Genomic DNA, 70,843 nt, shown 5'->3' on the forward strand with positions numbered 1-70,843 from the left:
GCCGACAACCCGTACCGAATGCTTTTTATAGATCCATCTGTTTAGAGTTTCTCCTGTTTCACGTACCATGAGAGGCCCATAAAGCCGGTTGCTAAAAGCATTTTAAAGAAGGAAACCTGGCCGAGCTCTTTAGCAGCCCGACCGGCGAGGGTGGGGGCCCATAAAATCCCCCCCCCCCATCTTCCGATCGCGCCTCTTGCTGGCTTTTATTTCCCTCCTCCGTTCTCCCTCTCGGATTTCATCAGCCAGCTGGCTAGAAGGGTTCTCTTTTTGGAAAAAGCTGCACACAACTTGCCCTGTTTGCTTCTGGATATTGTGCGTGTGTGTGTGTTAAGGTTGCCAGCTTTGGGTTGGGAAATTCCCGGAGTTTTGTGGGTGGAGCCTGGGGAGGGGAGGGATTTGGAAAGGGGAGGGGCCTCATCAGGGTGCAGTGCCCTAGAGTCCACCCTCCCAAGCAGCCATTTTCTCCTGGGGAATTGATCTCTGTGGTCTAGGCCACTGTGTGACACAGAGTGTTGGACTGGAGGGGCCATTGGCCTGATCCAACATGGCTTCTCTTCTGTTCTTATGTGACAAAGAGAGTTGGACTGGAGGGGCCACTGGCCTGATCCAACATGGCTTCTCTTCTGTTCTTATGTGGCACAGAGAGTTGGACTGAAGGGGCCATTGGCCTGATCCAACATGGCTTCTCTTCTGTTCTTATGTGACACAGAGTGTTGGACTGAAGGGGCCATTGGCCTGATCCAACATGGCTTCTCTTCTGTTCTTATGTGACACAGAGTGTTGGACTGGAGGGGCCACTGGCCTGATCCAACAGGGCTTCACTTCTGTTCTTATGTGACTCAGAGTGTTGGACTGGATGGGCCATTGGCCTGATCCAGCATGGCTTCTCTTATGTTCTTCTGTGACACAGAGTGTTGGACTGGAGGGGCCATTGGCCTGATCCAACAGGGCTTCTCTTCTGTTCTTATGTGACTCATAGTGTTGGACTGGATGGGTCATTGGCCTGATCCAACATGGCTTCTCTTGTGTTCTTACGTGACACAGAGTGTTTGACTGGATGGGCCATTGGCCTGATCCAACATGGCTTCTCTTATGTTCTTATGAGACACAGAGTGTTGGACTGGAGGGGCCATTGGCCTGATCCAACAGGGCTTCTCTTCTGTTCTTATGTGACACAGAGTGTTGGACTGGATGGGTCATTGGCCTGATCCAACATGGCTTCTCTTGTGTTCTTATGTGACACAGAGTGTTTGACTGGATGGGCCACTGGCCTGATCCAACAGGGCTTCTCTTATGTTCTTATGCGACACAAAGTGTTGGAGTGGATGGGCCATTGGCCTGATCCAACATGGCTTCTCTTATGTTCTTATGAGACACAGAGTGTTCGACAGGATGGGCCACTGGCCTGATCCAGCATGGCTTCTTTTATGTTCTTATGTGACACAGAGCATTGGACTGGATGGTCATGGGCCTGATCCAACATGGCTTCTCTTATGTTCTTATGCGACACAGAGTGTTGGACTGGATGGGCCATTGGCCTGATCCAGCATGGCTTTTCTTATGTTCTTATGAGACACAGAGTGGTGGACTGGATGGGCCAGTGGGCTGATCCAACATGGCTTCTCTTATGTTCTTATGTGACACAGAGTGTTGGACTGGATGGGTCAGTGGCCTGATCCAGCATGGCTTCTCTTATGTTCTTATGTGACACAGAATGTTGGACTGGATGGGCCAGTGGCCTGATCCAACATGGCTTCTCTTATGTTCTTATGTGACACAGAGTGTTGGACTGGATGGGCCAGTGGCCTGATCCAACATGTCTTCTCTTATGTTCTGGAAAGAGATGAACTCATGAAGAATGGACTGCGAGACATCTTTGGTACCTGGGGTTTGGGTTCAGGTTGGCGTGGAAGGGAAAGGATCTGGCAGCCTCCCATAAAGTTGAGAGCCAGTTTGGTGCAATGGTTAAGTGTGCGGACTCTTATCTGGGAGAACTGGGTTTGATTCCCCAATCCTCTACTTGCAGCTGCTGGAATGGACTTGGGCCTGCCATAGCTATCGTAGGAGTTGTCCTTGAAAGGGCAGCTGCTGTGAGAGCCCTCTCAGTCCCACCCACCTCACAGGGTGTCTGTTGTGGGGGGAGAAGATATGGGAGATTGTGAGCCGCTCTGAGTCTCTGATTCGGAGAGAAGGACAGGGTATAAATCTGTAATTCTTCTTCTGCAATTCTTCTTCTTCTTGGAGGACTGGCTACATCAGGGGAGTGTGGCGTGATAGGCAAAGGAGTTGCTGCTACAAGAAAAGCCCTGATGAAGTCTAACCGCTTATGGTGACTTGACGAATGGGTTTTCAGGGGAAGGGAGAAGCAGAGGGGCTGGTTGCCATTTCTGGCAGATTCGATCTTTGGGGGTCTCCTTTCCAAGTTTTGACCCTGCTTTGCTCGCCTGATGTGGTGATAGAGGGCTAGCCTGGGCCTCCCACGTCCGGGCAAAATATACACAAAAGTGGTTTGCTGTTCCTTTCCTCTGCAAAGTCTTCCTTGGTGGTCTCCCAAACAATGACCCTGCTTTTCTTCCAAGATCAGATGAGACCAGGCTGTACTGGGTTGCCTTCCCTCACTGCTACACACTGCTTTGAAACCGAACAGGTATCCTCAACTATACCTGTCTGCCGATTCAGGACTCTGGACAGTGCTCTACATGTGCCGGGGTGAGGGACGGAGCAAGGGCATCCGGAAGCCAAGATTCAATCCTATCCCACTTCCTTAGGGTAGCAGAGTGGAGGGGTTTTTCTGGGCATGTGCAGAGTACTCAGAAGTAAAGACAGCAACTATTTATTCCGAGTAAAAGCAAAGAAAGAGACAAGGCCGGGTCGGCAAGGTGGTGAAAAAGTACAGTTTTAACTTGAGTCAGCCAGGACTCCAACAGAATCTCACCATGGCAAGTGGAAACAGCAAAAGGTTAAATACACTGGCCAGCTACATCTTGTCCCTAGTCCTTAATCAAAGATACCTTATGCCCAGGGCTTTTTTTTTTGGTAGCAGGAACGCCTTTGCATATTAGGCCACACCCCTCCGATGTAGCCAATCCTCTTGGAGCTTACAGGGCTCTTCGTACAGGGCCTAGTGTAAGCTCTTGGAGGATTGGCTACATCAAGGGGGGCATGGCCTAATAGACAGAGGAGTCCCTGCTGCAAATAAAAAGCCCTGTTTATGCCCACCATGAAGATAGTTTCAGAGAGAAGTTATGTTGGTCTGGCCGCTGTGTGACACAGAATGTTGGACTGGATGGGCCATTGGCCTGATCTAACATGGCTTCTCTTATGTTCTTATAACTACTGGATTTGAGCTCAGGACAACTTTTGAGACCAGGGGTGGCCAAACTGTGGCTCGGGAGCCACATGTGGCTCTCAAAACCCTCACTGCCGCATCAGCTGGCTTGGAAAAGGCATTTGTCTCTTTAAATCACTTCTTCAAGCCAAGCCAGCTGGTAGTTTAGAGAATGCATTTAAAGTTAAAGGAGCTTTCTTTCCATTCCTCCCTCCCCATCTATTTTCCTCCCTCCCTCCCTCCATCCCTCCCTTCCCTCCCTCCATCCCTCCCTTCCCTCCCTCCCTCCCTCCCTTCCTTCCTTCCTTCCTTCCTTCCTTCCTTCCTTCCTTCCTTCCTTCCTTCCTTCCTTCCTTCCTTCCTTCCTTCCTTCCTCCCTTCCCTCCCTTCCTCCCTTCCCTCCCTCCCTTCCTTCCTTCCTTCCTTCCTTCCTTCCTTCCTTCCTTCCTTCCTTCCGTCCTTCCTTCCTTCCTTCCTTCCTTCCTTCCTTCCTTCCTTCCTTCCTTCCTTCCTTCCTTCCTCCCTCCCTCCCTCCCTCCCTTCCTTCTTGCAGCTCTCAAACATCTGACATTCATGTCTTGCGGCTCTCAAACATCTGACATTTATTCTATGTGGTTCTTACGTTAAGCAAGTTTGGCCACTCCGGTATAGATGGAACTCTATGGGTGTTTTCGCACTTACCTTTTACTGGCGCGAGTACCCTCCTGACGCCGGCGAATCTGCAGGGATTTCGCACCAGAAGCGCCGGCGCACCCAGAAGCGCTGGCAACTTCCGTCGCTAAGCCAGCGCAAACGGAAATCGCAAAGATGCAGGAAAACGTTTGCGCTGGCTTAGCGACGGAAGTTGCCAGCGCTTCTGGGTGCGCCGGCGCTTCTGGTGCGAAATCCCTGCAGATTCGCCGGCGTCAGGAGGGTACTCGCGCCAGTAAAAGGTAAGTGCGAAAACACCCTCTGTCTGGGGCAGTGACGCTCTGTATTCTTGGTGCTCTGGTGCGGGGAGGACAACAGTGGTAGGGGTTCTGGCCCCACTAGTGGACCTCCTGTTGGCACCTGGGTTTTTTGGCAGTCAACCTGACTTCTCTTACGTTCTTAACCCCATCTTCCCAGGTTTCCACCCCCCCCCCAAATCTCCAGGCATTTCCCTGCCTGGAGTTGGCAACCCTAGAAATGCTGCTAGGTGCACCCCTCCTCCCCAGAAGCAGCAGAAGTGGAAGATGCCACAGCCTGTTAACTTGCTGGCTCCCCCACTGCAACTCGGCAGGCACCATTTTTACTGATCTATGAGCGTTGCTTTTGTTCCACTCAGCCTCACCTTCTCCAAAGCGTCTCATGCAACGCCCCTGGTCTCCTAAGATCAGCAGTTCCAAGATGGATAGAGCTGTGAAAATAAGCCCCAGAGCAAGCTCAATAGAGCTGCAGTAGGGGGTGGTGAAACAGCAGCTGCCAGCCAGAGCAGACAATGCTGACTTTGATAGACCAACGGTCCGGCTCAGGAAAGGGCAACTTCATATGCGTTCAGTGGCGAGCTATGTTTTTTTAAAAAAAGATCCCTTCAAGCTAAATCGGGCACCCAGCCAGGCTTTCATTTGCTGCTCTCGTGTCTGGCTACCCCAGTCCTCCTCAATTGCCTAACCATAATCACATTTACAGCCAGACATTTTGCCGCTCAACTCAGAACGGCCCGGGAAGTGGGCCCAAGATTCATGCTCTTCATTGACACTCCAGGAAGGGAAATTGGTAAGGGAGAGGAGAGTGAATCTGATTATAAGGATGTGCACTGAACCGCACCAAGCAAGATCTCACCAAACAATACCTTCATGTAAAACCAGTAAATTCAGAGATCTTCAACTAAAGGCAGTGATTGGAAACTTAATGATCTGTCAAACACCTCTCTCTCTAGTTTCATTTTCACCAGGCAGCAAAGGAAAGAGACTCAACAGATATGTGACTGCCAAGGACATTATCCAACCAAAACAGCCAGCCCATCTTCCCACTGAAAAGGATTGGCATATCTGTACGCAATGTTTTCGCTTCATATTAATCTTTGTACCATCTCACTGGCTTTGAAAAGACACTCTGATTTCATAAAAGCAAGTCTCAATTCAATGGGCCATTTGGATCTCTGGGGCTGTGTGCGCTCACTGAGTGGCAGACGCAAAGACTCTGATTCCCGGGGGAGGGGGGGTTGGTAGAAAAAGCCCAGCAGGAAATCATTTGCATCTTAAGCCACACCCCATGATGCCACCACTGTTTCACGTAGGGGATTTTTTTGTAGAAAAAGTCCAGCAGGAACTCATTTGCATCTTAGGCCACACCCCATGACGGCACCACTTTTTCACATAGGGGATTTTTTTGTAGAAAAATCCAGCAGGAACTCATTTGCAACTTAGGCCACACCCCATGACATCACCACTGTTTCACATAGGGGATTTTTTTGTAGAAAAAGTCCAGCAGGAACTCATTTGCATCTTAGGCCACACCCCATGATGTCACCACTGTTTCACGTAGGGGCTTTTTTGTAGGAAAAGTCCAGCATGAACTCATTTGCATCTTAGGCCACACCCCATGACATCACCACTGTTTCACATAGGGGATATTTTTTGTAGAAAAAGTCCAGCAGGAACTCATTTGCATCTTAGGCCACACCCCATGATGTCACCACTGTTTCACGTAGGGGCTTTTTTGTAGAAAAAGTCCAGCAGGAACTCATTTGCATCTTAGGCCACACCCCATGACGTCACCACTGTTTCACATAGGGGATTTTTTGTAGAAAAAGTCCAGCAGGAACTCATTTGCATCTTAGGCCACACCCCGTGATGTCACCACTGTTTCACGTAGGGGCTTTTTTTGTAGAAAAAGCCCAGCAGGAATTCATTTGCATCTTAGGCCACACCCCCTGATGCCTAATCAGCCGGAACTGCGTTCCTGTGCATTCCTGCTGAAAAAAAGCCCTGCGGATTCCATCGAGCAGAGCAGAAGTGCATTCTCCAGACCACCTGACAGGCTGGTGGTGGCTTTGAGAGCCACACAACATGTGTGAAAGAGCCACAGGTGGCTCCTGAGCCGTAGTTTGGCTACCCTGTGGCTAATAGCCAGTGATGGACCCCTGCTCCAGATGTTTATCCAATCCTCTCTTGAAGTTTCGAGAAGGGACCTCAGCAGGATATGATGTCACTCTCCAGAGCAGCCATGTTCTCGGTGTGAACTGATGTCTGCAGATCAGTTGTAATTCCAGGAGATCTCCAGGCCCCACCTGGAGGTTAAGCCACAAGACAGAGAATCACGGCAATTAACAGGCAGGGAAAACGAAAGCCGAAGCTACCGTGACTAACCAGCCTCTCAACAAAAAACGAAAGAATTTATGCTTTCCTCTGCTCTGGGAAGACCTCACCTGGAGTCTTGTGTTCAGTTTTGGACACCACATTTTAAGAAGGATCTAGACAAGCTGGAGTGGGTCCAGAGGAGGGTGACGAAGATGATGAGGGGTCTGGAGACCAAGTTCTTTGAGGAAAGGTTGAAGGAGCTCGAGATGTTTAGCCTGGAGAGGAGGCAGCTGAGAGGTGATAGGATCCCCACCTTCAAGGACTTGAAGGGCTGTCATAGAGAGGATGGGGTGGAATTGTTTTCTGTGGCCCCGGAAGGAAGGACCAGAACCAACAGGTTGAAATTAAGTCAAAAGGGTTTCCGGCTCAACATTAGGAAGAACTTCCTGACCGTGAGAGCGGTTCCTCAGTGGAACAGGCTTCCTCGGGAGGTGGTGGGTTCTCCTTCCTTGGAGGTTTTTCAACAGAGGCTAGATGGCCATCTGGCAGCAATGAAGATCCCATGAATTTAGGGGGAGGTGTTTGTGAGTTTCCTGCATTGTGCAGGGGTTGGACTAGATGACCCTAGAGGTCCCTTCCAACTCTAGGATTCTATTAAAAAGAACTTCCTGACCGTTAGAGTGGTTCCTCAGTGGAACAGGCTTTCTCCTTGGGAGGAGGTGGGCTCTCCTTCCTTGGAGGTTTTTAAACAGAGGCTAGATGGCCATCTGACAGCAATGAAGATTCCATGAATTTAGAGGGAGGTGTTTGTGAGTTTCCTGCATTGTGCAGGGGATTGGACTAGATGACCCTAGAGGTCCCTTCCAACTCTATGATTCTAGGATTCAATGCCAAATACGCAAAGAATTATATATACAAGTTGTCCAACGGACAATTCCATAAGTCTTTTCATGCGAAATAAGGAACAAAATCATCGGAAACCACTCCTATCTTTCCAACAAAATAATATCAGCTTGTATCAGGAAAATCCAGGTGAACTTGAAAAAAATTTCCAAATATCGCTTGCACCCAACACGCCGGGCCTGCAACATGTCTCTCGCGGCAACAGTACCAAGAGGCAGCGGCCCAAAGGGCATTTCGGATGAGCTGGTTTTCTACGTGAAATGGCCGAAGACTTGAGGAGGCTATGTGAAACAAGGATACCAGTACGACCTTGTCACGGTATGAACTACTGGCTGCAAATATCAAGAAACACTGGATAATGGTGACATTTGTTTCAAGTTCACCTGGATTCTCCTGATACAAGCTGACATTATTTTGATGGAAACATCGACTGCGGGGTGACATGATAGAGGTTTACAAGGCGATGCATGGGATGGAGAAAGTGGAGAAAGAAGTACTTTTCTCCTTTTCTCACAATACAAGAACTCGTGGGCATTCAATGAAATTGCTGAGCAGTTGGGTTAAAACGGATAAAAGGAAGTACTTCTTCACCCAAAGGGTGATTAACATGTGGAATTCACTGCCACAGGAGGTGGCGGAGGCTACAAGCATAGCCACCTTTCAGAGGGGATTGCATAAAAATATGGAGCAGAGGTCCATCAGAGGCTATTAGCCACAGTGTGAGTGTGTTTGTGTATTGGCCACTGTGTGATACAGAGTGTTGGACTGGATGGGCCATTGGCCTGTTCCAACATGGCTTCTCTTATGTTCTTTTGTGACACAGAGTGTTGGACTGGATGGGCCATTGGCCTGACCCATTATGGCTTCTCTTATGTTCTTATGTGACACAGAGCGTTGGACTGGATGGGCCATTGGCCTGATCCAACAGGGCTTCTCTTATGTTCTTATGTGACACAGAGTGTTGGACTGGATGGGCCATTGGCCTGTCCCAAATGGTTTTTCTTATGTTCTTATGAGACACAGAGTGTTGGACTGGATGGGCCATTGGCCTGATCCAACATGACTTCTCCTATGTTCTTATGTTCTAAAGATAGGACTGGTTTCCGGTGGATTTGTTCCTTATTTCTCATGAAAAGACTTATGGAATTGTCTGTTGGACAACTTGTATACAGAATTCTTTGAGTCTTTGGAATAAATTGTTTTGTTTTTTGTTGAGAGGCTGGTTAGTCACGGTAGCTTCGACTTTCGTTTTCCCTTCCTACCTGGAGTTTGGCAAGCCAAACTGAATTCCCTGCCCCCCAGGGCTAATGAGGGACTGAAATACTTCCTCTTATGAAGAGGGTGAACTCTAAGCAGGTGACCCCGACCTTCCCCGAAGCTTGGTGCAAGCCAGATGCAAGACACAAACAGATCCCTACATGTGGGAAGAACATGCGTGCGCATTTGGTGCACTAATGGGTGTAAGCACCAGCTCCTGATGTTGCTCGCCCCACATCTGATAGAAGTGGAGGCAGGTCTCATTCGGCTCCCTTCCTTCCCCGGCTGTTACCACCCAAGGTGCTTCCTGGCTGTGGTGCTCCCAGTGGGAAGCCGAGGATGACGTCTCCATTGGAACTTTTTCTGTTGGGGAGTTTTTATGCATATGGAAGGGCTGCTGCCCAGCCAGCTGTGAAAACGCAGCTGAGAAGAAGGCTGGAGTTGCCCCGCTTGCTCTTTTCCCCGGTTTTGTTTTGATGCCTGCCCCAACTTCCCTCCTTGTTTGCACCAGAAGGACTCTCTTGGCCAAGTTCTTCGGAGAGCCAGTTTGGTTAAGTGCACAGACTCTCATCTGGGAGAACCGGGTTGGATTCCCCACTCCTCCACGTGAAGCTGCTGGAATGGCCTTGGGTCAGCCAGAGCTCTCTTATCTGGGAGAACCGGGTTGGATTCCCCACTCCTCCACTTGCACCTGCTGGAATGGCCTTGGGTCAGCCATAGCTTTCTTATCTGGGAGAACCAGGTTTGATTCCCCACTCCTCCACGTGCAGCTGCTGGAATGGCCTTGGGTCAGCCAGAGCTCTCTCATCTGGGAGAACCAGGTTTGATTCCCCACTCCTCCACGTGCAGCTGCTGGCATGGCCTTGGGTCAGCCAGAGCTCTCTTATCTGGGAGAACCGGGTTTGATTCCCCACTCCTCCACTTGCAGCTGCTGGCATGGCCTTGGGTCAGCCAGAGCTCTCTTATCTGGGAGAACCGGGTTTGATTCCACACTCCTCCACTTGCAGCTGCTGGAATGGCCTTGGGTCAGCCAGAGCTCTCTTATCTGGGAGAACCGGGTTGGATTCCCCATTCCTCCACTTGCAGCTGCTGGCATGGCCTTGGGTCAGCCAGAGCTCTCTTATCTGGGAGAACCGGGTTTGATTCCCCACTCCTCCACTTGCAGCTGCTGGAATGGCCTTGGGTCAGCCAGAGATCTCTTATCTGGGAGAACTGGGTTGGATTCCCCACTCCTTCACTTGCACCTGCTGGAATGGCCTTGGGTCAGCCAGAGCTCTCTTATCTGGGAGAACCGGGTTTGATTCCCCACTCCTCCACTTGCACCTGCTGGCATGGCCTTGGGTCAGCCAGAGCTCTCTTATCTGGGAGAACCGGGTTTGATTCCCCACTCCTCCACTTGCACCTGCTGGCATGGCCTTGGGTCAGCCAGAGCTCTCTTATCTGGGAGTACCGGGTTTGAGTCCCCACTCCTCCACTCGCAGCTGCTGGAATGGCCTTGGGTCAGCCATAGCTCTCGCAGAGTTGTCCTTGAAAGGGCAGCTTCTGAGAGAGCTCTTTCAGCCCCACCCACCTCACAGGGTGTCTGTTGTGGGGGTGGAAGATAAAGGAGATTGAAAATAGCTCTGAGACTCTGAGATTCGGAGTGGAGGACAGGATATAAATCCAACATCATCATTATTGTCATCATTATCTTCTTCTTCGTCTCATCCAGAGAGCCAGCGTAGCATAGTGGCTAAGAGCAGCCGACTCTCATCGGGGAGAACCGGGTTCTGATTCCACGTGCAGCTGTTGGTGGGGCCTTGGGTCAGTCACAAATTCTCTCAGAGCTCCTCTGTTCAAGTGCAGTTCTGGGAGAGCTCTCTCCGCCCCACCTACCTCACAGGGTGTCTGTTGTGGGAAGAGAAAAGGAAGGAGGCTCCTCGTGAGAGCCAGTTTGGTGTTGCGGTTAAACACATGGACTCTTATCTGGGAGAACAGAGTTTGATTCCCCAACTCCTCCACTTGCACCTCTGGTATGACCTTGGGTCAGTCACAAGTTCTCTCAAGGCTGTTCTGTTCTCTCAAGGCTGTTCTGGGAGAGCTCTCTCAGCCCCACCTACCCCACAGGGTGTCTGTTGTGGGGAGAGGAAAGGAAGGAGACTCCTTGTCAGGGCTTTTTTGGTAGAAAAAACCCAGCAGGATCTCATTTGCATATTAGACCACACCCCTGACATCACCCTTATTTCACACAGGTCTTTTATGTAGAAAAAGCACCAGCAGGAACTCATTTGCATATTAGGCCACACCCCCTGACACCACCCTTATTCCGCACAGGGCATTTCTGTAGAAAAAGCCCAGCAGGAACTCATTTGCATATTAGGCCACACCCCCTGACAACACCCTTATTCCACACAGGGCTTCTCTGTAGAAAAAGCCCAGCAGGAACTCATTTGCATATTAGGCCACACCCCCTGACAACACCCCTATCCCACAAGGGTGTTTCTGTAGAAAAAGCCCAGCAGAAACTCATTTGCATATTAGGCCACACCCCCTGACACCACCCTTATTTCACACAGGGCTTTTCTGTAGAAAAAGCCTAGTAGGAACTCATTTGCATATTAAACCACACCCTCAACATCACCCTTATTCCACACAGCTTTTCTGTATAAAAAGCCCAGCAGGAACTCATTTACATATTAGGCCACACCCTCGATACCAAGCCAGCTGGAACTGCATTCCTGTGTGTTGCTGCTCAAAAAAAGCTCTCTCCTAGTGAAGGGCGGGGCACAAATCCAACTCTTCATCCCCAGCCCAGTTCCCGGCTGTTCATTCCCTGGTGGAAAGGGAAGTGACTGCAGGGGAGGGCAAAACAACAGATCTTCCCTGGCCACTTACTTCTTAAGGAACACTTGGCCAAGCTTGCTGTTAAATATCTTTAGTAGGCAGGGCTTCCCCCCTCAGCAGGAACTCATTTGCATATTAGGCCACACCCCCTCCCATCACCATTGTCCCAGCAGGGACTCATTTTGCAGAAAAAGCCCCTGATGATCTCCTCCTCCTAAAAAAAAAACCACCCTCTTTTGGTAGGCTTTGCATGACATTAGCTGCTTCCCAAATGGAAATCAACTTTCCAGAGCCTAGGCCGTTCAGGCCACAATGAGCCTGTGCAAGGAATGCAGATCATAAAACCAAGATGGAAATGTAGACACGTGACCACTTGGCTCAAGCGGCAGGGAATGTGTCAGTCAAAACTTGTAAGCATGCCTGGCTATGGTTCCTTTCGACTTCTTTTTTCCTGGCCTTAGAAGAAGAAGAAGAAGAAGATGAAGATATTGGATTTATATCTCGCCCTCCACTCCGAAGAGTCTCAGAGCGGCTCACAATCTCCTTTACCTTCCTCCCCCACAACAGGCACCCTGTGAGGTAGATGAAGATATTGGATTTATATCGCGCCCTCCACTCCGAAGAGTCTCAGAGCAGCTCACAATCTCCTTTACCTTCCTCCCCCACAACAGACACCCTGTGAGGTAGATGAAGATATTGGATTTATATCCCGCCCTCCACTCCGAAGAGTCTCAGAGCGGCTCACAATCTCCTTTCCCTTCCTCCCCCACAACAGACACCCTGTGAGGTAGATGAAGATATTGGATTTATATCCCGCCCTCCACTCTGAAGAGTCTCAGAGCGGCTCACAATCTCCTTTACCTCCCCCTCCCCCACAACAGACACCCTGTGAGGTGGGTGGGGCTGGAGAGGGGCTCTCACAGCAGCTGCCCTTTCAAGGACAACTCCTGCAAGAGCTCTGGCTGACCCAAGGCCATTCCAGCAGCTGCCAAGTGGAGGAGTGGGTAATCCAACCCGGTTCTCCCAGATAAGAGTCCACGCACGTAACCACTACACCAAACTGGCTCTCACAGAAGCTGCCCTTTCAAGGACAATGTCAAGGCTATGGCTGACCCAAGGCCATTCTAGCAGGTGCAAGTGGAGGAGTGGGGAATCAAACCCAGTTCTCCCAGATAAGAGTCCGCACACTTAACCGCTACACCAAACTGGCTCCCCTAGGACTCTCTAGGTCAAGAAAGCCCCAGAAAGTATGTGCAGAGAGCAGGGAAGAAGTAAAGGAGGAGGAGGAGGAGGAGGAGAATGGATTTATACTCTGCCCTTTGCTCAGAGTCTCAGAGTAGTTTACAATCTCCTTCCCTTTCTCACCCTACAACAGATGCCCTGCGAGGTAGGAGGGGCTGAGAGAGCACTGTGACTGACCCAAGGTCACCCAGCTGGCTTTGTGTGGATGAATGAAGACTCAAACTAGGTCCTCCAGATTAGAGTCCCCCACTCTTAACCACTACACTAAACTGGGAGGGTTGCCAATGTCAGGCTTGGGAATTCCTGGAGATGTAAGGGAGGAGCCTTTGGAGGGCAGGATTTGGGGAGAGGAGGGACCACGGGGGGGGGGGGCGGAGTCCAAGGCCATAGAGTCTCCCCTCCAAAGCAGCCATTTCCTCCAGGGGAACTGATCTCCATCATCTCAAGACTAGTTGTAAATCTAGGAGAGAGGAGGAGGAGATATTGGATTTATATCCCGCCCTCCACCCTGAATCTCAGAGCAGCTTACAATCTCCTTTCTCTTCCTCCCCCACACCCTGTGAGGTGGCTGGGGCTGAGAGGGCTCTCCCAGAAGCTGCCCTTTCGAGGACAACTCCTGCCAGAGCTCTGGCTGACCCAAGGCCATTCCAACAGCTGCAGCTGGAGGAGTGGAGGATCCAACCTGGTTCTCCCAGACAAGAGTCTGCACACTTCACCACTACACCACCACGGAGAGGTCCAGGCTCCAGCTGGAGGTTGGTACCCCAGCTTCAAGAGACAGGGAAACACTAGCTTGAGCTGCCACACCCAGGTTTTGGGGGAGGGGGTTGACAGAGGCAGATGGGTTCCGACTAACTGGTTGTTCTGCTGCCAGATGTACAGTCGGGGGTTCAAAGGGAAGGTGGGAATGAACTTGCCTCTTGGGTCCCCTACACTGGTCACTTTCATCCCACCAACCCACTGTCAAAAGGCCTGTCACCCACTCCAGTTCCTTATCTGAGAGTCACACGACGTGGGTACGGCAAGGGCCTCACCTCCATCTTTCCTCCCTCATCTGAGGATGGTGACTGGGGATAGCCATGTGTCCAGATCACGTGAAGTGATGGTTTCACTTTACTCTGCTCCGGTGAGACCTCACCTGGAGTACCGTGTTCAGGTTTGGGCACCACATTTTAAGAAGGATCTAGACAAGCTGGGACGGGTCCAGAGGAAGGCGATGGAGATGGTGAGGGGTCTGAGTCCTATGAGGAATGGTTGAAGGAGCTGGGGGTGTTTAGCCTGGAGAGGAGGCGGCTGAGAGGTGATAGGATCACCATCTTCAAGGACTTGAAGGGCTGTCATATAGAGCAGGGGTGGCCAACGGTAGCTCTCCAGATGTTTTTTGCCTACAACTCCCATCAGCCCCAGCCAGCATGGCTGGGGCTGATGGGAGTTGTAGGCAAAAACATCTGGAGAGCTACCATTGGCCACCCCTGATATAGAGGATGGTGTGGAATTGTTTTCTGTGGCCCTGGAAGGTAGGACCAGAACCAACGGGTTGAAATTAAATCAAAAGAGTTTCTGGCTCAACATTAGGAAGAATTTCCTGACCGTTAAAGCGATTCCTCAGTGGAACAGGCTTCCTCGGGAGGTGGTGGGCTCTCCTTCCTTGGAGGTTTGTAAGCAGAGGCTAGATGGCCATCTGACAGCAATGCTGATCCTGTGAATTTAGGGGGAGGTGTTTGTGAGTTTCCGGCATTGTGCAAGGGGTTGGACTAGATGACCCTGGAGGTCCCTTCCAACTCAGGAAGTGATGGGCTCTCCTTCCTTGTAGGTTTTTAAACAGAGGCTAGATGGCCATCTGGCAGCAATGCTGATCCTGTGAATTTAGGGAAAGCTGTTTGTGAGTTTCTGGCATTGTGCAGGGGGTTGGACTAGATGACCCTGGAGGTCCCTTCCAACTTGCAGCTGCTTTTTAAACAGAGGCTAGATGGCCACCTGGCAGCAATGAGGATCCTGTGAATTTAGGGGGAGGTGTTTGTGAGTTTCCTGCATTGTGCAGGGGGTTGGACTAGATGATCCTGGAGGTCCCTTCTAACTCTAGGATTCTGTGCCCAGCAAACTTCAAGCAGCATCCAAAATTCTCCCTGGATCCCATCCAGTTGGCAGCTCCCCTAACTGGATCCAGTGGGTTCCTCCTTCCCTCTCTGGACCACTCCCCACCCACTCCTCTGCTTGGCTTCTTGACTCACCATTCTGGAATCTTCCCTTCCACCACGCCCGGTGCCTGACCTCGCCTTGAACTGGCCATACCTTTGGGCGCACACAATAAATAGCTTCTACCCACTTTCTGTTGCCTCTGGGGCTTACACGGGTGCCTAGGAAACGTGCGCAGGTGCACACGGAACACGTATGAAGCACTGGAAACACGGCTTTACACAGAGAGTGTTTCAAATGTGGAATCTGCTGCCTTAGGATGTAGTGAGGGCCGCAAGGATAAACAGCTTCAAAAGGAGAATAGATAGATTTAGGCCCGTAGCAAACCGGGGGCCCGCTGGACCTGGCCCCTTGATGGTTTGTGGGGCCCCCTCACCCCCAGGCTGCCCCTCTCTTCTGCGAAATTTAAATTGGGTGGGAAGGACACCCAGGAGGAGTTGCTGTTCCTATGTCATTTAAAGCAGGGGTCCCCAACCCCTGGGCCGCGGACCGGTCCCAGTCCGTGGCCTGTTAGCAACCGGGCCATGAGGTGTATAATGATTTCATTGTAGATCGCAATGTCGTAATAACAATCAGACATTGGATTGATATCCAGCCCGTCACTCTGAGTTTCAGAGTCTCAGAGCAGCTCACAAACTTCTTTCCCTTCCTCTCCCACAGCAGACACCCTGTGAGGTGGGCGGGGCTGAGAGAGCTCTCACAGAAGCTGCCCTTTCAAGGACAGCTCTGCGAGAGCGATGGCTGACCCAAGGCCATTCCAGCAGCTGCAAGTGGAGGAGTGGGGAATCCAACCCGGTTCTCCTAGATAAGAGCCCACACACTTAACCACCACACCAAACTAATAGAAACAAAGTGCACAATTGTATCATCCTCATAGCTCCCCTCGGCCTGTCTGTGGAAAAACTGTCTTCCACTTAACTGGTCCTTGGTGCCAAAAAGGTTGGGGGACCACTGATTTTAAGGGTCCACAAATCAGCTGATTGGTGGGGTCCATATAGCACGGGACCGGTGGTAGGAGCAGTCACCAGCCTCCCGAAGGGTTTAAATGGCCCCTCCTCCTGCGTCCCCCCCATAGCCCCCTCTCCTCATGGCCCCTAGCTACGGGCTGGATAGATTCCTGGAGGATGTCTATCAGTGGCTTACTAGCCATGGTGGCTGAGGGGAACCTCCACTTTCAGATGCACAAACCCTCTGAATCCCAGAGTCAGGAGGCAACCTCAGGGGAAGGCCTCAGACTCTGTGCCCTGCTGTTGGATGTCCAAAGGCACTGGTTGGCTGCTGTTTGAGACAGGCTGCTGGACTAGATGGACTATTGGTCTGATCCAACAGGGTTCTTCTCATGCTTTTATCGGCGCCTGGGTCTTCTTGGATCTGGGAGCTGCATTGGCTCCAAACAAATATTGTTCCCACTTCCCTCTGTAAGCCTCACCCTCTAAAGTTATCACTTCCCTCAGCATTTCACCATTATGGTGTTATGAAGAAGAAGAAGATGACGACTGCAGATTTGTATCTCGCCCTTCTCTCTGAATCAGAGACTCAGAGCAGCTCACAATCTCCTTTCCCTTCCTCCCCCACAACAGACACCATGTGAGGTGGGTGGGGCTGAGAGGGCTCTCCCAGAAGCTGCCCTTTCAAGGACAACTCCTGCGAGAACTATGACTGACCCAAGGCCGTTCCAGCAGGTCCAAGTGGAGGAGTGGGGAATCGTACCTGGTTCTTCCAGATTAAAGTCCGCACACTTAACCACTACACCAGAGTCTCAGAATCAGAATCTCACAGCGGTCACAACCGACTTTACCTTCCCCACCCCCCCATACACACAACAGACACCCTGTAAGGTGGGTGGGGCTGAGAGAGCTCTCCCAGAAGCTGCCCTCTCAAGGACAACCTCTGCCAGAACTATAGCTGACCCGAGGCCATTCCAGCAGCTGCAAGTGGAGGAGTGGGGAATCCATCCCGGTTCTCCCAGATAAGAGTCTGCACACTTAACCACTTCACCAAACTGGCTCTGAGACAGGATGCTGGACTAGATGATTGGTTTGATCCAGCTTGGGTCTTCTTGGATCTGGGAGCTGCACTGGCTCCAAACAAGTATTGTTCCCACTTCTCTCTGCAAGCCCCACCCTCTAAATGCCACCTGAATATCTTACTGTGACTCAGTTACCAAAGATACCTGAATTCTCAATGGTAATGATTGTCTCGCTGTCATACCTGGGGCGCAGTCCCCTCCTCCCCAACACCAGGCCCTGAATTTGGAGCCGCAATTCCTCTTGCAGCTATAGGGTTCCTTTGTTAACTCTGGATGTCAGGGTTGCCAATTGCCAGCTGCCGCCTGGAGGTTTTCTGGAATTGCCACTGATGCCCAGATGACCAAGATCAGTTCTTCTGGAGAAAATGGCTTCTTTGCAGCCTAGGCTGTATGGCATTACACCTCACTGGGGTCCCTCCCTCCCCCAGACTCCACCCCCAAACCTCCAGGAGTTTTCTAGCCTGGAGTTGGCAACCCTGTCTCCAGCCCTCCTTATGGGTCAGTTGGTTGGACAGCCCATCCATCAAAAGGCCATTCTTTCTAAGCAACTGTGATGTTTCTGGAATTCTCTGGCACCTGAGCGCTGTAGGGAACCCCAGAGCCAGTGTGGTGTATTATCTGAGAGACCCAGGTTCAAATCCACACTCCGCCATGTGGAAAGGTGCTGGGCGACCTGACATGGATTTATTTCAGTCTTATGGTTCAGTAACAGCTTATTGACTTTCCTGATGTTATTGTCATTGCTGATGAATGGCTAATTGTCCCAAGCATATTCATAGAGCCACTATTTCATTGTTTTATGTATTCATATATGCATTTATGTGCATGTCTTCACAACTACACTAATCCCTGTGTTATAATGTCAGTATTTACTTACCTTTAATTATATTGATTATATATATATATTTTTATGGATTGATATAGACTAGGAAGAAGAAGAAGAGGAAGAAGACTGTAGATTTCAGTGGCTCTCTCCCAAGTTGCCCCTCTTGGGTTCTCCGTTCTTCATCAGGTTCGGACTTCATCAGGTTCTCTGTTCTTCATCAGGTTCTCCGTTCTCCATCAGGTTCTCTGTTCTTCATCAGGTTCGGACTTCATCAGGTTCTCCATTCTTCATCAGGTTCGGTTTCATCAGGTTCTCCGTTCTTCATCAGGTTCGGTTTCATCAGGTTCTCCGTTCTTCATCAGGTTCGGACTTCATCAGGTTCTCCATTCTTCATCAGGTTCGGTTTCATCAGGTTCTCCGTTCTTCATCAGGTTCGGTTTCATCAGGTTCTCCGTTCTTCATCAGGTTCGGACTAGCGGGCGGGGGGGGGGGGGAAAGGGGTGGCTTTTTTCATATGGGAGGATTGCTCCTTCAGGGCACTTCCTCCGCCAAAGATCGTAGGCCTAGAATGTGCTGGCCTGGTGTGGGATGCAGGGGAGAGTTTAGCAATCTGGCTGGTGTACCGTCCGCCTAACGCACCAGCCAGTGCCCTACCGTCCCTGATGGAGGCTGTAGCAGGCTGGGCATTGGAGCAACCTCAGCTTATAGTCTTCAATGTCCATGCCGAGGACGCAGCGTCCACTCGGGCGATGGACCTAGTACTTTCCATGGCAGCACTGGGACTCTCCAAATATGTAACAGCGCCTACGCACCAGGCTGGGCATACATTAGACCTGATCTTTGCGGCGGGAGTTGGAGTGGATCAGATTTCTGCCGAGGCGGTGCCATGGTCTGACCACTATGCCCTGAGTGCTCGTGTGAATACGCCACCTCTACCCCGTTTAGGTGGTGAGCAAGTTTTAGCTTGCCCACATAGCCAGATGGACCCTTTGCGGCTTCAAGTGGCTATGCGGGATCCCTGGCCCTCTTGCGACTCGCTGGATGAACTGGTGGAGAACTGGAACAACCAGCTCTCCATGGCCATCAACGAGATCGCTCCCCGACGTCCTCTTTATCCTCCTTCACGATCCGCTCCATGGTATACCCTGGAACTGTGATCAATGAAATGGCGATTAAGACGACTAGAGAGACAATGACGACATACTCGTGACGAAGCTACGAGAACATCTTATAAGTCATTTATGCGGACCTATGAGATGGCGGTCCAGGCCACAAAGAAGACTTACTTTGCGTCCCGGATTGCATCGGTGACCACGCGCCCAGCACAATTGTTTAGTATAATTTGGTCATTAACAATTTTACCCCATGGTAAACAAAATATTAGGGAATTGGAAATAGGCTGTGAGGCTTTTGCGAGTTTTTTCGCAGATAAAGTCTCGTCGCTCTGACACGACCTTCCCACCATAATTGATACAGTGAAAGAACTTGGGGCACTGAGTGCATCTTCTGGTCCAGTACTGGATTCCTTCAGTCCACTCAGCCTGGAGGAAGTCGACAGGATCCTTTTAGCTGTACGCCCTACGACTTGTAGGTTGGATCCGTGCCCGTTTTGGCTTATAAAAGCTAGCCCGGCGATGCTACATGAACCACTGCAAGGTATCATCAATAGATCCCTGATAGAAGGGATCTTTCCCACACCCCTTAAAGAGGCTGTGATCTGTCCCCTCTTAAAAAAACCATCTGCAGATCCGGCCATATTGGCGAACTATCGGCCGGTATCAAACCTTCCCTTCTTGGGTAAGGTTATAGAGCGGGCGGTGGCAATTCAGCTACAGGGATTCCTGGAGGACACTTCTGCACTGGATCCATTCCAGTCCGGCTTTCTACCACGTCGCGGGACGGAGACGGTTCTGGTCGCTCTCATGGATGACCTCCTGCGACATCTGGATTGGGGCGGCTCAGCAGTGCTGCTATTATTGGATCTATCAGCTGCTTGTGATACGGTTGATCATCAGCTACTGACTGGCTGCCTTGCCAACGTGGGGATTCAGGGGTCCACCTTACAGTGGTTGACCTCCTTTCTCCAAGATCGGGGACAAAGGGTGGTGATAGGGGAGAAGTCATCCCAGAAGCACTCACTCACATGTGGTGTGCCTCAGGGTACGGTTCTCTCCCCGATGTAATTTAACATCTATATGCACCCCCTTGCCCAGATTGTCAGGGGGTATGGACTGGGTTGTCACCAATACGCAGATGACACCAAGCTCTATCTATTGGTGGGTGGCCAATCCAACTGTACCCCGGAAAATCTGGACCTGGCTATTCAAGCCGTAGCATCTTGGCTCAGGCTGCATCGGCTGAAGTTGAATTCGACGAAGACAGAGGTTTTCTATCTGAGCCGGGGTGGTCTAAGGGGAGGGGTCCAGCTGCCGGCTCTTGATGGGGTGCCACTGATACCGGCAGGAGTTAGACTGGAGAAAGGATGTTAACCTGTAACCTATACCTGGATTCGATCTTTCACTTATTGTCAGTCTAGCAAGATAAGTAGCCTTGTGTGCACCTGCTATCAATGTTTGCTACCTGATTCTTCATTAAAGCTTATTTTGCATTTACTCAAGAAGCCTTGTGATAGATTCTGGGCAAAACCTTACACTGTATATTTCATTGCTGCTGACAGGTGGCCTTCCATTGTGTCAGATCTCCAAAGGGATCTGTTGAGGCTGGGTGAGTGGGCGTCAATGTGGCAGATGAGGTTCAATGTGGCCAACTGCAAAGTAATGCACATTGGGGCCAAGAATTCCAGCTACAAATACAAATTGATGGGGTGTGAACTGGCAGAGACTGACCAAGAAAGAGATCTTGGGGTCGTGGTAGATAGCTCACTGAAAATGTCAAGACAGTTTGCAATGGCAATAAAGAAGGCCAATGCCATGCTGGGAATTATTAGGAAGGGAACTGAAAACAAATCAGCCAGTATCATAATGCCCCTTTATAAATCAATGGTGCGGCCTGATTTGGAATACTGTGTACAATTCTGGTCACCGCACCTCAAAAAGGATATTATAGCATTGGAAAAAGTCCAGAAAAGGGCAACTAGAATGAATAAAGGGCTGGAACACTTTCCCTATGAAGAAAGGTTAAAATGCTTGGGGCTCTTTAGCTTGGAGAAACGTCGACTGCGGGGTGACATGATAGAGGTTTACAAGATTCTGCATGGGATGGAGAAAGTAGAGAAAGAAGTCCTTTTCTCCTTTTCTCACAATACAAGAATTCGTGGGCATTTAATGAAATTGCTGAGCAGTCAGGTTAAAACGGATAAAAGGAAGTACTTCTTCGCCCAAAGGGTGATTAACATGTGGAATTCACTGCCACAAGAGGTGGCGGCGGCTACAAGCATAGCCAGCTTCAAGAGGGGATTGGATAAAAATATGAAGCAGAGGTCCATCAGTGGCTATTAGCCACAGTGTGTGTGTGTGTGTGTGTATATATATATATATATTGGCCACTGTGTGATACAGAGTGTTGGACTGGATGGGCCATTGGCCTGATCCAACATGGCTTCTCTTATGTTCTTATGTCATTCATTTCCGTATTGGAACATTCCATTTTTGAGTCCTATATTGTTTATTGATTTATAAGTGTAACTGGAACTTTTTGGTGTTTGACCTCTGAAGGCCTCTGCAGGCCAAAACGTGTCAGGTCATCTATGTATCTTTCATGTGCATTTGTCACATCGATGATTTTATGAGGCTTCATTTGGGCCCCTACAAGGTTATTGTAATAAACACCTGTACTTTTGTCTATAACTGTTGATGTTTTAAACCTTTGGCCCCTTAGTATTCTAAACTTCCATTGAAGGTTTATGCTTGGTTGGTTACGTTTCTCTCCCCCTCTCTTTGTGGTTGGACTGGATGACCTTGAGCAATGTGCCCTCTAAGCCAGGGGTATCAAACGTGTGGCCTGGAGGCTCAATCAGGCCCCCAGAGGGCGCCTATCTGGCCCCTGAGCAACTGGCTCTTGTCTGCTTCCTTCTCCCTCTCTCTTGCTTCCTTCTGCATCTCAGCTTGCTTTGCAAGGCTTGCTCAATCACACAGCAGAGCTACAGAGCAAAACCTTGATTTTCTCCATTGGTTGAGGCTCCTCCCCCTCCTGGTCCCCTGGAGAAGGCAAGAAAGAGCCAGAGCTTCCTTTGCCCAGTTCCTTGGATCCCATGGGAGAAACACAAAGGAAGCACCTTTAAGATCAACAAGTGCTAATGTTTTAAGCATGTTTTTAAGGTTTTTTTTAAAAAAATCTTTAATTGTGTTTGTCTGTGTCCTTTTAAAATATCTCTGCTACCTAATCTTAAATAGGTACACATTCTCAGTACAGCATCTAGTGCCTCTCCCCAAAATATCCCCCAAGTTTCAAGTTTCAAAATGATTGGATCAGGGAGTCCAATTCTATGAGCCCCAAAAGAAGGTGCCCCTATCCTTCATTATTTCCTATGGAAGGAAGGCATTGAAAAGGTGATGGCCGTTTCAATGTGATAGCCAGAACTCCCTTTGGAGTTCAATGATGCTTGTCACAGCCTTGATTTTGGCTCCACCCCTAATGTCTCCTGGCTCCACTCCCAAAGTCTCCTGGCTCCACCCCCAAAGTCCCCAGATATTTCTTACATTGGACTTGGCAACCCTAGAGGGAACGCTGACCTCGAGACAACTTTCAGCTGTAGGTTTCTACGATGTGAAGCACAAAAAAGAGGGACATCCCCGAAAGCAAGTGCAGGAGGTGTGTGTGTGTGTGTGTGTGTGTGTATATATATATATACACACACACTAGGGCCTGTTTCCTAAGAAATGAAGGTAATGGCTTCACCCTTAATGTCTCCTGGCTCCACCCCCAAAGTCCCCAGATATTTCTTACATTGGACTTGGCAACCCTAGAGGGAACGCTGACCTCGAGACGAGACAACTTTCAGCTGTAGGTTTCTACGACGTGAAGCACAAAAAAGAGGGACATCCCCGAAAGCAAGTGCAGGAGGTATATATATATATATTCTAGGGCTCGTTTCCTAAGAAATGAAGGTAATAGTTCATTTACATGTGCTTACATTGAAAAACAGTGCAGCCAAGTCATTTATCAACAGAGCTATTATACAACAGCTGTCACAGGACACACGACGGACAATGTAAAAAATAAAAATTAAAAAAAAACATATATATATATACCAAAGGAAACCATGAGACAGGAGAACAGATCTCCGTACGACGAGATAAATACACAGTGAAGAAAAAAAACCCCCCCAGCGGGTGGGAGGAAATCCCAACTTCAGGAGGGGTTATTCGTTTCCCGTAATCTTTATTTACAAAATTTCGCTTCCCCTTCTTCCCACTTGGAAATAATGTTAGAAAAATAAATGTGGGAGGTGGAAAGAGGATGCCCTAAAATGCCAGGACTCAATTTGACAGTGGCTCTCTCATATCGGCCCCGCTGAAATCAACAGGAGCAAACCCAACGATTTTACCGGGGCCGTCGCAGGAGAGCTAACCGGCCGAATTCAGCCCTTTATTGAATCCCCCTTTCGTCTTCTTTTTTAAACAAAAAAAGTTTCCAAAAAACACAAGGTACTGTTTCGGTTTTAAAAAAATGTTTTGTAAAAAAATAAGTGATTAAAAAACCCCGCCCCAAGGTTTGCGTACCTGCAGTTCATAAAGATCTGAGATCACTCAGGGGAGGAAAATGTAAAACTGAAATGTGAAAAAAAAGAGAAAGAAACAATGCTTTTCCTTGTTACAAACCCCCCCAAATTGGGTTGGGAATTAAGTTGTTTCGAGAAGCACCCAGGAAGTGGTCCTGGTTTCTTTTCGTCTTCATCCCACTTCCGGGATGGGGCGGGAAGCGGTTTCGCGCGAGGTTTCAGCGAACGCACCCGAAAGCCCTCTGCGGCCGCTGACGGCGAAAATTCCGCAACAAGTTTCGGAATGGACTGTGAAGAAGGAAGCAACCCTTTCCTCCCCCCCACCCCCGCCCCTCTTTCCCTCCTCACTTGGGCTGTGTGGAAAAAGCTCAACAGCTTTAGGGATCCTGGTTTACAGGCTGGGCGAACCTTAGTGAAGAATTAGAGAGCGTCTCTCTGTTTCTAGCACTTCAAGTGCGGCTTGTAGGATGCTTGATGAGGTGAAGCAGCAGGTGGGAGGTCTGTGTATCTCCTCCCCCTCCCCAAACATTGTTGCTGGGAAATCGCTTCTCACCAGGGGTCATTTTGTAGAAAAATAGGTGGTGGAGCTCATTGGTATAACTCATTAGCATATGCCACCCCTCGCCCACTAACTAAAAGCAACCCGACACAAGAAAGGAGAGCCCTGGGCGAGTGAGGCCTGCTTGGACTGGCTAGAGATCCAGCTAGCCCAAGCAGGCCTCGCGCGCGCGGGGCTCTCTTGGGCCACCCCTCCAGTCAAAAGGCCAGCAAGCCACCTACTGCCCAAAATCATATAAGAAGTGGAGAAAGGGTGGCAGGGGCTTCTCCAGGGGTTGATGAGGGCTGCTGGGGGTGTGGCAAAGCCCCTGGTGGCTGGCTGGCTGCCCGCTCTCCTAATCCAGGGATTGTTATGCAGCTGCACCTGCTATTCAATGGACAGGGTAGGCGGGGAGGAGGAGGGGGGGCTGTCTGGAGCTGTGTTCCTGTGAGCTCCTGCTGAATCTGAGGCCAGCTTCTCACCAAGCTTTTAAAGCCCTCAATTATAAAAACGAATCCAGCTTTTTTTGGGGGGGGGGGGAGGAGAGTTCTGTCAGCAGGCAGACTTACACCTGCTGATATCCCTATAGCATCCCCCCCCCCTCTGCCCCAGTGCGGGGGAATCACCCACTTCCTGAGACAGGCCTTGTCCTGCACCGACTTTTGGTGCTGTTCGCACACAGACCCGGGGCACGCAGGTCTGCTCCCCCATCGAGGAAGTGTTAACGCTTCAGAGCTGAAAAGATTGCTCCATCCCACTACCACTGCCACCCCAACTGGGCCAGGGGAGCTGGGAACTCAGTTCTTGACACTTCCCAGGATCCTTTGGGGGGGGGGGGAATGCCTTGCTAACGAAAGCAGCCTAAAACCAAGGCGGTGGTCAGTGAAGCATCTCTAGGGATAATAAACTTGCAGGAAACGGCATCTGGTTCTCTTGCCGATTTCTTCTACTTTAGTTTCTGCTCTACTCTGGGGGAGAGAGAGGGATTCCAGGAAAGCCTCAGAGCTGGAGTTAACAATTAGGCAAAGTAGACACTGGCCTATGGGCCCCCACACCTTTAGGGTCCTGGGCCGGCTTCCCGTCCCTGGTTTCCCCCCTGCTTGCAGCCTTCCAGCCTGAATATGCAGCCAGCAACTGAGCTGCTGTTTGCCCAGCTTGCCTGCTGTGGCTGCTGCCTGCATTGTCGCCAAGTTTGCCTCTCTCTGCCTCTCCCCTGCAGCCTAGTAAAAGAGGCTTTAAAGAAGGTGCCTACAAGCTGCAGCGGGGTGGCGTGGGCGGCGGGGTGGGTGCTCAGACTCGGAGATAATTTGTAAGCCCCCCCCCAAGATTTTGTCTGCTCGGGGGCCTCCGCAGGGTTTAATCCGCACTGGAAAGCCTTCTATTGCTAACATTCCTGTGAACCAATGGGCACAAAGTCCGGTTCCTCCTGCCCTCTCTTTTATTCAGGTGGGCTTCAAGCAATCCTGGGTGATGCGGGGGTGGGGGGGGGGAGGGTTACTTCCATGTGCTAAGGAAGACTTTCTCCAATGGATTGAACAAAGGTAAGAAGAAGAAGAAGATATTGGATTTATATCCCGCCCTCCACTCCGAAGAGTCTCAGAGCGGCTCAAAATCTCCTTTACCTTCCTCCCCCACAACAGACACCCTGTGAGGTGGGTGAGGCTGGAGAGGGCTCTCACAGCAGCTGCTCTTTCAAGGACAACTCCTGCGAGAGCTATGGCTGACCCAAGGCCATTCCAGCAGGTGCAAGTGGAGGAGTGGGGAATCAAACCCGGTTCTCCCAGATAAGAGTCGACACACTTAACCACTACTCAAACTGGCTCTAAGTGGCAAGGCTGAGGATTCGATGGATTGTCTGTTAAGCCCAGGGTGGCCGTACTACGGGAGGCACACCCGGAGCAGGGACCGGACATGATCTGTGTTGCTGCTGACTGCACTTGTTGCTGCAAGACGGACCTTCCATCTCACAATGCTCACAAGACCAGCATCTGTGAGAACAACCCAGGGCAGAAGCTCCAGCAAGGGTCTGTCCAACAGCAGTCAGCTGTCGGCGGGAACGCAGCTGCAGATCACTGAACGTGCAAAGACGGTGCTGATTCATCCCTTTTCCGTTCCCGGGAACCGGAGACAATGGCGGCGCGGCTGCCAAAGGGGCGAGGTGGAAGAGGGCGGGAGAAGAGCCCTCCTGGGGTTTGTGGGTGGGCACGGCAACATCTGGAACATCTGGGAAGAGCACGCGGGGCAAGGTTGGGTCCGATGGGTGCGACCGTTAACCCAGAGACTGAAGAGGGTTTCACACATGCCTTGGTCAAATTGGAGCTAGCAGTTTTCTAGAGGCCGGCAGATTACCCTGGGACATAGAGACACGGGTGGAATGCATGGTTTCTGACCGTGCGCCTCCACTGCCTATGGAGGAGGAGTTTGCAACGGCACCGGCAACCGGATTTCCTTGCCGTGTTCATCGTTCCCAGGCACGCTCCGGGCGAAACACGATTGTGCTGAAGTTTTGTTCATGTTTACCTGTATGAGGTTAGAAGGCAGAGTCGGGATGTAAAAGAAAGGGTCCTTTTTGGAATGATGGTTCTGTTTTCCTTAAAGCCTTCTTCCTTGCTCAAAAGCCAAGAGGGGACAAGTGGAGGTTGACCTCAGTGGAAGCCATCTTGGATGGGGAAGGCCTTTTTAGGAAGAAAGGGGGGGAAGACGCCTACACATCCACCTGCTTACCGTCTCATTTCCTGGGATGCCCCAGGAACAGAGACCCCCAGGAACCCTGACTCACGGGGTCGACTTCCAAAGAGAAATCTCTCCGGTAGGATAGGGGAACCCGGAGTGAGGAGCTACAGACTTTTTCAAAAGGAATGTTCCATTCTCTTGGCAGGGAAGCAGATCTACCTGAGCGGAAACCCAGCTGGGAAGATGGAATCTTTTTTGCTTGCATTCAAAGCGGCGAGAAATGGTGGCGAAGGATGCAAAAGAAATCCCCAGAGGGAAAGACGGCAGCGCCAAATCCCCCACCCCCACCCCCAAACACCCCCATCCAGCCGCAACATCGTTATCCTCCATGAGGATAAATTCCCCCCCCCCCCCCCACTTCCAAATTCATAGGCTAGGAACCTCCAAGTTGTGGCTGAGGATCATGTCCTGCTGCATTTCAACCTCCCACCAGAAGGGGGAGCCTCTCGTCAGTAATGCAGCCAAGCGGGAAAGAGCTGGGAAAGGATCCTGAATCTCATAAGCAATGCCCACGCGCTTCCAGTCCAAGGGCCAGGGGGAAAGGCCAGTCCGTTGGTTTGTTCTTCCTGAAGGTTCAGTAGGTGTTCCCTGTTCACATGGGCGGCACGATGAGACCCGTCAAGGCTGCGAAGAGAAGAACAAGCGTTTCATCGTTTCTGGCAGGAGCAGGAAGGAGGGCCGCCAACCTCCGGGTGGGGCCTGGAGATCTCCCGGAATGACAACTGATCTCCAGACTGCCGGAGTCAATTCTCCCGGAGGAAATGGACTCTGGAGGCTGGACTCTATAGCATCGTAACCCTGCTGGGTCCCCTCCCCAAGCTCCACCACCAAATCTCCAGGAATTTCCCAAGCCGGGGTTGGCAACCCTCACAGGAACAGTGCTGACCCTCTACGCCCAACTGCACAGGAGGTGGCGGCGGCTACAAGCGTAGCCAGCTTCAAGAGGGGATTGGATAAGAATATGGAGCAGAGGTCCATCAGTGGCTATTAGCCCACAGCTTATTGTTGGGCCTCTCTGTCTGGGGCAGCGATGCTTTGTATTCTTCTGCTTGGGGGGGCACCCAGAATACAGAGCATCACTGCCCTAGATATAAGAACGTAAGAGAAGCCATGCTGGATCAGATCAATGGTCCATCCAGTCCAACACTCTGTGTCACACAGTAGCCAAAAAATCCAGGTGCCATCAGAAGGTCCATCAATGGGACCAGGACTACTAGAAGTCCTCCCATTGTGCCCCCCCCAAGCACCCAGAATACAGAGCATCACTGCCCTAGATACAAGAACATAAGAGAAGCCATGCTGGATCAGATCAATGGTCCATCCAGTCCAACACTCTGTGTCACACAGTAGCCAAAAAATCCAGGTGCCATCAGAAGGTCCATCAGTGGGACCAGAACTACTAGAAGTCCTCCCATTGTGCCCCCCCCAAGCACCCAGAATACAGAGCATCACTGCCCCAGAAAGAAGAACATAAGAGAAGCCCTGCTGGATTAGGCCAATAGCCCATCCAGTCTAATACTCTGTGTCACACAGTGGCGCAAAACCCCCAGACGCCATCAGGAGCTCCATCAGTGGGACCAGGACTACTAGAAGTCGTTCCACTGGGCCCCCCCAAGCACCAAGAATACAGAGCGTCCCTGCCCCAGACAGAGTTCCATCAATACCCTGTGGCTAAGAGCCATTGATGGACCTCTGCTCCATATGATGATGATATTGGATTTATATCTCACCCTATACTCTGAATCTCAGAGTGGTCACCATCTCCTTTACCTTCTCCCCTCCACAACAGACACCCTGTGAGGTAGGTGGGGCTGAGAGACCTCTCCCAGAAGCTGCCCTTTCAAGGACAACCTCTGCCAGAGCTCTGGCTGACCCAAAGCCATTCCAGTAGCTGCAAGTGGAGGAGTGGGGAATCAAACCAGGTTCTCCCAGATAAGAGAGCTCTGGCTGACCCGAGGCCATTCCAGTAGCTGCAAGTGGAGGAGTGGAGAATCAAACCAGGTTCTCCCAGATAAGAGTCCACGCGCTTAACTACTATACCAAACTGGCTCTCTATGTTTATCCAATCCCCTCTTGAAGCTAGCTATGCTTGCAACCGCCACTACGTCCTATGGCAGTGAATTCCACGTGCTAGTCACTCTTTGGGTGAAGTACATCCTTTTATCCCTTCTAACCCGACTGCTCAGCAATTTCTCGTATCCCTTCTAACCCGACTGCTCAGCAATTTCTGCCCACAAGTTCTCGTATTGTGAGAAAGGGAGAAAAGGACTCCTTTCTCTACCTTCTCTATCCCATGCAGAATCTTGTAAACCTCTATCCTGTCACCCCTCAATCGACGTTTCTCCAAGCTGAAGAGCCCCAAGCGTTTTAACCTTTCTCCACAGGGCAAGTGTTCCAACCTCTGAATCATTAACTACCCCCTGCAGCCTTTTTGGATCTGAACTCGGCCCCTGCTAGTCTCCAGTCTGGTGACTGTCGTATCCCAAATGTCCCTAAGCCTAACCGGAACTTAAGCAAAGACTTTGGCGGAAGGCCACGACCACTTATGGTGGCGAAAGGAGGAGGAAAAAAGGGAAAGGCGACAGAGCAAGGCTGGAGCGGAAACGAGAGAGGAAACATACTGTGGTTAGGAATATGCCAGTCCCTGGAGCGACCGAGACGGTGTGTGAAACTTGTCTGAGTCCTCAAAGGTTTGGTCTGGTCGGCAGGACCAAGCAACCGGCAGCCCAGGGCGAGGGAAGGAAAGAAAGCAAACACAGGTGAACAGGAGGGAAAGCGAGAGCAAGTGAGGTCAGGGTGGGGGGAAGTGAGGGCAAAAAGCTGTCCAGAAAGAGAAAAGTTTTACACCAGGGCCCACCTCAGGCGAAACACGGGCCGGTCCTTTATGGAGGAAAAGGACACCTGCTCTGGGGAGGATCAGGTTATTTTGTCACTGCAAATGTGGATGCCTCTGTGTTGGGATCACAAAGGCTTCCCCCCTCCCCTCTTAATATCTTCGTCTACCCCCTCCCCCAGGGCTTTCTTTGTAGCAGGAACTCCTTTGCATATTAGGCCACACACTCCTGATGTAGCCAATCCTCCAAGAGCTTACAAAAAAGAACCCTGTGAGCTCTTGGAGGATTGGCTACGTCAGGGGGTGTGGCCAAATATGCAAAGGAGCTCCTGCTAGAATTCCACCCCTAGGGCCACACACCCCTGATGTAGCCAACCCTCCAAGAGCTTACAGGAGGCCATGTACTAAGAGCCCTGTAAGCCCCAGGAGGATTGGTTGCATCAGAGGGGTATGGCTTAATAAGCAAAGGAGTTCCTGCTACAATAAAAGCCCTCCCCACCCCCTTCTTTTACAAGGATAACTTGCAGTGTTCGGGCTGCCAAATACCAGGTGACTTGCTGGGTGACCTTGGGCCAGTTACATCCTTTCTGCCTAGCTGAGGATTGTCGCGAGGTTGACGTGGAGGAGAGAAGATGATGTAAGCCACTTTGGATCCTTCTGGGGAGAGAGGTTTCTAGACCCAATTCTGCTCAATATGACAAGTTGCTCAGATGCCGCAAAGGTATGGGAAGGAAGGAAGGAAGGAAGGAAGGAAGGAAGGAAGGAAGGAAGGAAGGAAGGAAGGAAGGAAGGAAGGAAGGAAGGAAGGAAGGAAGGAAGGAAGGAAGGAAGGAAGGAAGGAAAACAGAGGGAGAGAGGGAGGAAAACAGAGGGAGAGAGGGAGGAAAATAGAGGGAGAGAGGGAGGAAGGAAGAAAGAAAATAGAGGGGGAAGGACGGAAGGAAAAGAGAGGGAGGGAGGAAGGAAGAAAAATAGAGGCAGGGAGGAAGGAAGGAAAATAGAGGGAGGGAGGGAGGAAAATAGAGGGAGGGAAAATAGAGGGAGGGAGGGAGGGAGGAAGGAAAACGAAGGGAGGGAGGAAAATAGAGGGAGGGAGGAAGGAAGGAAAATAGAGGGAGAGAGGAAGGAAAATAGAGGGAGGGAGGGAGGAGAATAGAGGGAGGAGGGAGGGAGGAAGGAAGGAAAATAGAGAGAGGGAGGGAGGGAGGAAAAGAGATGGATGGAGGGAGGAAAATAGAAAGAGGGAGGGAGGAGGGAGGAAAATAGAGGGGGGAGGAAGGAAAATAGAGGGAGGGAGGGAGGAAAATAGAGAGAGGGAGGGAGGAAGGAAAAGAGATGGATGGTGGGAGGAAAATAGAAAGAGGGAGGGAGGGAGGGAGGAGGGAGGAAAATAGAGGGGGGAGGAAGGAAAATAGAGGGAGGGAGGAAGGAAGGAAAATAGAGGGAGGGAGGAAGGAATATAGAGGGAGGGAGGGAGGGAGGGAGGAAGGAGAATAGAGGAAGGGATGAAGGAAGGAAAATAGAGGGAGGGAGGGAGGGAGGAAGGAAAATAGAGGAAGGGAGGGAGGAAGGAAAATGGAGGGAGGGAGGGAGGGAGGGAGGAAAATGGAGGGAGGGAGGAAAGAAGGAAAACCGAGGGAGCGAGGGAGGAAGGAAGGAAGGAAAATAGAGGGAGGGAGGGAGGAAAATAGAGGGAGAGGTGGAAAGAAAACAACTTTAAATGCATTATCCACTGGCTAGTTTAACTTGGAGAAGTGATTTAAAGGGACAAATTCCTTCTCCAAGCCGGCTGAGGGGGTGGTGGGGGCTTTGAGAGCTACATGTGTCTCCCAAGTCACAGTTTGGCCACCTCTGGTCTGAAGCAACAGAACAAAGTTTGAATCCAGTGGCCAAAATTCTTGTACAGCCACGCACACAAGAATTTTGGCCAGGTTATAATCTCATTCTGTCACGTTGTTTTATTATTTATGTTTTAAATCTTGTTCATAGTTCTGTATTTTACTACGTTTTTAAAAAAATGTTTTAGATTTTATGGCTAGAAGTAAACTGTATACTTTCAGGGGGTTTGCTGGGTGATTATGGCCTATGGCTTCAACAATAAAATACTTTGCACTTTGCAGTGGCACCTTTAAGACCAAGGAAGTTTTATTCTGCGTATAAACTTTCACATGCAGGCACACAAAAGTTTATACCTGAATTAAACTTTGTCGGTTTTAAAGGCGCCGCTGGATTCGAACTTTGTTCTTTTGCTTTCTTTCGGTTCCCTGTATTTTAGTCCCACTGGCAGCTTCCTCGAAGATCCTTCTTGAGAGCGGCAAGCAAGCAGTGCAGATAAAGAACATATCTCTTGCTCAGGTATATGACGCCTGAGCGGTGCCCCCAGGCAGAGGAAGGGAGGGAGGAGGAGGAGGAGAAGAAGAAGAGGAGGAGGAGGAGGATTGGCAGAAGAGGAAAAGATTGGATTTACAAGGAAGTGTCTGGCAGAGGAAGTGAGGGAGGAGGAGGAGGAGGAGGAGGAGAAGAAGAAGAAGAAGAAGAAGAAGAAGAAGAAGAAGAAGAAGAAGAAGAAGAAGAGGAGGAGGAGGAGGAGGAGGATTGGCAGAAGAGGAAGAGATTGGATTTACAACCACCCTTCACTTGGAGTCTCAGAGTGATTTACAATCTTCTTCCCTTCTCTCTCCCCACAACAGACACCCTGTGAGGTAGGTGGAGCTGAGAGAGCTCTCTGAGAACTGCTCTTGAGAGAGCAGCTCCGTCAAGAACCATGACTGACCCACGACCACCCAGCAGCTGCATGCAGAGGAGAGGGGAATCAAACCCGGTTCTCCCAGATCAGAGTCCGCACTCCTAACTACAAAACTGTGGCTCTCCTGCAGGGCTAGGATGCTGCTTTTCTCCAGCCGCCTTTTGCCCTGGGACCACTGAGCTGGCTTCTGGCTGATGGTCGGGGAAGGGGAGAGAGACCCACTCACCTTGGAGGCTGTTTCCGTTGGCGCTGGTGCAGGTCGGGGGAGGGGAGGCTTGTGGCCGGACCACGGGAGCGAAGGCGCTTTTCTGCTTGACGGCGGAGATCATGTTGACTGGGGAGAAGGAGAAGACGCCTGCCGGCGTGGAGGAGCTGGCGATGGAGGAGGCACCCAGGGGCGGGCTGGAGGGCATGACTGCCGGGAGAGAAGGGCAGAGATCGGTCAGGGGGAGAAGGGCTTTTTTTTGTAGCAGGAACTCCTTTGCATATTAGGCCACACCCCCTGATGTGGCCAATCTTCCAAGAGCTTATAGGGCTCTTTGCACAGGGCCCACTGTAAGCTCTTGGAGGATCGGCTACATCAGGGGGTGCGGTCTAATATGCAAAGGAGTTCCTGGTACAAACAAAAAAAAAAGCCGAGAGGGAGGAATGGGATGTGGTGGGGAACAGGGGCATTCATCCCAGGAAAAGGGAAGCGTCGTCTTCCCATCCAAGCCTCTCACGCAACTCGCAGGGGTGGAATTCTAGCAGGATCTCCTTTGCATATTAGGCCACACCCCTCTGATGTAGCCAATCCTCCAAGAGCTTACAAAAAAGAGCCTGGAGGATTGGCTACATCTGGGGTGTGTGGCCTAATATGCAAAGGAGCTCCTGCTAGATCTAGCAGGAGCTCCTCTTCATATTAGGCTATGCCCTCCCCCCCGATGTACCAATCCTATATATACGCATAATAATATGAGAGCATTATTACGCTAATATATCATGTCACATCATGTATTCGCTAAACTGTTCTTGCATATTTGTAAATTGAATATCAAATATCTTCACTATTCATATTGCTAAAACTGCCCAGATATTGCGTATTTGGGTAATTACAACAAAGCTTATTTAATATATGTCCCCCCCCACACCCCACTTTTCTCCACTCCCCTTCCCCCCCCTTCTGTTCCCCTATTGAAAATCTACAATGAGAATTTAGTAGACAAAAAGAAACGACCTACGAAATTTAATTCTGGGTATAAGTACCTGTGCGCATGCACACTTCTTATAACGTATCTGAAGAAGTGTGAGTGCTTATTTATTTATTTTATCAGGTTTATATCCCGCCCTCGCCTGACGGGCTCCGGGCGGCTAACAACAGCAAATTAAACCGCATAAAACATTAAAAACAAATTACGAAACAAAATCAGCAATACAGTTTACAGTCATTAAAACCGAGATGATTACTCTGATGTTCTTGATTCAGTTATAATTATTATACCCGGAAAGAATGACGCTCCGTTGGTCTTAAAGATGACTCCCTGGACTCAAACTTTGTTCTGTGGCTTCGGACCAACGCAGCTACACAGTCGAATTGGTCTTCTCTGTGTCTCCTGGGCATCGGGAAAGGTAGGGATGGAATCTCCTCCAAGACCCAAAACCCAACCGTTCCACCACCACGACGCCCCCACCCGATAGCTGCTGCTAAGATCTTCCCCAACCGGGGTCGGCCCTTGACTATCTGGCACCCTAGGCAAGGCTAACTTCTGCCCCCCCCTTACACTGATAATATCACTGAGTCACTTGGGGGGGGCGCCCGTTTCGGTGCCCCCAGAAGGCCTAGTTTGCCTAGTGGCAGGGCAGGCCCTGCGCCCAACCCACACGTGTCCCGGCTCATCTTCCCAATCAGCCTGTAATGTACTGATATCGGAGTCGTTCGGATGGCAACATGCTTTATTAGTGAGTGCATCACAAAGACAACATGGCGAGGCCGGGTCCCCTGTTATATACATCTCCCAGAACAACCTTCTTCCTGGTTAGGTCCAATCCTGGCCAGTTAAACTTCCTGCCACTGATCGTCATAGGCGGGCTGCGTTCGTCCCTTCCGGGCACCGCCCACAGGTGAGCTGTGCTGTACGTCCTGGGACAAACGCCAGACACAACACTCCTCCCCCCCCTAGTTCAAGATACATAAGTCTTTCAAATGAGCGGGCGGCCGTTGCTCTCTGAGCGACTGCCGAGGTTCGATCTGGGGAGCTGTGGCTGCTGCCTGAGGTTCTGTAACCGCTGGTTTCTCGCTTTGGGCTGCGGTCGGCAGAGCGTTGTCTTGATCCTGCGGAGGTAACTCCCCTGCTCTGTACAGCTCCTCCGCCAGTGACCCCGGCGAGCTTGGCAACGTTGTTTCTTGTGGCGGCCCCGTGCTCTCCCCGTTCCCCACTCCCCCTGGCCCTGCCAGATCCTCCAGCAGGGTGCGGTGGTGGAGTTGGTCTAAGTGTCTGCGGAGGAGCGGTCCCCCTTCCGATGAGACCTCGTAACAGCGGGACCCGATGAGCCGCAGCACCCAAGCTGGTATCCACTTCGGCCTGCTCGCAAAGTTCTTGGCATAGACTGGATCCCCCAGAAAGAACCCCCTAGTGGCCTCCCTGGTCTCGGGGCCCGGTCAGGGTAGAAGAAGAAGAAGAAGAAGAAGAAGAAGAAGAATTGCAGTTTTATATCCCGCCCTTCTCCCTGAATCAGAGACTCAGAGTGGCTTACAATCTCCTATATCTTCTCTCCCCACAACAGACACCCTGTGAGGTGGGTGGGGCTGGAGAGGGCTCTCACAGCAGCTGCCCTTTCAAGGACAACCTCTGCCAGAGCTATGGCTGACCCAAGGCCATTCCAGCAGGTGCAAGTGGAGGAGTGGGGAATCAAACCTGGTTCTCCCAGATAAGAGTCCATGCACCACTACACTACACCACTGGTGTAGGAGGTTAACCACTACATCAACTGGCTCTCTATCTAGCTGGGTGGTTAACCTATCTAGCCGGGTGGTTAACCTCCTGCCCATGAGTAACTCAGCAGGGCTTATGCTCCTAGCCAAGTTGGGGTTGATCCTGTTCCCAAACAGGAGAGTCGGTGGTCCCAAACCCCTTGGACTGTGCGAACCATGAGCTCCGCTTGGCCATTAGTGGTCGGGTGAAAGGGAGTGGACCTTATGTGGAGGATGAGGTACCTATTCTGGAATTCCCGGAACTCCCAGGAAATAAATGTGGTGACGTTGTCCATCACTATGTTGTCAGGGATTCCGTGGGTGCAAAAAACCCTCTGTAAGACTCTGACTGTGGTCGCGGTGGAGGTGGAAGCAACTGGGATGGCCTCCAGCCACTTCATGTAAGCATCCACCAAGATAAAGAATATTTGCCCCTGGTATGGCCCCGCAAAGCGTAAATGTAGCCGGGACCACGGCCCCCAATTGGATTCCCAGTGGTGAACGGGGCGTCAGGTGGATTTGCCCAGGACTCTTGGCAGGGCGGGCACCTCCTAACCCACCCCTCTATCTCTTCATCCATTCCCGGTCACCATACATAGCTCCACGCCAGAGCTTTCTTACGCACTATCCCCGGGTGTGTCTGGTGCAAGGCTTCGAGCACTTGCTTCCGGAGTGGGGGAGGGACCACCACTCTGCTGCCCCAAAGAATACACCCTTTGTGTAAGGAGAGTTCTTCTTGGCGGGAAGCAAACGGTCTGAATGCAGCGTCCAATTTGCCTGTGGGCCAACCCCTCCCCACCCAGTCTGAAATGCATGCAAGGATGCAGTCTCAGCCCGTGGACCTCCCTACCTCCGCTGAATGGAGGGGCCGCTCCAGCAGAGACTCCAGGAGCATCACGTGGTGGGCTTGGGCTGGATCTGGGTCCATCTGTGGCAGCGGAAGGCAGCTGAGGGCGTCTGCGTGGCCCATTGCCTTGCCGGGGCGGTAGACGAGCTTGTAGGTGTATGAGTTGAGGAACTCGTTCCACCGCAGAACCCGCTGTGACAGGATCTGCGGAGTTGATGGCCCAGGACGGCACCCACTCCGTAAGGGGAAGCATCGCATGCTAAAATCATGGGGAGGGACTTGTCAAAATGGTGGAGTACCTCATTTGAAATCGTTGTTGACAGCCTGGAAGGCCGCGACCTGCTTTCCCCCCCAGATCCATGGGGCGCCCTTATTTAGGAGTCTGTGTAGGGGTTCGGTCAGGGCTGCTTTGTGAGGCAAGAATGAGTGGTAAAAGTTCAGAAGCCCCAAAATACTCTGTAGCTCCGCCCTGCAAGTGGGGGCTGGGGCCTGTACTATCGCCCTGGTCTTGTCAGCCATTGGGTGAATTCTCGCAGCGTCCACCGCAAACCCCAGGAACTCCGCCCTTGGCACCCCAAGCGAGCACTTCTCCCACTTCACCTTGAGACCCGCATTCTGGAAACGGCGGAGCACTTCTCAAAGGCGGCAGCAGAACTTGTCAGTGTCGGGTGCCGCTATCAAAACGTCATGAAAAAAGGGTTGTACTCTGGGAATCCCTTTAAGGAGAGAGTCCATTAAGCTTTGGAAAATTCCCAGAGCCACGCTGACGCCAAATTGTAGCCTCCGCACCTTGTTGTTGGTATGGTTGGGCCAAATCCAACTTCCCGAAAATCTTGGAACCGGCCAGGGAGGTGAGGACATGGCTGACCACCGGGATGGGGTATGGGTGGTCCTGTAGTGCTTTATTAATTGTGCATTTTAGTCTGCACAGATGCACACGTCCCTGTTCGGCTTGACTGGGGTGACTATGGGGGTTTTCCAAGTGGCGTGGGAGATGGGCTCTAGCACCCCGTGGGTCACGAGGTGGTCCAGTTCGGCTTCATTTTTTGGCTTAAGTGCAAACGGAACCCGCAGAACCTTCAGCCTTAAGGGCCTAACCGTGGGGTCCAGCTGCAATGCGATAGGTGGCTCTTTGCACGTTCCCAGAGCCCCATCGAATACTTCCAGGAACTCCCGGCACACTATGTCGAAATTGTGGGCCTGTATGTGGTCCGCCCCTACAATTTTGATGTCCAGGGGCTTAAACCAAGCCAATCCCAATGGGGTGGTGAGCCGGCGCTTCACCACAAGAACATCCAGGGCCCCTTTAAAATTTTTGAACTGTACTCTAACTCTGGCCCACCCCATGATCTGCACCAGATTCTTTTGAAAGTCCCGCAATATGAACTCCGCAGGCCGCAGCGCTGGCCGGTTGTGGGGGCAGAGTTTTCTGAGGGTCTCTTTCGAAATAATGGAGAGGGAGGATCCCGTGTCCAATTCCATCAGGCAGGGACCCCCCTTGATCAAGACCTGCACTTTGACCTTGTCGGGGGTGTCCTGGGGCAAGTTCATTACCTGGATGATGTTTGCGGCCGTCATGTGTGCGTCTGTTGAGTCATGGTGTGAGGACTGGGGCCTCCTGTTGGGTCTGGCCCTGCAAGTTCGGGCGATGTGGCCCACTTTTCCGCAGCTTCTGCAGTCCGCGTTATGGTAGGGGCAGTCTCGGCGCTCGTGTGGGTCCCCACAGCTGGCGCACTTGGTGCTCGGCTTCTCCACTGCCCGTGGTAGGTTTGGTGTTTTCAGCCCACTGCGTGGCTGGTGGTGAAGCTGATGTGCACCTTCCTCATTGGAGCCATCCGAGATCGAGGCAGCGGCGCCCTGGTTCGCGGAAGGGATGGTGTGTGTCTGTTCAAAGGGGGGTGCCTGTTGGAGCATTTTCGTGAGGTCGATGCCTTTGTCCTCTCATGCTAGCACTTTCGGAGCATTTTCTCCTCCTGGACACCAACCGTGAAATGGTCCAGGAGGATCTCTTCCAGGTCCCCCGTGAAATCGCATCTCGGGGCTAATCCACAGAGCTCTGCAAGATACTTGGCAGCGGACTCAGCTTATCTCTGCTGTCTCATGTAGAACGTGTGCCTGTGTGTGAGACGGGACGGCTGTGTCGCCATGTGGACTAGCTGGTCGTAGGTTGCCCTTGCGAGGGTGGTCGGCGCGATGAGTCGCTTCATCAGCTGGATGGTCTCCACCCCACAAGAACTCAGGAGAAGCGCCTTCTTCTCTGCCGCTTCCTCCATTTTGTGCAGCTCTATATAGTAGTTGATCTGGTCCACCCATGATTCCCGTAAGTCGGGCCGGGTGACGTCGAATGCCGGTAAGGTTTGCCCGGGAGCAGTAGCCATGACCTCGGCCGCGGGAGCACTAGAGCTCAGATTGCAGGGCTTGTGGGAGGCTGGAGGATGCTCTCTGCTCACCGGTATCCCATCCTCATTGCCAGTATAATGTACTGATATCGGAGACGTTCAGATGGCAACAGGCTTTATTAGCGAGTACATCACAAAGAGAACATTGCGGGGCCGGGTCCCCTGTTATATACATTTCCCGGAACAACCTTCTTCCCGGTCAGGTCCAATGCTGACCAGTTAAACTTCCCGCCACTGATCGTCAAAGGCGGGCTGCGTTTGTCCCTTCCAGGCACCGCCCCCAGGTACGCTGTGCTGTACTTCCCGGGACAAACGCCAGACACAACACAGCAGGTCTAGAAACTTGCATTTTTTTTTTTAGAACAAGGGATTGGACATGAGCAGGGAAGCGACAGGCGGCAGAAACTCACTGGCATAGGGGGAGTTGGCAGTGGAGCCGTTGAGGAAGCTGGGCGAGCCGGGCACCCCGAGGCTGGTCATGGCGGCCCCCGCGTAGCCGTTCATGCTGGACGTGATGGTGTTGTAGCCGCTCTGCTGCGGGGTGGAGCTGGGCACGTAACCCCGGGGCGAGACGCTGCTCGTGTTGCGGGAGTAACCTGCAAGTGGAGGGGGAGAGGGTCCAACTGTGTGAAAAGAGCATTGCCCCTTTTGCTCGACCTACCAGCACCACATCCGCGCGTCTTCACAGAAGGCCACGCTGCAAACACATTTTGTCTGGGGCTCATGGGGAGCCGCATTTGCGTTTGTCAGCAACTATAAAGGCCCACATTGACTTCCGTCTCTGGCAGAGATGCTCACAGCCAGGTCGAATTTTGGGCAGGAGCTCACAAGAGCAGAGCTCTGGAACCCCTAAATTTTATTGTGCTCTTTCTTTCTAAACACCCCCCTCCCCATTCTGGGCTCCGTGGTTCAAACCCCCTGTGAGAATTTTGCTGAACTCAAAGATCGGACAAACTTTCTCATATTTTTCCCCCCTGCAAAAAAACAGGGAAATAACCAAAACAGATAAAGTCGACAGACGGATATCTTCACCGTGCTTCTATGGCCACATAGGAGAAAGTAATTTAAAAAGGTATGATGGGAGTCAGGTTTTATTAGGACAATTATAATTCAAGATGCATTTTACTGAGCTGATACAGTTTACTACACCTTCTGGTGATGGCAGGGGTGCGTGGCATATGCAAATGAGTTGTGCCTATGAGCTCTGGCACCTCTTTTTCTACAAAATGATCCCTGCTCACAGCTTACTCATTCCTCCAGCAGGGGAACCACCTGCCAGTTTGAAAGGGGGGGGGGAACCACCTGCCAACTACAAGCCCCTTCAGAGGCACCCAGGAAGCTGCCTTGTTCCTGGGTCCATCGGGGTATCATCCACTCAGACTGGTAGCGGCTCTCCAGGGTCTCAGGCTGAAGCCCTTTTACCGGGAGATGTCGGGGATTGAACCTGGGACCTTCCTCACGCAAGGCAGGAGCTCTGCCAAAGAGGCATGGCTCCTTCCCTGAATGAAACTCTCCCTTGAATCAAATCAGACCTTGAATTCAGCAGGAGCTCACAGGAGTACAGCTCCTGAACCTTTCTGATGCCCCCCTCCTCCCCGCCACCTACCTACCTTGTCCACTGAATAGTAGGTGCAGCTGCATAACAATCTCTGGATTTTGGGTGGTGGGTGGCTTGCTGGCCTTTTGACTGGAGGGGCAGCCCTGGAGAGCCCCAGACGAGTGAGGCCTGCTTGGGCTGGCTGGATATCTAGCCAGCCCAAGCAGGCCTCGCTCACCTGGGGCTCTCCTTCTTGCATCGAGTTGTTTTTGGTTGGGGGGCACATGCTAACGAGCTCCACCACCTATTCTTCTACAAAATGATCCCTGCTAATATTTTATTTGGAAAAAGCTGGCATGAAACATGGCTTAGTCCGTGAGGGCACCAATGTACTCCCTGTTATCACATCAAAGATATGGGAAGGAAGGAATTGTGGGGCCCAGGATGAGACAGAAGTGGGGGGAGTTACTTCAGCCCAGCCAGATGATGGGAGAAGAGCCCTTTCTAGGTGCGGCCTTGTAATTTTCTGGAATTACAACACGTCTCTAGACTACAGAGATGGGTTCCCCTGGAGAAAATGGCCATGTCAAAGGTTGGACTCTCTGGCCTTCTACCCTGCCGAGGCCCCTCCCCCAATCTCCGCCCTTCCCAGGCTCCCCCCACCGACTTTAGGGCTTCCCCGACCCAGAAAGGGCAACCTGACGACGCCCACCTTGCTCAGAGCTCTGTGAGTCGCTGATGTTGACGGCCAGCTGGCTCCCGAAGGAGTTGACGCCCATCATGCCCGAGTGGGCGTGGTTCCCGGCCAGGGAGGTCAGCTGGTTGGGGTTGCGCGGGACGCTGTACAGGGCCTCAGCGATGTCGGCTGCCCGCTTCAGGATGATATCCTGTGAAGGGAGAGAAGGACGGTCACGTTGGCATTCCCCGGACATTTGGCTGGGCTTCAGTTCAGGAAGGGCTGGCCGGGTCCACAGGGTTAAGAACATAAGAACATAAGAGAAGCCATGTTGGGTCAGGCCAATGGCCCTTCCAGTCCAACACTCTGTGTCACATAAGAGAAGCCCTGCTAGATCAGGCCAATGGCCCATCCAGTCCAACACTCTGTGTCACATAAGCACATAAGAGAAGCCCTGTTGGATCAGGCCAATGACTCATCCAGTCCAACACTCTGTGTCACATAAGCACATAAGAGAAACCCTGTTGGATCAGGCCAGTGGCCCCTCCAGTCCAACACTCTGTGTCACATAAGAACATAAGAGAAGCCATGTTGGATCAGGCCAATGTCTCATCCAGTCCAACACTCTGTGTCACATAAGCACATAAGAGAAGCCCTGTTGGATCAGGCCAATGACTCATCCATTCCAACACTCTCTGTCACATAAGCACATAAGAGAAGCCCTGTTGGATCAGGCCAGTGGCCCCTCCAGTCCAACACTCTGTGTCACATAAGAACATCAGAGAAGCCATGTTGGATCAGGCCAATGTCTTATCCAGTCCAACACTCTGTGTCACATAAGCACATAAGAGAAGCCCTGTTGGATCAGGCCAGTGGCCCCTCCAGTCCAACACTCTGTGTCACATAAGAACATAAGAGAAGCCCTGTTGGATCAGGTCAATGGCCCCTCCAGTCCAACACTCTGTGTCACATAAGAACATAAGAGAAGCCCTGTTGGATCAGGCCAGTGGCCCCTCCAGTCCAACACTCTGTGTCACATAAGAACGTAAGAGAAGCCCTGTTGGATCAGGCCAGTGACCCATCCAGATGAACACTCTGTGTCACATAAGAACATAAGAGAAGCCCTGTTGGATCAGGTCAATGGCCCATCCAGTCCAACACTCTGTGTCACAGAAGAACATAAGAGAAGCCCTGTTGGATCAGGCCAGTGGCCCTTCCAGTCCAACACTCTGTGTCACATAAGAACATAAGAGAAGCCATGTTGGATCAGGCCAATGGCCCATCCAGTCCAACACTCTGTGTCACAGAAGAACATAAGAGAAGCCCTGTTGGATCAGGCCAGTGGCCCTTCCAGTCCAACACTCTGTGTCACATAAGAACATAAGAGAAGCCATGTTGGATCAGGCCAATGGCCCCTCCAGTCCAACACTCTGTGTCACATAAGAACATAAGAGAAGCCATGTTGGATCAGGCCAATGTCTCATCCAGTCCAACACTCTGTGTCACATAAGCACATAAGAGAAGCCCTGTTGGATCAGGCCAATGACTCATCCAGTCCAACACTCTCTGTCACATAAGCACATAAGAGAAGCCCTGTTGGATCAGGCCAGTGGCCCCTCCAGTCCAACACTCTGTGTCACATAAGAACATCAGAGAAGCCATGTTGGATCAGGCCAATGTCTTATCCAGTCCAACACTCTGTGTCACATAAGCACATAAGAGAAGCCCTGTTGGATCAGGCCAGTGGCCCCTCCAGTCCAACACTCTGTGTCACATAAGAACATAAGAGAAGCCCTGTTGGATCAGGTCAATGGCCCCTCCAGTCCAACACTCTGTGTCACATAAGAACATAAGAGAAGCCCTGTTGGATCAGGCCAGTGGCCCCTCCAGTCCAACACTCTGTGTCACATAAGAACGTAAGAGAAGCCCTGTTGGATCAGGCCAGTGACCCATCCAGATGAACACTCTGTGTCACATAAGAACATAAGAGAAGCCCTGTTGGATCAGGTCAATGGCCCATCCAGTCCAACACTCTGTGTCACAGAAGAACATAAGAGAAGCCCTGTTGGATCAGGCCAATGGCCCATCCAGTCCCAAAACTCTGTGTCACACAGTGGCCAAAATATAGGTGCCGTCAGGAGGTCCATTAGTGGGACCAGGACACTAGAAATCCTCACACTGTTGCCCTTCCCAAGCACTGAGAATACAGAGCATCACTGTCCCAGACAGAGTTCCATCAGTACTCTGTGGCTAATAGCCACTGATGGACTTCTGCTCCAGATTTTTCTCCAATCCTCTCTTGAAGCTGTCTATGCTTGCAGCTGCCACAGCCTCCTCTGGCAGTTAATTCAACATGTTAAACACCCTTTGGGTGAAGAAGGACTTTCTTTTATCAATCCTAACTCGACTGCTCAGCAATTTCATGGAGTGCCCACAAGTTCTCGTATTGTGAGAAAGGGAGAAAAGGACTTCTTTCTCTACCTTCTCTATCCCATGCATAATCTTGTAAACCTCTATCATGTCACCCCTCAGTCGACATTTCGCCAAGCTAAAGAGCCCCAAGCATTTTAACCTTTCTTTATAGGGAAAGTGTTCCAACCCTGAATCATTCTAGTTGCCCTTTTCTGCACTTTCCCCAATGCTATAATATCCTTTTTGAGGTGCGGCGACCAGAACTGCACACAGTACTCCAAATGAGACCGCACCATCGATTTATACAGGGACATTATGATATTGGCTGATTTGTTTTCAATTCCCTTCCTAATCATTCCCAGCATGGCGTTGGCCTTTTTTATTGCAGTCGCACACTGTCTCAACATTTTCAGTGAGTTCTCTACAACGACCCCAAGATCTCTCTCTTGGTCAGTCTCTGCCAGTTCACCAGGTCTGTGTTGGAAAATATCTGGACACTTTGGGGGTGGAGCCAGGAGAAGGCGGGGTTTGAGGAGGGGAAGGGTCGAAGCGTGGTCCAATGCCATAGAGTCCACCCTTCCAAGCAGCCACTTCCTCCAGGGCAGCTGATCTCCGCCAGCTGGAGATCAGATGTAAAAGCAGGAGATCTCCAGCTCCCACCTGGAGGCTGGCAACCTTAGGCTGGAATCTTCTGCTTCGGTGTTAGGCTGTGCCAAGTAGGCGCTTTTGTGGAAAAACCACATGATCTTTGTCTCATTCCCTCCACATCCAGGCCTGCAGCTGCCAATGCTTGAGGTGTGCAGTGAGGGTTGCCAGCCTCCAGGTGGGGCCTGGAGATCTCCCGTTTTTACAGCTAATCTCCAACTGGTGGAAATTAGCTCCCCTGGAGAAAATAGCTGCTTTGAAGATTTATACCCCGCCCCTCTCTCAATCAGAGACTGAGTGGCTCACAATCTCCTTTACCTTCCTCCCCCACAACAGACACCCTGTGAAGTGGGAGGGGCTGAGAGAGCTCTGACAGAAGCTGCCCTTTCAAGGACAGCTCTGCGAGAGCTATAGCTGACTCTACGGCAGTAGTGGCCAAACTGTGGCTCTTTTATGCATACTGTGTGGCCCTCAAAGTTCCCACTGCCCCATCCACTAGCTTGGAAGAAGGCATTTGTCTCTAAATCACTTTGCCAAGCCACGCCAGCCAGAGGCTTGGAGAATGCATAGAGAGTTGCTTTCTTTCCACCTCTCTCTCCTCCATCTGTTTGCTTTCCCTTCCTTCCTCCCTTCGTCTTGCAACACTCAAACATCTGATGTTCACGTCTTGCGGCTCTCAAATATCTGACATTTATTCTACGTGGCTCTTACATTAAGAAAGTTTGGCCACCCTTGCTCTATGGCCTTGTACTGTCATCAGGCCCCTCCCCTCCCCAAACCCCGCCTTCTCCCGGATCCACCCCCAACATCTCCAGGTATTTTCTAACGCAGCCCCTGGCGCCCCTATGGATTTTGAAAGGAATAACGTATCTAGAAGAAGAAGACGATGACGAACACTGCAGATTTATACCCTGCCCTTCTCTCAGTCAGAGACTCAGAGTGGCTCACAATCTCCTTTACCTTCCTCCCCCACAACAGACACCCTGTGAAGTGGGAGGGGCTGAGAGAGCTCTGGCAGAAGCTGCCCTTTCAAGGACAGCTCTGCGAGAGCTATAGCTGACCCAAGGCCATTCCAGCAGCTGCAAGTGGAGGAGAGGGGAATCAAACCCGGTTCTCCCAGATAAGAGTCCGCGCACAACCACTACACCAAACCGGCTCTCTAAAGAAGTGAGCAGTGACTCAGGAAAGCTACTACCCTGCCCCAGATTTTGTTAGTCTTTCAGGTGCTGCTGGAATCTGGCTCCTTTTTATGGCTATAAAGTTGTGAGCCACGCCTGCGAAACCTTCACAGGCCGGAGACAACGCTGAGCAAGGCTTCCTAAAACCCTGGGGTAGGGCCTCTTCACCACCCTCCTCCTCCCCTGCCTTGGCCAGCCCGAGTGGTGTTGTGAAACCCATCAAAAATAAAATTAATTTCCCTTAATTTATACCAGGCTTTATAGCAGCGCCCAGCTTTTTCTTGGCCCTGAATGCAGCTCGCTTCAGCGTATTTATTAAAACATCTGTATCCTGCCCTCTGCTTGGGGTTCGAAGCTGAGAGTTGTTGCGGCTCTAGAATACAGAGTTGGAAGGGACCCCCCAGGGTCATCTAGTCCAACTCCTTGCACAATGCAGGAAATTCACAAATCCCTCCCCCTAAATTCACCGGATCTGCATTGCTGTCAGATGGCCATCGAGCCTCTGTTTAAAAACCTCTCCTTGGTGGACAATGAGGGCTAGAAGCAATTTCTGTCCAGAGCCTAGGGTTGCCAGCTTCCAGGTGGGGGCTGGAGAGCTCTTAGAATTACACCCAGGGCTTGAATTCAGCAGGAGCTCATAGGAGCGCAGCTCCTGAACCTTTCTGAGGGTTCCCCCTCCTCCTCCCCACCTACCTTGTCCATTGAATAGGAGGTGCAGCTGCATAACAAGCCCTGGATGAGCTCCACCACCTGTTTTTCTACAAAATGACCCCTGATTACACCTATCTCCAGACTACATAGATTGCTTATTATTATGGAGGCAGTTTGGTGTAGGGGTTAAGTGTGCGGACTCTTATCTGCGAGAACCGGGTTTGATTCCCCACTCCTCCACTTGTACCTGCTGGAATGGCCTTGGGTCAGCCATAGCTCTGGAAGAGGTTGTCCTTGAAAGGGCAGCTGCTGTGGGAGTCCTCTCAGCCCCACCCATCTCACAGGGTGTTAGTTGTGGGGGAGGGAGATAAAAGAGATTGTAAGCTGCTCTGAGATTCTGAGATTCAGAGTGGAGGGTGGAGTATAAATCCAATATCTTCTTATCAGGGAGAACTGGGTTTGATTCCTCACTACTCCACTTGCACCTGCTGGAATGGCCTTGGGTCAGCCAGAGCTCTGGCAGGAGTTGTCCTTGAAAGGGCAGCTGCTGTGAGAGCCCTCTCCAGCCCCACCCACCTCACAGGGTGTCTGTTGTGGGGCAGAAAGGGAAAGGAGATGGTGAGCTGTTCTGAGACTCTTCGGAGTGGAGGGTGGGATATAAATCCATTATCTTCATCTACCTCACAGGGTGTCTGTTGTGGGTGAGGAAGATAAAGGAGATTGTGAGCCACTCTGAGACTCTTCGGAGTGGAGGGCGGGATATAAATCCAATATCTTCATCTACCTCACAGGGTGTCTGTTGTGGGGGAGGAAGGGAAAGGAGATTGTGAGCCGCTCTGAGACTCTTCGGAGTGGAGGGCGGGATATAAATCCAATATCTTCTTCTCATCTTCATCTTCTTATTTACATATTTTAAACATTTATTCCACTTCTCCATGAGAAATCGGCTGCCTTGGAAGGTGGGCTGCATGGCACTGTACTTTACTGAGGTCTCTCCCCTCTTTATACCCCCAGGCTTACCAACCTCCAGGTGGGGCCTGGAGGTCTCCTGCTATTCCAGTTTATATCCAGACGACAGAGAACAGGTCCCCTGGGGAAAAACGACTGCTTTGAAAAGAAGGCTTCTATGGCACTGGTACCTTGCTGAGGTTCCTCCTCTCCCCAAACCCTGCCTTCCAGGAATCGCCCCACCCAGATCTGGCAATTGTACCACTCACTGAAGCCTCACCCTCCAATCTCCAGGTATTTCTGTACCTGGAGTTGGCAACCTGAACACAGCCCGCTCCGGCTCTGTGCATAACCAGAAAGGGAGGGAGTTGCCCCCTATTCCGCCCTCCCCTTGCCCTTTCTGGCTCAATAGCCTTTCGGTTGCCAACCTCCTGGTGGCAACTGGAGATTTCCTGCTATTAAAATTGATCTCCAGATAATCCTCCGTAGAAAATTCTGGTCACTGCACCTCAAAAAAGATATTATAGCATCCGAAAAAGTGTAGAAAAGGGCAACTAGAATGATTAAAGGGTTGGAACACTTTCCCTATGAAGAAAGGTTATCACTACCCTTGCAGGAAGCCCCACTGAACAATGGGCACATCCACAAACCAATTGCCCTTTCATCACACCCCCTCCAGCCTATAAATAGCAGCTCTCCAGCAGCTCTGGCCCCACTCAATGCACAGCAGCCAAGAAGGTCAGAGCGCCTGCTCCGGCAGCAACGCCACTGAGGATGTTCTCCGCAGCTGAGAACGAAACGTCTGGAAGGAAAATTTTCTCTAGTAGAACACGGCACTTGAGCCCGAAAGATCCTACAAACCCTAAAGGTTAAAACGCTTGGGGCTCTTTAGCTTGGAGAAACGTCAACTGTGGGGTGACAGGATAGAGGTTTACAAGATGATGCATGGGATGGAGAAAGTAGAGAAAGAAGTCCTTTTCTCCCTTTCTCACAATACAAGAACTCGTGGGCATTCAATGAAATTGCTGAGCAGTCAGGTTAAAATGGATAAAAGGAAGTCCTTCTTCACCCAAAGGGTGATTAACATGTGGAATTCACTGCCACAGGAGGTGGTGGCGGCTACAAGCATAGCCAGCTTTAAGAGGGGATTGGATAAAAATATGGAGCAGAAGTCCATCAGTGGCTATTAGCCACAGTATGTATGTATGTATGTATGTATGTATATATATATATGTGTGTGTGTGTGTGTGTGTGTGTGTATATATATATATATATATATATATATATATATATATACATACATACACACACACACACATATATTGGCCAGTGTTGGACTGGTGGGCTTATCTTATGTTCTTATGTTCTTGGTGGGGCACAAATCCACACAGTCCACCTTCTAGAGCATCCATTTCCTCCATGGGAACTGATCTCTGTAGTCTGGAGATTAGGGGTAATTCTAGGGGATCCCCAGGTCCCCCCTGGAGGCTGGCACCCCCACTGGTCTTGCACAGAGGGGAAGTTTTCCATGCTGGGAAGGGGGGGTGGGAAAGAGGGGCAAAACGAAAGGGGTTTGGTGAGCAAAACAACAAAAAGGAAATGTGCAAGCGCAGCCAAACGCCTCCTATGCAGTGCCCTGACCCCACGCCTCCACGAGACCGCAGCAATATCCGTCCAGGTGGAGCTAACCGCTACTGAGCCGTGAAAACACCGGCTGGGCCCAGGGATGGGGGTGCTGGGCGGATGGGGCCGCTGGAAGGCCCTGACTTCACAGCCCTGGAATTCCTAATGACAAACAGATGTATGCCGAGGAGCCCGGGCCCACTACAAGCCCAGCCAGTTCCCTGCAAGATTGGGGGAGTGGAGAGGAGAAGGGGCGGGAGGGAGCCAACAAAATCCAAAATGTGGAAATAATTACCGACAAAGCAATAGGATTTCGAAGGCCGTAAAATGCTCAGGACGACTGGGGACTCAGGCACTGGGAAATATCCCCGCACTGGAGATCGGTGCAAATTAGAAGACTTCAGGCCCAGACTTCATTGGTGGATGAGTTCGTGATAGGGTTGCCAGTTCTGATTCGAGAAATATCTGAGGACTTCGGGGCTGGCGCCAGGAGACTTTGGGGGTGGAGCCAGGAGCAAGGGTGTGATGAGCACAATTGAACTCCAAAGGGAGTTCTGGCCATCCCATCGAAAGGGACCGCACACCTTTGAAATGCCTTCCCTCCATTGGAGATCATGAAGGATCTGTGAGCACCTTCGTTGGGGGCTCATGGGACTGGACCTCCTGGTCCAATTCTTTTGAAACTTGGAGGATGTTTTGAGGAGAAGCACTGGATGCTATTCTGCAGATTTGGCGCCTCTACAGAAAACAGCCCCCCCCCCCAGATATCCACAAGTCAATTCTCCGTTATACCCTATGGAAATCGGTCTCCATAGGGAATAACGGAGTGCCCAGCAGACATTTCCATCCCCCCCTCCCGCTTTCTGATGATCCTGAAGCAGGGGGAGGGCTTCCAAATCGGGGGATCTCCTGCCCCCACCTGGGGATTGGCAACCCTGGTTCCTGAACCCTTGAAGCTGCCTCAGAGCCTTGGTCCATTAAGGTTGGGATGATCTCCTCAGACTGGCAGGGGCTCTCCAGGGTCTCGGGCTGAGGTCTTTCACATCACCTGTTACCTGGTCCTTTCATCTGGAGATGCCGGGGATTGAACCTGGGACCTTCTGTGTGCAGAGCAGAGCTCTAAACCTTCCCCTAAGTGTGACCTAGGACTGTGACAAATGGTGAATCCCAGGGCTTTTTTTTTTGTAGCAGGAACTCCTTTACATATTAATCCACACACTCCTGTGGTAGCCAGTCCTCCAAGAGCTTACAGTAGAAGAAGAAGAAGAAGAAGAGATTGGATTTATATCCCGTCCTCCACTCCGAAGAGTCTCAGAGCGGCTCACAATCTCCTTTACCTTCCTCCCCCACAACAGACATTCTGTGAGGTGGGTGGGGCTGGAGAGGGCTCTCACAGCAGCTGCCCTTTCAAGGACCACCTCTGCCAGAGCTATGGCTGACCCAAGGCCATGCTAGCAGGTGCAAGTGGAGGAGAGGGGAATCAAACCCGGTTCTCCCAGATAAGAGTCCGCACGCTTAACCACTACACCAAACCGGCTCTCCAGAAGGCCCTGGCTCTCTACAGTAGGCCCTGTAAGAAGAGCTCTGTGAACTTCTGGAGGATTGGCTACATCAGGGGTGTGTAGCCTCATAGGCAAAGGAGTTCCTGTTACAAAAACACACTGCTAGGTCAGCAACCAGGGACAGTGGTCTCAGACAGACACCCTTGTTGCGTCAACAACGCTAAGAAACATAGAATCATAGAGTTGGAAGAGACCTCCAGGGTCATCTAGTCTAACCCCCTGCACAAGGCAGGAAACTCACAAACACCTCCCCCTAAATTCACAGGATCTTCATTGCTTGTCAGTGGGCATCTAGCCTCTGTTTCAAACCTTCAAGGAAGGAGAGCCCACCACCTCCCAAGGAGGAAGCTGTCCCACTGAGGAACCGCTCAAATGTCAGGAAGTTCTTCCTATTGTTGAGCCAGAAACTCTTCTGATTTAATTTCAACCTGTTGGTTCTGGTCCTACCTTCTGGGGACACAGAAAACAATTCCACCATCCTCTAGATGACAGTCCTTCAAGGACTTGAAGATGGGGATCCTATCACCTCTCAGCCGCCTCCTCTCCAGGCTAAACATGCCCAGCTCCTTCAACTTTCCTCATAGGACTTGGTCTCCAGACCCCTTTCCAGCTTGTCTATATCCTTCTTAAAATGTGGAGCCCAAACTGAACACAAGACTCCAGGTGAGGTCTCAACAGAGCAGAGTAAAGCGATACCGTCACATCACGCGATCTGGACACTCGACTTCTGCTGATACAGCCCAAAACATACCGGAACCCCCCTGCTTCGTCCCAGGATTCCTCCCATTTCAATTGGAAGGACTTGCAGGGGGCGATGGGGGCGGGGGGGAGGGGGAAGGGCAAGGCTTGATGTTGTCTCCTGCACAGACTTTGGCTGCCAAAGTCTTTCAAGTCCAGCAGACTGGATCTCCCCAGGAACCTCTGAGCGGCCTCCCGGTGCAAAGGGCTGCGTTTCCTACCTGGTTATTGTGCGGCATTCATACAACGCCTCCACCAGGTCGGCCGCTCTCTTGAGGAGCACTTCTGCAGGTGAAAAGAGACAGGCAAGACGCTGAATCCTGCATTTCTTTGGAATTTGAGGAATGGCGGCCTCCCTCCCGCGGCATCCTTTTAATCAGCCCTCTCCCCCACCTTTCAGCGCAGTTCTTGGCATATCCATTTGCATTTAGGTGCATTTATGTATTTACATCTGGCTTTTCTTCCCAGCTGGAGTCAAGATGGTTTTAGAACAGGAGTGGCCAATCTTGCTTAAGAGCCACACAGAATAAACACCAGAAGTTTGAGAGCCACAAGACATGAACATCAGATGTTTGAGAGAAATCAAGACAGAAGGGAGGGAGGAGGGACGGAGGTAGGAGGGGAGGTAGGTAGGTAAGTAGGTAGGAAGAGAGAGGGAGGGAGGGAGGGAGGAAGGAAGGAAGGAAGGAAGGAAAGAAGGGAGGGAGGGAGGAGGAAGGGAGGGAGGGAAAAGAGGAGGGAGGGAAGGAAGGAAGGAAGGACGGGAGGGAGGAGGGGAGGGAGGGAGGAAGGAAGGAAGGAAGGAGGGAGGAAAGAAGGGAGGAAGGGACAGAGGAGGAAGGAAGGAAGGGAGGGAGGAAGCAAGGAAGGAAGGAAGGGAGGGAGGGAGGAGAGATGAAGTGAGGGAGGGAGGGAGGAGGGAGGGAAGGAAGGGAAGGGAAGGGAAGGGAAGGGAAGGGAAGGGAAGGGAAGGAAGGAAGGAAGGAAGGAAGGAAGGAAGGAAGGAAGGAAGGAAGGAAGGAAGGGAGGGAGGGAGGGAGGGAGGGATGAAGGGAGAAAGGGAGGGAGAGACGAAGGGAGGGAGGGAGGGAGGAGGGGAGGGAGGAAAGAAGGGAGGAAGGGAGAGAGGGAGGAAGGAAGGAGAAAGGAAGGGGAGTGAGGAAGGAAGGAAAGGAGGGAGGGAGGAAGGGAGAGAGGAGGAAGGAAGGAAGAAAGGAAGGGAGGGAGGAAGGAAGGAAGGAAGGAATGAGGAAGGAAGGAAGGAAAGGAGGGAGGGAGGGAGGAAGCAAGGAAGGAAGGAAGGGAGGGAGGGAGAGACGAAGTGAGGGAGTGAGGAGGGAGGGAGGGAAGGGAAGGGAAGGGAAGGGAGGAAGGAAGGAAGGAAGGAAAGGAGGGAGGGAGGGAGGGAGGAAGGAAGGAAGGAAGGAAGGAAGGGAGGGAGGGAGGAAGGGAGGGAGGGAGGGAAGGAAGGAAGGAAGGAAGGAAGGAAGGAAGGAAGGAAGGAAGGACAGGAAGGAAGGAAGGAAGGGAGGGAGGGAGGGAGGAAGGAGGGAGGGAGGGAGGGAGGGAGGGAGGGAGGAGTGGAAATAAATCAACTTTAAATGCATTCTCCAATCCCCCAGATGGCTTGACCTGGAGAAGTGATTTAAAGAAACAGATACCTTCTCCAAGCCAGCCGATGGGGCAGTGGGGGCTTCAAGAGCCACACAAGATGTGTGAAGAGCCACACGCAGCTCCCGAGCCACAATTAGGCCGCCTCTGGGTTAGAACCTAAGCAGTTCTGCTTAAGAGGTGACTACTGCCGAAGAAACACTTGTGATAACCCTGTCCCAGGTCTCTCGACAGACAACTCTTCTCAAGTCTCTCTGTGCATCAGAACTGGAAACACTCTTGACTCAGCAGCTGGCGAATTCCCTCTAGAAGACATCTCCCCACTCTCTTTGACACATGCAACACACACACACGTTTCCCAGTGGCTCCTAAAGAACTTTCCATGTCTGCATGCGCCCGTGATGTGGTCAGTAACCCACCTCTGGGGCTTTAGGAGCTGCTGAGAAAGGTCAGCTGCACCTGGAGCTCCAGCCAGCCCGCTTTGCGTTCAATAGAACACCTTGTGGGAATGCTCGAAGCGCAGGTGTCTCATTTCTCTTTCCTTCACACCCTCCCCTCCTCTGTCCCAAACAAAACATCCAAGCCAAATTCGCTGCAAATCTGTTGATTCTTGCTAGCAATTCACTGCTTTGGCCTGATTTACATTTCCATCCCTCCCGCTCTGAAGGCTCTAGAAGATTTGCACCGGTTCTCTCTCTGGAGAGCCAGTTTGGTGTAGTGGTAAGTATGTGGACTCTTATCTGGGAGAACCAGGTTTGATTCCCCACTCCTCCACTTGCAGCTGCTGGAATGGCCTTGAGTCAGCCATAGTTCTCTTATCTGGGAGAACCGGGTTGGATTCCCCACTCCTCCACTTGCAGCTGCTGGAATGGCCTTGGTCAGCCATAGCTCTCTTATCTGGGAGAACCGGGTTTGATTCCCCACTCCTCCACTTGCAGCTGCTGGAATGGCCTTGGGTTAGCCATAGTTCTCTTATCTGGGAGAACCGGGTTTAATTCCCCATTCCTCCACTTGCAGCTGCTGGAATGGCCTTGGGTCAGCCATAGCTATCACAGGAGTTGTCCTTGAAAGGGCTGCTTTCTATCAGAGATCTCCCAGCCCCACCTGCCTCACAGGGTGTCTGTTGTGGAGGAAGAAGATAAAGGAGATTGTGAGCCACTCTGAGAAGGGCAGTGTATAAATCTCAAGTCTTCTTCTATTTTCTTCTTGTTGGCTGGGAAGGCAATCAGAATAGTCCAGTCTTGTCAGATACTGGAAGCTCCCAGATCTGGTTCTCCAGATAAGAGAGCTTTGGCTGACTCAAGCCATTCCAGCAGCTGCAAGCGGAGGAGTGGGGAATCCAACCTGGTTCTCCCAGATAAGAGAGCTATGGCTGACTCAGGCCATTCCAGCAGCTGCAAGCGGAGAGTGGGGAATCCAACCTGGTTCTCCCAGATAAGAGAGCTTTGGCTGACTCAAGGCCATTCCAGCAGCTGCAAGCGAGGAGTGGGGAATCCAACCCGGTTCTCCCAGATAAGAGTCCGCAAACTTAACCAGTACACCAAACTGGCTCTCAATAAGAAAAGGTCCCAGAAACATTTCCAGCTCTGGTCGCTTCGATGCAAGGAACCGCCCGACGAAGCCGTCACCTGATTCCACTGGATTCTTGGGGCTCCTCATCCCCCCCTCCCTCCCCACACCTGCTAAAAGCCGAGGGCCGCAGACCCTGCTTGCTGGCTGCAGACCGTACATCAGGATCCCGGCCTATCGGATTGCTGTCAAGCTAAGTGCTGGCAATCAGAGGCACTTGCTCTTCTGTCTTCTGCAATATCTCCCCGATCAATACGGTAATGAGCGATGGGAGGGGGGGGGGGGAACGCCGCCGGCCTGTTAGTTGCCGGCTTGGCTCCCACGGAGGTGACATAAAACACCCAGTTGTTCCCAGGGGGAAAGCAGCAAGCAGAGAAGAGGGAGGCGAGAGCTGGGTGGTCGGTCGCTCCCCCGCATCCCGCCCCCGAACAGAATCATTTCCTCCATCCACAAAGTCCAAACGAGCGGCAGGAAGGTAAAAACCCGGGTTGTCTCGAAGGCGAGGGCTTCCCCCCCGTCGGTTGCATTTGTGAACGAAACCCCGGGGGGAGCAGGATTCTATCGCCTCTGGAGTCCTGCCACATTGGAGTCCGGTAAGACCTTAGAGACCGACAAGATGAGTCACTGGGTTAGGATGTCTGTAGCAGCACCCTACAAAGAGCCCCGCGGCGCAGAGGGGTAAAGAAGATGATGATATTGGAATTAGATCCCGCCCTCTCACTCCGAAGAGTCTCAGAGCGGCTCACAATCTCCTTTCCCTTCCTCCCCACAACAGACATCTTGTGAGGTAGATGAAGATATTGGATTTATATCCTGCCCTCACTCCGAAGAGTCTCAGAGGGGCTCACAATCTCCTTTCCCTTCCTCCCCCACAACAGACACCCTGTGAGGTAGATGAAGATATTGGATTTATATCCTGCCCTCCACTCCGAAGAGTCTCAGAGCGGCTCACAATCTCCTTTCCCTTCCTCCCCCACAACAGACACCCTGTGAGGTAGATGAAGATATTGGATTTATATCCTGCCTCCACTCCGAAGAGTCTCAGAGCGGCTCACAATCTCCTTTCCCTTCCTCCCCCACAACAGACACCCTGTGAGGTAGATGAAGATATTGGATTTATATCCTGCCCTCCACTCCGAAGAGTCTCAGAGCGGCTCACAATCTCCTTTCCCTTCCTCCCCACAACAGACACCCTGTGAGGTAGATGAAGATATTGGATTCTATCCTGCCCTCCACTCCAACGAGTCTCAGAGCGGCTCACAATCTCCTTTCCCTTCCTCCCCCACAACAGACACCCTGTGAGGTAGATGAAGATATTGGATTTATATCCTGCCCTCCACTTCAACGAGTCTCAGAGCGCTCACAATCTCCTTTCCCTTCCTCCCCCACAACAGACACCCTGTGAGGTAGGTGGGGCTGCAGAGGGCTCTCACAGCAGCTGCCCTTTCAAGGACAACCTCTGCCAGAGCTATGGCTGACTCAAGGCCATGCCAGCAGGTGCAAGTGGAGGAGTGGGGAATTAAACCCGGGTAAAGCTGCAGTGCCGCAGTCCTAAGCTCTGCTTAAGACCTGAGTTCGATCCACGGCGGAAGCTGGGCTTTCAGGTCGCTGGCTTGAGGTTGGCTCAGCCTTCCATCCTTCTGAGGTCGGTCAAAGGAGTCCCCAGCTTGCTGGGGGGAAAGTGTAGAGCAGAGGTGGCCAACGGTAGCTCTCCAAATGTTTTTTGCCTACAACTCCCATCAGCCCCAGCCATAGCCATGCTGGCTGGGGCTGATGGGAGCTGTAGGCAAAAAAAACATCTGGAGAGCTACCGTTGGCCACCCCTAGTGCAGAGGAGCGGGGAAGGCAATGGCAAACCACTCCGTAAAAAGTCTGCTGTGAATAGTGTTGCCAATCCCCAGGTGGGGGCAGGGGATCCCCCGGTTTGGAGACCCTCCCCCCCCCGCTTCAGGGTTGTCAGAAATCGGGGGGAGGGGAGGGAAATGTCTGCTGGGAACTCTGTTATTCCCTATGGAGATTTATTCCCATAGAAAATCATGGAGAATTGATCCGTGGGTATCTGGGGCTCTGGGGGGGGGGCTGTTTTTTGGGGTAGAGAGCACCAAATTTTCAGTATAGCATCTAGTGCCTCTTCCCAAAATACCCACCATCAAAAAGATTGACCAGGGGTCCAATTCTATGAGCCCAAAAGAAGGTGCCCCTATCCTTCATTATTTCCTATGGAAGGAAGGCATTGAAAAGGTGTGCCGTCCCTTTAAATGGGATGGCCAGAACTCCCTTTGGAGTTCAATGATGCTTGTCACAGCCTTCATCTTGGCTCCACAGCCACCTCTCCTGGCTCCACCCCCAAAGTCCCAGATATTTCTTGAATTGGACTTGGCAACCCTAGCTGTGAAAGCATCATCACCCCAGAGTCGGAAAACGACTGGTGCTTGCACAAGGGACGACCTTTAGCAGCAGAAAAGAGGCAGAGTTCAGGAGCGCCTTAAAGGTGAACGAAATTCGTGCAGGCAAGGATCTTTTGGGAGTCACTGCTCACTTCTTCAGATGCAGCTAGAATGGGAGGCCATCTGTCCTTATATCTACTAAAAAGGTAGATTAACATGTGGAATTCACTGCCACAAGAGGTAGCGGCAGCTACAATCTTCAAGAGGGGATTGGATAAAAATACGGAGCAGAGGTCCATCAGTGGCTCTTAGCCACAGTGTAATATATGGCTTCTCTTATGTGACACAGAGTGTTGGACTGGATGGGCCATTGGCCTGACCCAACAGGGCTCTCTTATGATCTTATGTGACACAGAGTGTTGGACTGGAAGGGCCATTGGCCTGATCCAACAGGGCTTCTCTTATGTTCTTATGTGACACAGAGTGTTGGACTGGAGGGGCCACTGGCCTGATCCAACAGGGCTTCTCTTATGTTCTTATGTGACACAGAGTGTTGGACTGGATGGGCCATTGGCCTGACCCAACAGGGCTTCTCTTATGATCTTATGTGACACAGAGTGTTGGACTGGAAGGGCCATTGGCCTGATCCAACAGGGCTTCTCTTATGTTCTTATGTGACACAGAGTGTTGGACTGGAGGGGCCACTGGCCTGATCCAACAGGGCTTCTCTTATGTTCAGGGGCCACTGGCCTGATCCAACAGGGCTTCTCTTATGTTCTTATGTGACACAGAGTGTTGGACTGGAGGGGCCATTGGCCTGACCCAACAGGGCTTCTCTTATGATCTTATGTGACACAGAGTGTTGGACTGGAGGGGCCATTGGCCTGACCCAACAGGGCTTTTCTTATGTGACACAGAATGTTGGACTGGAGGGGCCACTGGCCTGATCCAACAGGGCTTCTCTTATGTTCTTATGTGACACAGAGTGTTGGACTGGAGGGGCCATTGGCCTGACCCAACAGGGCTTCTCTTATGATCTTATGTGACACAGAGTGTTGGACTGGAGGGGCCATTGGCCTGACCCAACAGGGCTTCTCTTATGTGACACAGAATGTTGGACTGGATGGGCCACTGGCCTGATCCAACAGGGCTTCTCTTATGTTCTTATGTGACACAGAGTGTTGGACTGGAGGGGCCACTGGCCTGATCCAACAGGGCTTCTCTTATGTTCTTATGTGACACAGAGTGTTGGACTGGAGGGGCCACTGGCCTGATCCAACAGGGCTTCTCTTATGTTCTTATGTGACACAGAGTGTTGGACTGGAGGGGCCATTGGCCTGACCCAACAGGGCTTCTCTTATGATCTTATGTGACACAGAGTGTTGGACTGGAGGGGCCATTGGCCTGACCCAACAGGGCTTTTCTTATGTGACACAGAATGTTGGACTGGAGGGGCCACTGGCCTGATCCAACAGGGCTTCTGTTATGTTCTTATGTGACACAGAGTGTTGGACTGGAGGGGCCATTGGCCTGACCCAACAGGGCTTCTCTTATGATCTTATGTGACACAGAGTGTTGGACTGGAGGGGCCATTGGCCTGACCCAACAGGGCTTCTCTTATGTGACACAGAATGTTGGACTGGATGGGCCACTGGCCTGATCCAACAGGGCTTCTCTTATGTTCTTATGTGACACAGAATGTTGGACTGGAGGGGCCATTGGCCTGACCCAACAGGGCTTCTCTTATGTGACACAGAATGTTGGACTGGAGGGGCCATTGGCCTGACCCAACAGGGCTTCTCTTATGTGACACAGAGTGTTGGACTGGAGGGGCCATTGGCCTGACCCAACAGGGCTTCTCTTATGTGACACAGAGTGTTGGACTGGATGGGCCACTGGCCTGATCCAACAGGGCTTCTCTTATGTTCTTATGTGACACAGAATGTTGGACTGGAGGGGCCATTGGCCTGACCCAACAGGGCTTCTCTTATGTGACACAGAGTGTTGGACTGGAGGGGCCATTGGCCTGACCCAACAGGGCTTCTCTTATGTGACACAGAGTGTTGGACTGGATGGGCCACTGGCCTGATCCAACAGGGCTTCTCTTATGTTCTTATGTGACACAGAATGTTGGACTGGAGGGGCCATTGGCCTGACCCAACAGGGCTTCTCTTATGTGACACAGAGTGTTGGACTGGAGGGGCCATTGGCCTGACCCAACAGGGCTTCTCTTATGTGACACAGAGTGTTGGACTGGATGGGCCACTGGCCTGATCCAACAGGGCTTCTCTTATGTTCTTATGTGACACAGAGTGTTGGACTGGAGGGGCCATTGGCCTGACCCAACAGGGCTTCTCTTATGTGACACAGAGTGTTGGACTGGATGGGCCACTGGCCTGATCCAACAGGGCTTCTCTTATGTTCTTATGTGACACAGAATGTTGGACTGGAGGGGCCATTGGCCTGACCCAACAGGGCTTCTCTTATGTGACACAGAGTGTTGGACTGGATGGGCCACTGGCCTGATCCAACAGGGCTTCTCTTATGTTCTTATGTGACACAGAATGTTGGACTGGAGGGGCCATTGGCCTGACCCAACAGGGCTTCTCTTATGTGACACAGAGTGTTGGACTGGAGGGGCCATTGGCCTGACCCAACAGGGCTTCTCTTATGTGACACAGAGTGTTGGACTGGAGGGGCCATTGGCCTGACCCAACAGGGCTTCTCTTATGTGACACAGAGTGTTGGACTGGATGGGCCACTGGCCTGATCCAACAGGGCTTCTCTTATGTGACACAGAGTGTTGGACTGGAGGGGCCATTGGCCTGACCCAACAGGGCTTCTCTTATGTGACACAGAATGTTGGACTGGAGGGGCCATTGGCCTGACCCAACAGGGCTTCTCTTATGTGACACAGAGTGTTGGACTGGATGGGCCACTGGCCTGATCCAACAGGGCTTCTCTTATGTTCTTATGTGACACAGAATGTTGGACTGGAGGGGCCATTGGCCTGACCCAACAGGGCTTCTCTTATGTGACACAGAGTGTTGGACTGGAGGGGCCATTGGCCTGACCCAACAGGGCTTCTCTTATGTGACACAGAGTGTTGGACTGGAGGGGCCATTGGCCTGACCCAACAGGGCTTCTCTTATGTGACACAGAGTGTTGGACTGGAGGGGCCATTGGCCTGACCCAACAGGGCTTCTCTTATGTGACACAGAGTGTTGGACTGGATGGGCCACTGGCCTGATCCAACAGGGCTTCTCTTATGTGACACAGAGTGTTGGACTGGAGGGGCCATTGGCCTGACCCAACAGGGCTTCTCTTATGTGACACAGAGTGTTGGACTGGATGGGCCACTGGCCTGACCCAACAGGGCTTCTCTTATGTGACACAGAGTGTTGGACTGGAGGGGCCATTGGCCTGACCCAACAGGGCTTCTCTTATGTGACACAGAGTGTTGGACTGGAGGGGCCATTGGCCTGACCCAACAGGGCTTCTCTTATGTGACACAGAGTGTTGGACTGGATGGGCCACTGGCCTGATCCAACAGGGCTTCTCTTATGTGACACAGAGTGTTGGACTGGATGGGCCACTGGCCTGACCCAACAGGGCTTCTCTTATGTGACACAGAGTGTTGGACTGGATGGGCCACTGGCCTGACCCAACAGGGCTTCTCTTATGTGACACAGAGTGTTGGACTGGATGGGCCACTGGCCTGACCCAACAGGGCTTCTCTTATGTGACACAGAGTGTTGGACTGGAGGGGCCATTGGCCTGACCCAACAGGGCTTCTCTTATGTGACACAGAGTGTTGGACTGGAGGGGCCATTGGCCTGACCCAACAGGGCTTCTCTTATGTGACACAGAGTGTTGGACTGGATGGGCCACTGGCCTGACCCAACAGGGCTTCTCTTATGTGACACAGAGTGTTGGACTGGATGGGCCACTGGCCTGACCCAACAGGGCTTCTCTTATGTGACACAGAGTGTTGGACTGGATGGGCCACTGGCCTGACCCAACAGGGCTTCTCTTATGTGACACAGAGTGTTGGACTGGAGGGGCCATTGGCCTGACCCAACAGGGCTTCTCTTATGTGACACAGAGTGTTGGACTGGAGGGGCCATTGGCCTGACCCAACAGGGCTTCTCTTATGTGACACAGAGTGTTGGACTGGATGGGCCACTGGCCTGACCCAACAGGGCTTCTCTTATGTTCTTAAGGTAAAGGCAATCCTCTGTGCAAGCAGTAGTCATTTCTGACTCTGGGCTGAGGTCGCATCACAACGTTTTCATGGCAGACTTTTTACGAGGTGGTTTGCCCTTGCCTTGCCCAGTCATCTACGCTCCCCCCCCCCCAGCAATGTGAGGTAGATGAAGATATTGGATTTATATCCCGCCCTCCACTCCGAAGAGTCTCAGAGCGGCTCACAATCTCCTTTCCCTTCCTCCCCCACAACAGACACCCTGTGAGGTAGATGAAGATATTGGATTTATATCCCGCCCTCCACTCCGAAGAGTCTCAGAGCGGCTCACAATCTCCTTTCCCTTCCTCCCCCACAACAGACACCCTGTGAGGTAGATGAAGATACTGGATTTATATCCCGCCCTCCACTCCGAAGAGTCTCAGAGCAGCTCATAATCTCCTTTCCCTTCCCCCCCGCCACAACAGACACCCAGTGAGGTAGATGAAGATATTGGATTTATATCCCGCCCTCCACTCCAAAGAGTCTCAGAGTGGCTCACAATCTCCTTTCCCTTCCTCCCCCCCCACAACAGACACCCTGTGAGGTAGATGAAGATATTGGATTTATATCCCGCCCTCCACTCTGGAGAGTCTCAGAGTGGCTCACAATCTCCTTTACCTTCCTCCCCCACAACAGACACCCTTATGAGGTAGATGAAGATATTGGATTTATATCCCACCCTCCACTCCAAAGAGTCTCAGAGTGGCTCACAATCTCCTTTCCCTTCCTCCCCCCCCACAACAGACACCCTGTGAGGTAGATGAAGATATTGGATTTATATCCCGCCCTCCACTCTGGAGAGTCTCAGAGTGGCTCACAATCTCCTTTACCTTCCTCCCCCACAACAGACACCCTTATGAGGTAGATGAAGATATTGGATTTATATCCCGCCCTCCACTCCGAAGAGTCTCAGAGCGGCTCACAATCTCCTTTCCCTTCCTCCCCCACAACAGACACCCTGTGAGGTAGATGAAGATATTGGATTTATATCCCGCCCTCCACTCCAAAGAGTCTCAGAGTGGCTCACAATCTCCTTTCCCTTCCTCCCCCCCCACAACAGACACCCTGTGAGGTAGATGAAGATATTGGATTTATATCCCGCCCTCCACTCTGGAGAGTCTCAGAGTGGCTCACAATCTCCTTTACCTTCCTCCCCCACAACAGACACCCTTATGAGGTAGATGAAGATATTGGATTTATATCCCGCCCTCCACTCCGAAGAGTCTCAGAGTGGCTCACAATCTCCTTTCCCTTCCTCCCCCACAACAGACACCCTGTGAGGTGGGTGGGGCTGGAGAAGGCTCTCACAGCAGCTGCCCTTTCAAGGACAACTATTGCTGACCCAAGGCCATTCCAGCAGGTGCAAGTGGAGGAGAGGGGAATCAAACCCGGTTCTTCCAGATAAGAGACCACACACTTAACCACTACACCAAACTGTCTGAAAGACAGAAGGCAAGAGAAGAAGGGGACGGCAAAAGAGGAGACGGCTGGACAGCGTTACTGATGGAACCAATATGGATTTGAGCAGACTTCGGAGGATGGTGGAAGACAGGAGGGCCTGGTGTGACTTGGTCCAGGGGTTCGCAAAGAGTCAGACTCGACTGTGCGACTGAACAGCAACAAGATGGCCCAGGATCTTGGAAGCTAAGCGGGGTCAGCTCTGCTTAGGACTTGTCTGGGAGACCGCCAAAGAAGCCCAGGGTTGCTACACAGAGCCAGTCAATGCCAAACCACCCCTGAGCATCTCTTGCCTTGAAAACCCTGCTGTGGTCACCGTAGGTTGGTTGCAACTCGACGGCATTTTCTACCGCCAGGGTTTCTTTTTTTTTTTCCTTTCTTTTTTTCAGCGGGAACTCCTTTGCATATTAGGCCACGCCTCCCTGATGTAGCCAATCCTCCTGGAGCTTACCGTAGGCCCTGTAAGAAGAGCCCTGGAAGCTCTTGGAGGATCGGCTACTTTGGGGAGGCGGGGCCTAATATGCAAAGGAGTTCCTGCTGCAAAAAAAAAGCCCTGCCACCACGTCTTACTGACGGCACCTCTAACAAGCTCAATAGCAGCTCTCCAGCAGCCCTGGCCCCACTCAATGCACAGCAGCCAAGAAGGTCTGAGCGCCTGCTCCGGCTGCAACGCCACTGAGGATGTTCTCCACAGCTGAGAACGAAACGTCTGGAAGGAAAACTTTCTCCAGTAGAACACGGCACTTGATCCCGAAAGATTCTACAAACCCTGATCAATAGCTTCCGTTTGGAAATCTGTTTTCTCAAAGACTAACTATTGACATTTGTTTTCGGAAAGCTTTATTCCGCTCCTCCTCGCCCTTCCCCCTGTAAATCCACGAGTCCTGCGATTCAGGCCATATAAAAACCAATCAATCAGTCAACAAAATCAAAATAGAAATGGCTAGATCTTATAGCTCCAGAATAATTAGGGTTGCCAGTCCCCAGGTGGGGGCAGGGGATCCCCCGGTTTGGAGGCCCTCCCTCCACTTCAGGGTCGTCAGACAGCAGGGGGAGGGAAATGCCTGCTGGGCACTCCGTTCTTCCTTACGGAGACCGATTCTCATAGGGTATAATGGAGAATTGATCCACAGGTATCTGGGGCTCTACCTGTTTTTAGAGGTAGAGGCACCAAATTAGCAGCATAGCATCCGGTGCCTCACCTCAAAACACCCCCGAAGTTTCAAAAAGATTGGACCAGGGGGTCCGATTCGATGAGCCCCCAAAGAAGGTGCCCCTATCCTTCATTATTTCCAATGGACGGAAGGCATTTAAAAGGTGTGCGGTCCCTTTCCATCTGATGGCCAGAATTTCCTTTGGAGTTCAATTATTCTTGTTGCAACCTTCCTCCTGGCTCCACCCCCAGTGTCTCCAGGCTCCACCCCCAGTGTCTCCGGGCTCCACCCCCAGTGTCTCTGGGCTCCACCCCCAGTGTCTCCGGGCTCCACCCCCAGTGTCTCTGGGCTCCACCCCCAGTGTCTCCTGGCTCCACCCCCAGTGTCTCCAGGCTTAGGGTTGCCAATTCCAAGGTGGGGGCAGGGGATCCCCCGGTTTGGAGGCCCTCCCCCTGCTTCAGGGTCATCAGAAAGTGGGGGGAGGGTAGGGAAATGCCTGCTGGGAACTCTGTTATTCCCTATGGAGATTTATTCCCATAGAAAATAATAGAGAACTGATCCGCGGGTATCTGGGGCTCTGGGGGGGGGGTTGTTTTTTGAGGTAGAGGCACCAAATTTTCAGTACAGCATCTAGTGCCTCTCCCCAAAATACCCCCCAAGTTTAAAAAGATTGGACCAGGGGGTCCAATTTTATGAGCCCCAAAAGAAGGCGCCCCTATTCTTTATTATTTCCTATGGAAGGAAGGCATTGAAAAGGTGTGCTGTCCCTTTAAATGTGATGGCCAGATCTCCCTTTGGAGTCCAATTATGCTTGTCACAGCCTTGATCTTGGCTCCACAGCCACCTCTCCTGGCTCCACCCCTAAAGTCTCCAGATATTTCTTAAATTGGACTTGGCAACCCTATCCGGGCTCCACCCCCAGTGTCTCCTGGCTCCACCCCCACCTCTACCCCCCCAAATATTTATTGAATTGGACTTGGCAACCCTAAAAATAATCCTACTCCATTCCCCGTTCTTCTGGAGGCTCCAACTACCACTGAACATTCGGAAGACCCACACGGCGCCCTTCCATTTTGCACTGCTCTGGCCAGGATGGAGTTAAACACACACACACAATTACCATGTATACCTGTTGTCAGCTCTGCATGATGCATGAGTGGGTGGGGGGGCCCTGGAAAGGGGGGGGGGGTCTGCTTCATCATAGCCTGGATAGACAAGTAGCTTAACTATGATGAATGGCTGGCTGAGGCAAGCCCCCCTGCCCCCCCCCCCACAAGCCTTTGGAAAGGGAGTGAGAAATCGCAGGCGGCTCTGCAGACACGGAGGTCCCCGGTCACAATGAATGAGGCTCTTCCAGCGGTGGAAAGAGGCCCTGTGTCGAGGCCAATGGGGGTCTTTACGCTTCGCTGGGACACCCGATGAGATCACTCCGACCTGCTGGAGAAAGCCAGGTTGCCACCTTTCTGACCACCCAGTGCTCCTAGGACTAGGGCGGCCAAGACAATTTAAGAAATATCTGGGGACTCTGGGGGTGGAGCCAGGAGACTTTGGGGGCGGAGCCAGGAGCAAGGCTGTGACGAGCACGTTGGGACTTCAAAAGAAGCTCCGGCCATCGCATCGAAAGGGACCGCACGCCTTTTAAATGCCTTCCCTCCATTGGAAATAATGGAGGATAGGGGCACCTTCTTTGGGGGCTCACAGAATTGGACCATACCCATAGCGTATAATGGAGAATTGATCTGTGAGGATCTGGGGCTTTGGAGAGGGGGGGGCTGCTTTTTTAGGTAGAAGCACCAAATCTGCAGCATAGCATCCAGGGCCTCTCCTCAAAACACCCAGATCCTCACAGATCAATTCTCCATTATAAGCTATGGGTATCGGTCTCTATAGGGAATAATGCAGAGCCCAGCAGGCATTCCCCCCCCCCCCCACTTTCTGATCACCCTGAAGTGGGGGAGGGCCTCCAAACCAGAGAACCATTGAAATGCAAGCTGAAGAATGACATTGAATTGTATAAGCGATTGCTTAAGCATGGGTTCCGGAATATAAAGAAAGCGGCCAGCGGAAGGTGAATGAAACACACACTAAACCTGGGACCTGTCTACTGCCAGATTTCTGTTTGCTACCTAAAGGAAGAAGTGACTTTCACAGTGGTACCATCTACGTCTCTCGACATAAGGAGTATCGCGACAGGGGACTGTAGTACTGCCCATAACACTTACGGAAAAATGATTGTATTTTGATTCGAAAAGAGTTTTGGTTTGCGATGAAGGTATATATGTGGAACTGAATTCAAAGGAAATTTGTTAAGCAAATGTTTGCACTGTGTAATTATGCAGTGGTTTACTTCCACTAAGAGCCCCGGGGCACAGAGCGGTAAAGCTGAAGGGCTGCAGTCGGAGCCCTCTGCTCGCGATCTGAGTTCGATCCCAGCAGAAGCTGGGTTCAGGTAGCCGACTCGAGGTTGACTCAGCCTTCCATCCTTCCGAGGTCGGTCAAAGGAGTCCCCAGCTTGCTGGGGTGGGAAAGCGGACTTGACTGGGGAAGGCAATGGCAAGCCACCCCGTCAAAAGTCTGCTGTGAAAACGTTGCGAAAGCGACGTCACCCCAGAGTCGAAAACGACTGGTGCTTGCACAGGGGACCTTTCCTTTTTCCTTACTTTAGTTAACAGCCCATGGCACAGAGTGGTAAAGCTGCAGTACTGCAGTCGGAGCTCTCTGCTCACGACCTGAGTTCGATCCTGGCAGAAGCTGGGTTTTCAAGTAGCCGGCTTGAGGTTGACTCAGCCTTCTATCCTTCCAAGGTCGGTAAAATGAGTGCTCAGCTTGCTGGGGGGTGGAAGCGGAGATGACTGGGGAAGGCAATGGCAAACCACCCTGTAAAAAGTCTGCCGTGAAAACATTGTGAAAGCAACGTCACCCCAGAGCTGGAAATGACTGGTGCTTGCACAGGGGACAACCTTTACCTTTTTTAATTTAGAAGAAAAAGAAGAAGACATTGGATTTATATTCCGCCCTCCACTCAAGAGTCTCAGAGCCGCTCACAATCTCCTTTAACTTCCTCCCCCACACCCTGTGAAGTGGTTGGGGCTGAGAGCGCTCTCCCAGAAGCTGCCCTTTCAAGGACAACTCCTGCCAGAGCTATGGCTGACCCAAAGCCCTTCCAGAAGCTGCAAGTGGAGGAGTGGGGAATCAAACCCGGTTCTCCCAGATGAGAATCTGCACACTTAACCACTACACCAAACTGGCTCTGTACCTAAGAGCAGTTGCCATTAGCAGGCGATGCCCTCCGTCTTCAGGAAGGCGCCACCTGCGGAATCATGAATGTTGAGCTGCTGAGAACCTCGCCCACTGGCGCTAAGGTTACCAACCTTGGGTTGGGAAATGCCAGGAGATTTGGGGGTGGAGCCTAGGGAGGGCAGGGACTTCAGCATGGCACAACGCCGCGGAGTCCGCCCTCCAAAGCAGCCGGTCCCTCCAAGGGAACAGGTCTCTCGAGTCCAGAGAGCAGTTGTGATTTCAGACGATCGCCAGGCCTGCTCTGGAGGGTGGCACCCAGTGTGCCCTCTAAGCTGAGTCAGCGTGAGCCCGCTCACAGATTTTTTAGCCTCCAGCTCACACATTTTTGTCCTAGCCCAGGAAGGACGATCCCAGAGCACAAGCTCACAGTTTTAATGCCAGGAGCCCACGAAGTGGGATTTTTGCTCACAAGACTCACAAGGCAACCTTAGTTGGTATCCTGAGCTGGGGGGGGGGGCAGGGGTGGAGGGAAGTGTGGAGAACCTGCCTGCTGACCCGGAGCTCCCAGCAGCCCCCTCTCCCCCACACCGGTTACTTTTCTAGGTGTAACACAAATTTTCAAGCAAAACATCAGCTCTAAGAGCCCTGCCCTGGATAACCCAGGCAAGCCTGATCTTGTCAGATCTCAGAAGCTAAGCAGGGCTGACCCTGGCAGTTATTTGGATGGGAAACCTCCAAAGGAATACTAGAGTCAGGAGGCAGGGGCAGGCTTTATTCAACCACCTCTCGGAATATACTCCAGGTCCCCAGTAGGGGTCAGTCACCAGAGGTTTCCATAACTTCCTGATTCTTCTCTGGCAAGAACTTGGATGGGAGACCTCCTTGGAATACCAAGGCTGGGAGGCAGGGGCAGGCTTTATTCAGCCCCCTATCTGAATATCCTCCAGTTCCCCAGCAGGGGTCAGTCACCAGAGGTTGCCATAACTTCCCGATTCTTCTCTGGCAAGTACTTGGATGGGAGACCTCCTTGGAATACCAGGGCTGGGAGGCAGGGGCAGGCTTTATTCAGCCCCCTCTCTGAATATCCACCAGTTCCCCAGTAGGGGTCAGTCACCAGAGGTCCCCATGCCTTCCAGGTATTTGCACACACAAACATACATGCACACACACTCACACATGCCCATATAAATTTAAATTTTTTAAAACGCGTTTGCTGGCATGGAAGGACAGTTGGCCACAGCAGTGGCTGCTGGGCATTGCTTTGGGTTGCCACCTCTGGCTTGAGAAATTCTTGGACACTGGGGGGAGGGGAGGGTGGAGCCTGGGGCAGGACCTCAGTGGGCACAATGCCACAGAACCCACCCTCCAGCCTTTTCCTTCAGGCGAACTGATCTCCGTCGTCTGGAGATCAGCTGCGATTCCAGGAGATCTCCAGGCCCCGCCTGGAATTTGGCAACCCTGATCTACCTGGTGGTCTTTTCATTCTACCAGGGGCTCAACGGAGCCTCCATATACAGAGCCAGTCTACCCTTTAGGAATGTTTTAATTAATTATTTTAATTATGTTTTAATGCTAATTTAATGTCTTATTATTGTATTGTATACTTTTAGATGCTGTTAGCCGCCCTGAGCCTGCTTCGGCGGGGGAGGGCGGGATACAAATAAAATTTTACCTTACCTTACCTTACCTTGAGCAGGCAAGGTGACAGACCAGACGTGGTGTAGTGGTTAAGTGTGCGGACTTTTATCTGGGAGAACCGGGTTTGACTCCCCACTCCTCCATTTGCACCGGCTGGAATGGCCTTGGGTCAGCCATAGCTCTGGCAGAGGTTGTTCTTGAAAGGGCAGCTGCTGTGAGAACCTTCTCAGCCCCACCCACCTCACAGGGTGTCTGTTGTGGGGGAGGAAGGTAAAGGAGATTGTGAGCCGCTCTGTGACTCTTCGGAGTGGAGGGTGGGATATAAATCCAATATCTTCATCTACCTCACAGGGTGTCTGTTGTGGGGGAGGAAGGGAAAGGAGATTGTGAGCCGCTCTGAGACTCTTCGGAGTGGAGGGTGGGATATAAATCCAATATCTTCATCTACCTCACAGGGTGTCTGTTGTGGGGGAGGAAGGTAAAGGAGATTGTGAGCCACTCTGAGACTCTTCAGAGTGGAGGGCGGGATATAAATCCAATATCTTCATCTACCTCACAGGGGGTTTGTTTTGGGGGGGGGGAGGTAAAGGAGATTGTGAGCCGCTCTCTCTTCGGAATGGAGGGCGGGATATAAATCCAGTATCTTCATCTACCTCACAGGGTGTCTGTTGTGGGGGAGGAAGGGAAAGGAGATTCTGAGCCGCTCTGAGACTCTTCGGAATGGAGGGCGGGATATAAATCCAATATCTTCATCTACTTCACAGGGTGTCTGTTGTGGGGGAGGAAGGTAAAGGAGATTGTGAGCCGCTCTGAGACTCTTCGGAGTGGTGGGCGGGATATAAATCCAATATCTTCTTCTTCTTCTCTCATCCTGTTTTCAAGAAGGTGGACAGAACTGGCATTGGACAGAGGGTGCTTTACTGACCCAGATGATCTGAAGCTGGCGTCACTGGCCAGCAGGACTGGATCCCAAGGAACCTTTGGGCCATGGCACACGCACAAACGAAGGCTCGGTGCTGAAATTAAGCACCGCCACGAGGACAGGGAGCTGGGCGCAAAGGCCACAAGAGCGGCGGCGGCGATGGGGACCGCCTGTCAGGCCGTGATAAATGGCTCCAATTTGGAGCCGGCTTCTCGCTGTCACTCTCCATCCGAAGGCCCTCCCGGCCGCCAACAGCTGCTCTCCGCCCAGAGCTGTTCTCTCCTCTTCGCCAAGGACGGTGGGAGTGCGAGGAACAAAAGGAGCCCGCTCGTCCAAACTGATGCCAAACTAATCGAGGGGTTTGTGCGCCGCACCGAAGGGAGACGCCTGTCACCGCCCGGCACGGGGGGGGGGGCCGAGCCCCTCCTGTCGCTCGCATCTGAGGCTGGTGTCTGTCATGGTTACTCGGGTCCTCGGGGAGGCCTGGACTGCCGTGCGGCCCACAGTGGCTCTCGCCGGAACACCTGCTTTGTCCCACGCAATGTTCTTAGGGACAATGTTAAAAGGGGATTAGACTAGGGTTGCCAAGTCCAATTCAAGAAATATCTGGGGACGTTGGGGGTGGAGCCAGGAGACACTGGGGGCGGAGCCAGGAGCAAGGGTGCGACAAGCATAATTGAACTCCAAGGGAGTTCTGGCCATCACATTTAAAGGGACCATACACCTTTTAAATGCCTTTCTGCCATACGAAATGATGAAGGATATGGGCACCTTCTTTTGGGGCTCATAAAATTGGACCCCCTGGTCCAATCGTTTTGAAACTTGGGGGGTATTTTGGGGAGAGGCACTAGATGCTATATTGAAAATTTGGTGCCTCTACCTCAAATAAACAGCCCCCCCAGAGCCCCCGATACCTCCAGATCAATTCCCCATTATACCCTATGAGAATCAATCTCCACACAGGGAATAATGAAGTGTTCAGCAGACGCTTCCCTCCCCCCCCCCCACTCTCCCCGGTTTCTGGCGACTCTGAAGTGAGGGATTGGCCTCTCTACTCATGAGTTGCTGCCAACTTCTTCAAAGTAACACAGACACCCCATCCCAAGAGGAAGCCTTTCAATCGGAGACTGAAGCCTCCGGAGGTGGAAAGTCACACGGTGGTTGTGGGGGCGGGGCTTCCCCCTGTCAGCCAGCTGACTGGTGGCGGGAAGGAGCCTGGGAAAGCGGAAGAACCCCCGCTGGGACCTGTGGATTGGCAAGCCTAGATTAGACAGGTTCCCAGAGGACAGGCCTATCAGCCCCTGTGAGTTATCAGGACTAAAGGGAACCGTCCACATTCAGAAGCACGAATCCTCTGAATCCCAGAGTCAGGAGGCAACATCAGGGGAAGGCCTCGGCTAAGACCTGTTGTTGGCCCTCCAGAGGAACTGGCTGGCCCCTGTGTGAGGCAGGATGCTGGACTAGGTGGACTCTCACTGGTTTGATCTAGCAGGGCTCTTCTGATGTTCTTTTGAAGGCCTCAGGCCTCTCTGCCCTTTTGTTGGCCGTCCAGAGGAACTGGCTGGCCCCTGTGTGAGATGGGATGCTGGACTAGGTGGACCCTCCTTGGTCCGATCCAACAGGTCTGATGTTCTTATCAGGGGAAGGCCCTGGCCTCTGTGCCCTGTTGTCAGCCCTCTAGAGGAACTGGCTGGCCAGCATATGAGACAAGATGCTGGATTAGATGGACCCCCTCTGGTCTGATCCAGCAGGGCTCTTCTGATGTTCTTCTCAGGGGAAGGCCTCGGCCTCTCTGCCCTGTTGTTGGCCCTCCAGAGGAACTGGTTGGCCACTGTGTGAGACAGGAGACTGGACTAGATGGACGCTCACTGGTCTGACCCAGCAGGGCTCTTCTCATGTTCTTCTCAGGGGAAGGCCCTGGCCTCTGTGCCCTGTTGTCAGCCCTCTAGAGGAACTGGCTGCCCACCATTTGAGACAAGATGCTGGATTAGATGGACCCTCTCTGGTCTGATCCAGCAGGGCTCTTCTGATGTTCTTCTCAGGGGAAGGCCT

General features: G+C 51.8%; 1 protein-coding gene across 2 annotated transcripts; it reads right to left on the reverse strand.

The window, feature by feature from the left end:
* Nucleotides 1-27,231: 27,231 nt before the first annotated feature.
* On the reverse strand, nt 27,232-50,859 carry LOC132577429 (transcription factor COE3-like). 2 transcript variants are annotated; one of them, XM_060247209.1, is made up of 6 exons: nt 50,788-50,859; nt 40,846-41,020; nt 39,007-39,192; nt 32,627-32,815; nt 29,443-29,518; nt 27,232-27,445 (listed from the first exon to the last, which is right to left on the reverse strand). In XM_060247209.1, the coding sequence occupies exons 1-5, from the start codon at nt 50,803-50,805 to the stop codon at nt 29,448-29,450; spliced, it is 639 nt and encodes a 212-aa protein (XP_060103192.1). In that variant the 5' UTR covers nt 50,806-50,859; the 3' UTR covers nt 27,232-27,445; nt 29,443-29,447. The 2 variants fall into 2 exon arrangements, with proteins under 2 accessions (XP_060103192.1, XP_060103193.1); XM_060247210.1 differs by lacking the exon at nt 29,443-29,518.
* Between the last annotated feature and the right edge of the window lie 19,984 nt (nt 50,860-70,843).

Source organism: Heteronotia binoei, chromosome 9 (genome assembly GCF_032191835.1).
Source record: "Heteronotia binoei isolate CCM8104 ecotype False Entrance Well chromosome 9, APGP_CSIRO_Hbin_v1, whole genome shotgun sequence".
Lineage (NCBI taxonomy): Eukaryota > Metazoa > Chordata > Lepidosauria > Squamata > Gekkonidae > Heteronotia > Heteronotia binoei.

Coding starts and splice junctions, on each gene's coding strand:
- LOC132577429 (XM_060247209.1), bottom strand. Junction 39,193..40,845: donor CTCACAGAGCTCTGAGCAAG/GTGGGCGTCGTC, acceptor CTCCACTTGCAG/GTTACTCCCGCAACACGAGC. Junction 32,816..39,006: donor TGCCAACTCCCCCTATGCCA/GTGAGTTTCTGC, acceptor CTCTCCCGGCAG/TCATGCCCTCCAGCCCGCCC.